Source organism: Cibotium barometz, chromosome 21 (genome assembly GCF_041138505.1).
Source record: "Cibotium barometz isolate CiBa-2024 chromosome 21, ASM4113850v1, whole genome shotgun sequence".
Lineage (NCBI taxonomy): Eukaryota > Viridiplantae > Streptophyta > Polypodiopsida > Cyatheales > Cibotiaceae > Cibotium > Cibotium barometz.
Window position 1 is genome coordinate 42974448 of NC_141066.1, and position 72089 is coordinate 43046536.

At 42.6% G+C, this 72089-nt stretch overlaps 2 protein-coding genes across 9 annotated transcripts; both read left to right on the forward strand.

The window, feature by feature from the left end:
• Positions 1-31045: 31045 nt before the first annotated feature.
• Positions 31046-43012, forward strand: LOC147627200 (uncharacterized). Of its 8 annotated transcripts, XM_086815849.1 has the most exons (14): positions 31054-31142; positions 38406-38471; positions 38546-38626; positions 38745-39630; positions 39711-39842; positions 39927-40154; positions 40257-40530; positions 40617-40876; positions 40950-41042; positions 41320-41426; positions 41618-41708; positions 41810-41931; positions 42030-42498; positions 42841-43012. In XM_086815849.1, exons 8-13 carry the CDS (start codon positions 40708-40710, stop codon positions 42126-42128), a joined length of 681 nt encoding a protein of 226 aa, XP_086671975.1. In that variant the 5' UTR covers positions 31054-31142; positions 38406-38471; positions 38546-38626; positions 38745-39630; positions 39711-39842; positions 39927-40154; positions 40257-40530; positions 40617-40707; the 3' UTR covers positions 42129-42498; positions 42841-43012. The 8 variants fall into 8 exon arrangements, with proteins under 8 accessions (XP_086671978.1, XP_086671979.1, XP_086671971.1 ...); XM_086815852.1 differs by adding an exon at positions 41162-41231 and having other exon boundaries at positions 31046-31142; positions 38406-39630; positions 42841-43005; XM_086815853.1 differs by adding an exon at positions 41162-41207 and having other exon boundaries at positions 31046-31142; positions 38406-39630; positions 42841-43005.
• An 18163-nt stretch (positions 43013-61175) lies between these two features.
• LOC147627201 (uncharacterized) lies at positions 61176-68693 on the forward strand. Its single transcript, XM_086815258.1, has 6 exons — positions 61176-61418; positions 61476-61993; positions 62082-62683; positions 62835-63076; positions 68046-68358; positions 68479-68693. Exons 1-6 carry the CDS (start codon positions 61176-61178, stop codon positions 68691-68693), a joined length of 2133 nt encoding a protein of 710 aa, XP_086671384.1.
• Positions 68694-72089: the final 3396 nt, after the last annotated feature.

Genomic DNA, 72089 nt, shown 5'->3' on the forward strand with positions numbered 1-72089 from the left:
ATCTAGCATAGGGCTTTCACTTAATATGTTGGAAAGCTACCAGACTAATCGGGTCCACCCGTCCGTAGGATGGTACCATCGGGGCTCTCCCTACTCACGCGTCAATTTGTTTTCTAATTAATCCTACCACATTGTTTGACACAAATGAACATGTTCCTTAATTAAGGCCCTTTTCACAAGGTTTGTTAAAACAACCTTTTTCCACAGTACAATAATACCAAAGACAAGATTTATAAAAAAAAGTTTATATATGAATCAATTCCATACAAGCCATACCGGCTCTCTTATTCTTTTCCTTTATATTACCGATGATTTAGAATTTGGCCTTCCAGTCCTCTACTTGCTGGGCAAAACCCTATGGGACCATACACCTCATCGTGTCAGTCCGCTGGCAAGGACTCAAGCCCGCCTGTTACCCTCTCAGGCTCCGTCGCTCGATCCTCCCGCCCCTCTCAGAGGGATGTCTACGCACTAGGGTGGGCTAATTCACCACACTAGCCTGGGCCCTCAGAACTAGGCAGCATCACAATCACTCGCCTCAATCGGCGAATCTCATTCTCCCAATGGTATGAGGGATACCATGGGCCAACTCCGGGCCTTACTAACATCTCCGCCGTCCGGCTATACAAGCACAAGAACGGCGTAGCGTCAAGGCAGGGAGAGTTATACCTATACCGTAATTTAACCAAGATAACAATCTATTTACTCAACTAAACCATAGGACTAGAATCCATGTTACCTTCTTCTGAAGAATACAATCCTTTTCACAAAGATTTTAGCATTTCAACTTGAGATTGTGATAAGACATTCTTTATTAAGGTATATGCTGTTGTTTAAAAGAATACAAACTTTAACTAGTAAATCAATCAAATAGATCACTCTATTAACAATTAATAGACAAGACAGGGCCATACCTCAACCCCTAAGAATGATATATAATTGAAAAACAAAAAAAATATATACCTTATAGAAATTTATCGTTTATCGTTGTCTTTGCTCATTAATAAGAGTTTCAGAACTTGATATATGAGAATAGAGAGTCTTCTAATACCTTCTCTTATGAATTGAAATCATCCAATCATCCCCAAGATTTATCTCCTCTTACTCGTACTCTGACTTTTCTCTCTTTTGAAGGTCTATGGCAAAATAGCCTTCTCTTGCAGGGCTACGACATACTATTCTTTCTTTAAAAGAAAAGCTATGGAGTTTTTGGTCTCTTTCTTTGAAAAACCATAGCAATCTAATCTTCTCTTCTAAGAGATTAGATAAGAATGAAGGGATATATACATCTCAAGCTCTAGGATTACCTTGATGCTACTTGCTGCCTTCTTACAGTTTTTCCTGTGTAGAGACCTTGACAGAATCAGCAAATTGCTTCGGCTATAACTCTTTGATAAGAACTCAGAATATGGTCATATAACCAGTCAAAAGAACCAAAAGGTATCTATAGCCGCAAATGCACCATCTTTAGAAACGCATTGCTTTTCCACATTTCTAGTATGCATGGACTCTAAATATGTAAAAGTACTCTAAATTCGATCTCCTATCACCCAATATCAAATTTCTATTTTTAGAGATACTTATCTCTTAAAAGAACTATTCTTGTCTTCTTATTTCTTTTAGGATTTTTGGAGCAGCTATTTTTATTCTAGCACTTTTCTAATGTTTCTAGCCTTATTGTCTCACTCTTCTCTAAGTGCACTCTCTTCCCTTCCTGAAATCTATATTAAAAGAGACACATACATGGCTTGGGAGGGACCTTACAATCTCCCCCACTTAAAAGATTCGAGATGTCCTTATCTCGCGAGCTGGGGTAGTATCTAAGTAAATCCTCCTGTCTCTTTCAAAGTGGTGTCCCCACTAGGTAGAAATCTTCTTTTATCTAAACATTGTTTCGAGTCCCTTATTTCATGTGTTTAGCTTGCTTTGTTGTGTTGCCATATATATATAGGCAGTGATGTGTGTGAACACACTTAGGACTGCCGGGGAACTTTTTCCCTCTTTAGGAGGTTTTTTCCCTCGACTTATATATACGCCCATCCTTCTAGGGCTAACCAATCTTTTGTACATTAACACAATCTAATACACTTTGTGTTGTGTGCATTCTTGCTTCTTCTTCTCCAAGCTTTGTGTGCTTTCCTGCAACCCTAATTCCAACAATTGGTATCAGAGCAGGCATCGGCTCCTAGGGCTACGCCGCCAGCACCCTCCGACTCACGTTCTCCGATTGAGGTGAGCTTTCACGAGCGCTTCTAGGTCCTTATACTCTGCAAATAAACCCATAGGGCCGTGCGTTCTCAGAAATCGCATCTGAGGTCGTTTCGGGCTCCGTTTTTGCATTTCAAGTTCTGCACAGGTGTTTTCGTCATTTTCTGTAGAAATTTCGACAGTGCAGTTTTCTGCAAAACAGGCATACGTACTCTATTATGGACCGTGCTACATAGCACGAGTTGTTTTCTGTTCAGTCTTTGCTTCATTACAGGTAGCTTTTGCATCAATTTCAGTCAGTGGCCATGGCTGATAACAACAACGATGTATTTCGCATGTTATCTGCTGATGACAAATTGGATGGAGACAGCAACTACCCACTTTGGGCATACATGATGCAGCATGTTTTGGTTGCAAAAGGAGTGTGGAACATTGTGCAGGGTATGGATGTACGTCCAGGTTCTGTGAATGTAGGATCTGTTGAGGATGTTGCAGGTTCTAGCAGCTCTACTGTTGTTGCTGTTTTACCCACTGCTGAACAAGCTCGTTGTTGGGATGGTAAAGATGCGTAGGCTCATGCCTTGATTGCACTTTCTGTCAAACGTAACATCACCCCACATATTCGTTCAGCTAAAACAGCAAAACAGGCTTGGGATATTCTAGCTGGTTTGTATGCAGGTCGTAACGAGGCAAAAATCGCTTACCTGCGTAAAGAGCTAGAATTGAAGATTATGCAAGAAGATGATGACATGAATGTTTTTCTTGCTGAGATTAAAGATCTCAAAGAACAGTTGATTTCTGCAGGTGAGATTATTCCTGATCATTCTCTTGTGCAGACTGTTCTTGATGCTTTACCTGAGAGACTTTTGCTTCCACGTGGAGACTTCTTAATGAGGACAGACCTGATGCTGTCAAGTATGATACTTTAGTCAACAAACTCTTGCAAGAAGCGCAGTCCAGGCAAAACAGGGCCAGGCAGCGTGCAGTTGATCAAGCATTTATTGCTACCCAGTAGCAGAGAAGAAGTGGTAAGGCAGCCCCTTCCACTGTTTCTTCTCCTATTAGTAGGTCTGCAACTTCTTCTCCTTCCACAGGTAGCAACAATAAGTCTGAGAAGGCTCTTGATAAAGGCACGAAAAAGACCAGGTGCAACTATTGTAAGGCAAATGATCATGTCATTAAGAATTGCCCTAAGCTAAAGAGGCAAAGAAGAAAGAGTCAAATGATCATGTCATTAAGAATTGCCCTAAGCTAAAGGCTAAAGAGGCAAAGAAGAAAGAGTCAAATGCAGCCACAATAGCGGATGCTTCTACAAATACAGATTCTGCAAATGTTGTGCAGGATACAGAATGGGCGTTTAGCGTGTATTGCCAGTATGACCCATCTGTACATGATGCATGTTTGGCAGTTTCTGTTGACTCTCATGTTTGGTATTTTGACAGTGGTGCTACAAAGCACATTACCTCGCATCGTGATATGTTCACTTCTCTTGAGGCTGTCCCTAATGGGAATACTGTCACATGTGCCAATAATGCTTCTTACCCAGTGAAGGGCATTGGTAAAATTATGCTTACTGCTGCAAATGGCAGCACTTTCAGATGCTTTGTATGTGCCAGGGATAAAGAAGAATCTATTGTCTGTCTCTGCGCTTGCTAGACTTGGACTTGTAGTCAAATTTGTGGATGACAGATGTACTATTCATGATTTGACTTTTGGTGATACAATTATTGTATCTGGCACCTTGTTTCGTGGGCTATATAGGCTCAATTCTTATGACAAGTGTGTGGAAGCTTCAGCAAATGCAGTTTCTGATGAAAAGGCAGTTTCTGATGCAAAACTATGGCATGCTCGTTTTGGTCATCTGAACTTTGCGTGCCCGAACACCCCCCGCGGAGCCGTGCTCGAACGCCCCCCGATCGGCCCCGCGCAGAGCCGTGCCCGAACACCCTGCGGAGCCGTGCCCTCACGCCCCCCGGCGCGTCCGAACACCCCGCGCGGAGCCGTGCCCTCACGCCCCCTGGCCCCCGCGGTGTCGTGCCCGAACACCCCACCCCAGCCCCCATGGAGCCGTGTGCCCGAACACCCCGGTGCCGTGCCCTCACGCCCCCCGCCCCTCGCGGTGCGGTGCGGTGCCCGAACACCCCACCCCGGCCTCCGCGGTGCCGTGTGCCTGAACACCCCACCCTGGCCCCCGCGGAGCCGTGTGCCCGAACACCCCGGTGCCGTGCCCTCACGTCCCCCGGCCCCCGCGGTGCCGTGCCCCCCCCACCCCGGTCCCCCCGCGGTGCCGTGCCCCCCCCACCCCGGCCCCCGCGGAGCCGTGTGCTCGAACACCCCGGTGCCATGTCTGCGTTTGGAGAAATTTGATATGGTTACTTCATTGCCCCCTCTTGAGGCACCATTAAAACATGTTTGTGAAGGCTGTATTTTGGGCAAAATGCAGCGTTCTGCATTTCCAAAGGATGGTTCTATGCGGGCCACTCGCAAATTGCAGCTTGTACATATAGTGATGTATGTGGACCTATGCAAACTCCGTCATTTGGTAAACACTTGTACTTCGTGACTTTTATTGATGATTACTCAAGGCATGCATGGGTATATCCACTGAAGGCAAAGTCTGAAGTGTTTTTGTGCTTCAAACAGTTTTTTCTTATGGTTGAAAATGTATCCAATTGTTTTGTGGGCACCCTCCGTTCTGATCGAGGGGGGGAGTACATGTCTAAAGAGTTTAATGCATTTCTGGCTAGTCGTGGGATAAAACACCAATGTACAGTGCTGTATACCCCTCAACAAAATGGTGTTGCTGAGAGGAAGAACAGGTCACTTATGGAGATGGCACGATTTATGGTCAAGAGCCAAGCTTTGCCACATGCGTTTTGGCTGAGGCTGTCATGTGTGTCTATTACTCCATATGAAGCTTGGCATGGCAGGAAGCCTTCTATTGGTCACTTGCGTGTCTTTGGTTGCTTGGCCTATGCTTTAGTGCCTATGCAACAACGCAGAAAATTGGATGATAAGGCTGTCAAATGCATTTTTGTTGGTTACAGTGCTGAAAGCAAGGGTTACAGATTGTATCATCCGCAGTCAAAGCGTATCTTGATTAGTCGAGATGTTTTTGTGGAAGATGCTGTGCAGCCCTTGTTATCATGTACCAAAGAGACAGGTGTGAGCTTACGGGATGTATTTGATACGTTGTTGCCTCTCTTTATAGGTGGGAATTCAAATGTAAGTCCTAATGAGATAAATATTCAGCCTATGCAGATTTCAAACGACATCATAGATCAGCCTATTTCTGATGCAGATTTACAGGATGTAATTCATGAGGATAGGGCTGAAAATGAGCAAGCTAGAGGTATGCCTAAATGGCTAGTGCAAACCTTGCGTGATGTAAGATTGATACACCTATGAGACTAGTCGTACTCGTTCAGGTTTTCAGCATGCCTCTTATACATCAGATTGTTTGTCTAGTATGTGTGAAGAGGAAGAACCTCTTTCATTTGATGAGGCACAAAATTCAGAAAATTGGTTGGCTGCAATGCAAAGTGAATATGATGCTATAATGAAGAATGGTACATGGTCTTTGTGTGATTTGCCTATTGGTAAAAAGGCCATTGGATGTAAGTGGGTTTTTAAGTTGAAACGAAAGCCAGATGGCAGTGTTGATCGCTATAAGGCTAGGCTAGGCTTGTTGCAAAGGGTTATGCTCAAGAAAAGGGCATTGATTTTGATGAGACCTTTGCTCCCACTTGTCGTATGACTACCATTCGTAGCATTTGTGCATTAGCAGCTCATAATGGTTGGAATGTACATCAGTTGGATATAAAGACTGCGTTCTTGAATGGAGATTTGCATGAGGAGGTGTATGTATCGCAGCCTCGTGGTTTTGTTCAAAGAGGGCAAGAAAACAAAGTGTGCAAGTTGAAAAAGGCTTTATATGGTTCATACCAAGCTCCACGAGCTTGGTATGAAAAGATACATGCATATTTGACTGCACATGGTTTTCAGAATAGTCCAACAGAAAGCACTTTGTATGTTAAACGTGTGGATGATGTACATCTAATCATTGCTCTCTATGTCGATGACATGCTGCTCACAGGACCAAATGAGAGTCATATTGCTGATTTTAAGGCTGATTTGAATGCCTCTTTTGAGATGTCAGATTTGGGGCATTTGCATCATTATTTGGGGATACAATTTAAGCAGTGTGATGGAGGTATTGCTTTGTGTCAGACAAAGTATATTGAGACATTGTTGCGGAGATTTGGCCTTGAAGACTACAAGCCTATTGCTACTCCAATGGAGACAGGTTTGAAGTTGAGTCTTCATGATGCTGGAGATCACTTTGATGTCACACTCTATCAGATAGCTGTTGGTTGCCTCATTTATGTATGTATTACGAGGCCGGACATTCAGTTTGCAGTCTCAGAGGTGAGCAGGTTTATGCATAGCCCAGGGTCTCAGCATTGGAAGGCAGTTAAACGCATCTTTCGCTACTTGAGTGGCACCATACATCTTGGGTCTCAGCATTGGAAGGCAGTATTACATGCTTTTTCGGACTCAGATTGGGCTGGTTGCTATGACACAAGAGTGTCCACAAGTGGTTTTTGTTTCATGCTCGGTAGCTCATGTATATCTTGGTTGAGCAAGAAGCAACCTACTGTGGCCACTTCTAGTTGTGAAGCTGAGTACAGGGCAGCTTTCACAGCTACAATTGAGTGTGTGTGGCTCAGACGGCTTATGGCTGACTTGGGTGTTAGACAGGAGTCTGCCACCTCTATCTTCATTGACAGTCAGAGTGCATTGGCAGTTGCGAGAAACCCAGTTTTTCATGCTCGCACAAAGCACATTGAGATGCATTATCACTATGTCAGGGAGAGACTCTCAGCAGGAGAGATCAGCTTGGCCTATATGCCAACACAGGACAACCTTGCCGATCTTTTCACAAAGGCGCTTCCTCGTGAGAAGTTCGAAGCTTTCCGCAAAGCTTTGGGCTTGCTCCCCTTTGTGGACTGATCTACTTCGGGCATGGCACTCCCCTATACATGAGTGCCAGCTCTCGTTCACACCATCACTCCCAAGGGGGATTTGTTGCCATATATATATAGGCAGTGATGTGTGTGAACACACTTAGGACCACCGGGGCACTTTTTCCCTCTTTAGGAGGTTTTTTCCCCCGGCTTGTATATACGCCCATCCTTCTAGGGCTAACCAATCTTTTATACATTGACACAATCTAATACACTTTGTGTTGTGTGCATTCTTGCTTCTTCTTCTCCAAGCTTTGTGTGCTTTCCTGCAACCCTAATTCCAACATGTTGTGCCTCCAAAAGGTCTATTATTCTAAAGTTAATTGGCCTTATTACCCTAAGTTCATGCATCCATATACCTCTCATATGCTATGAACCTTTGAATTCCTTATTCTATACTCCCATGTAATATGGTACTTAACAAATTGTCATGGAAAAACGTAAGGGAATCAATCCTTTACACAATCTAACCTATGATAGCAATTTCATAATCTTAGTATCCTCTTGTAGAATAGCTCTATTCATCATGCACATTACTTCACATGAATTTTGCACCAATCCTCTTCTATTTACTCATAGAAATACTTGTTGAATTCGATTATCTTTAATCTTGCTATCCTTATTTCTTGACCTAATTTTGCTCTAGCTCATGATTCCTTGTAGCCAAGGGTGGGCTTGACGTTCCTCTTGAATTAGGGGACCGCTCTTGATTAACATGGAAGGACTCATGTCCTTCTCGACACTTTCTATAAAAAAAACTTAATCATAGTCTCTGGCTATAATTATGAGAGGATGGTTTTGCATTCTTGACGAGGTTATTCAATGGTAGATTAAGCTTCCAAATGAATCGATGGAGAAGAGTTACCTCATCTATCTCTAGAGCAAATTAGAGAAGTTTAACAAAAACTTGGTGGTATTCTTTTAGGGTCTTCATTTCTTGGGTTAGCTCCAAAAATTCATTCATTTTATCCTCTTGAAATCCTGCAGGACAAAACCTTTCTCGAAGGTGCACTTTCATGGCATCCCATAACTGATTCTGATTCCTGTGGTTAGATTGACAACAGTGCTTCCAACTAATTTGGCATTTCTTACGATTTTTAGACGAGCAAGGGTGAACTTGCTTCTTTCATTGTATCCATGAAAAGTTCAAAAACTATCAAATACTTATCATAGCACCACATACGAAGGCACTTAGGATTAATACATATGAAGGCACTCAGGATTAATACATATGAAGGCACTCAGGATTAATACATAGGAGATTTTCATTTTTTGAGAATTACACATCTAGTGCCTTGGGATTGACACATCCAAAGATTATCAAGATTAACACGTTTGAGATGATTAGTTTTCTGAAAACTACACATCTAGTATCTTGGGATTAACACATCTAAGAGCATGATTCTCTGGGAATTACACATCCAAAGTTAGACCCATGTTTATCTGAGATGGGTTCAAGATCTTGGATGATCGTCCTAGTGTGAAGCATCCAATGGATGGCATTCACATGTCAACTATTCAAACCTTAATGGAGTTATAATCATAATAGTTTATAATCTGCAAGTTAATGAGATATATCCTAAAAATTTATCTAAACAAGTTTCGGTCTATCCTTCTAGTCATTTAGTTCACTCATTTCTTAATTCGATCACCTTATGTTTTTTCCCAAAAGGTTTTCTCCCCAATATTGAAAGATCCCTTGCCCCTCCGCACAACGAATTCAGGGGTGCTAGCAACAGAAGTAACGCTTCTTGCGCGGGGCAGGGCCCCTCACTCGGGGCCTTGCCCACGGATATCCCTCGGTTCTTCCAAAACCGAACCCAAAAAAACTTCCCTCGCCCAAAAAGCACGGGCGATTCCTCCATGATATTTTTACTCTAATGTAGTCAAGAGCCTAACTAAACTGATCTGACCGAACCCGTAAGTATCATAGTCAGATCAAGGAAAAGACTTGCACTTGGATCATAGAGACAAACGCTTTTTTTCTCATTGAGAGAGGCACAGCTGTTGATTCTTTTCCTCCATAGAATAATTTTTATTTGGGATTTACTTCATCTATCGTACCATAACAGAATTGAGTCTCATTTTAGGGATCCATCAGTCCAGCCTAACCCCATCCAGTCCTGTGGGTTAGCCAACCACCCAACCACTGTAGTGATGGGATCCATTTAAGAATTTGGTTAGGTTTTGTCCTGAGTACCAGGGAAAAGAGCTCCCAGGCCCCCTAGCCAGATATTCATGCAAACTTAAAACTAGTCACACCACTTACACACCCAATATGAAATTGCCTTTTTCACAGTTTCAGCTGTCGTCGTTAAAACAATATTTTAATGAAACTATAGTATCATAATCTTCCAAAACGTCCGGTTGAATCCTAATTTCTAATTTTTCCTTCATCGGTGTACTTATGGCATCATTGGCAACCAGAACGCTCACCACCTGTCCACTCAGGGGTCTTTTCAATAGTTCCTAACTCATAGTACCCGACAATATATTCACTTATAAAAATTAAAATGGAATCTCCATCGAAGATCAGCAAGATCAACCAATAGATCCATATAAAAGAGACATGGACTCATCCGTTGAGGACCAGCAAGGTCAATCAACCAGATCCATGCCCGAATTCAGAAAACAACTCTTACTCCTTGTTCCAATATCTTCCACGACATACGTGTGGGTATCTTCGGTGACCCAGAGCCCGAGCACTGTATGGTTAGCACCCTTTAGGATCCTTTGCAGGTCACCTAGCTCTTCACTCATAGGCTGCTTCCTTGGTCCCTTATCCGCCATACCGAAAGCTCACCATTTAAATCGAACCGAGGTTCGGCCGACCTTGCTACGCGAGATTACTACGTGAGATGTCCATCGTTGACTCTCCGTCAGCTATTGCAACTTTATCAGTTAGGTCTCCACGACCTTATTCACAAGACGGTCAAAATGCTTCCCCCGCATTCGACATAAAACAGTCATTTAAAAATAAGTCATAAATACAATTTCTATAACGAACTCTCGACTTTTCACATTGTTCCACATCAATCCTCATTTATTTCATATGTATTCCCATTCTCATCATATCATTTTCCATCTCATCACATCTTTCCTTATTTATCCGCATCAAATCTCATCCACTCGCATCCACCCATATCCACATCTCGTCACATCATATTTATTCACGTCACACATCACATCTATCCCAATTTACATTACATCTCATTTACTGACATCCCGATTCACATGACATGACATCACATCTCATTCATTCACATCCCGATTCACATCACATCACATCTATTCATGTCCATCACATTCATTTACATCACATCCATCACATCACATTCATTCATATCCATCACATTCATTCATTCATATCCACCACATTCATTCTCATAACCATCCCATCACATGCATTCTATCCACATTATATCAAATCACTTCTATCCACATCATATCTCATTCATACACATCTCATCTCATTCATCCACATCCATCCAATCGTTCACATGTACGACTACTCACATCTATCCATACATTCATATCTATCACTTCACATCCACATATATTCATGTCACATCACATTCTTTCACATACACATCCACATCCATTCTTTCACATACATTCATATCTATCACTTCACATCCACATATATTCATGTCACATCACATTCTTTCACATACACATCCACATCCATTCTTTCACATACATCCACATCCATTCTTTCACATACTCATCCACATTTATTCTTCACATACACATCCACATCCATTCATCACATACACATTCACATCCATTCATCACATCCACATCCATTCTTCACATACACATTCATATCCATTCTTCACATATGTTAAAATTTACATGGATACCATCACTAATGCAATGAAATGATCTATGGTGGGTCAAATATTAACCACTTCATAATGGCATAAGTGAGAATTAATACGAGATTAAAGAGCAATTAAAGATGGTGATTAGAAGCAAAATGTGGACATGAGATTGACACAATAACCAACTAGATCTTCATTAGCACAAGCTTAATTTATACAATTTTGTCCATGATCTGCTCCTACATTTGTGCCACCTCCCCTACATCTGGGGGGACACCTCATCCTTGATTCTCTCCACCTCTTTTGCTTGATTCTCTCCATCTCTTCACTTTTCCCAGAATATCTCCTAAATCTCCTCATGCTACCCTTTATTCTCTCCCAGTAGATACTTCTCACCTTTTCACAGCTTCTCTCACATTTATAGATTCTCTTTTACAGCCTCTTGCTAAGGGCTTGTTCCCGTACACACACCCTATTCACTTGTATATTTCAACACCTCCCCTCAAGTGAATACTCCTAGCACACCTGGACCCTATACCAAGTTTCCCTCTTACTTGATAGTCCGTGACCAGTGCCTCAAATCCCTAAATTCATAGTCCTTGACACTCTCTCTCTCTATGTGTCCAAGGCTACTACAAGTGCCCGTGACCTTTTGTGTCATTTTTTTGATTATGCAATGCAAACCCAAATCTATGTGGGAGGTCTTACCTCTTGCCTTATTCTGGACAAGGGTAGTGTCTGATCCCATATTTACAATGATGTAATCACCCATGTGTGCCCAATACATTTCCCAAATGCAACACTGGCTGTGAATAACCTGAAATTGAGTATGATTTGCACGCATTAACTAAGGGGCAAATGCAAGATGATGATTTTTAGAGTTATATCAACACCCAAATATAATTTTTAAACCCTGTATGATCCAAAATGATGAGGTTTTTAACCAATTAATGACCAAATTACTTGGATCAATTTTTTGCTCACAGTGCAAAAAATAGAGCAACTTGATGAAGCTCAATCGGGCTCCGAATGAGGGATCTTTTGTGGTTTGCTCGTACAAAAGGCTGTAGCAAGTCCCCAATGGCACTAATGAACCACCAATGCTTCCAATTGATGGAGATTAGACCCAACTAATTTGTGTTTAAGCAGAGGTTTATCTCTTCTCTCATTGTGCAGAAATTGGTGTGCTTGGAGCACTCAATTGATTAATTTGCACTTATCCAACTTCAAGGGGCTCTTAAGGAAAGATTTAGTAGTGAGTTAGCATTACCTTAAGCACCATAAACTTAAGATTAGGAATAATAATTAGTGCTTAATCTCAAAATCATCACAATTGCTTTCTGTGAGTACTAAGCGCTGAAATCGGTTTGCTGGCGACGCTTGTTCGTGATTCTGACCACACAGGCGTGTTCATAGCATTGGAAAAGCCCGGAGAACTCTCTCTTGAGGTCTGATTTGGTCAGAGCAGTCTTGACCTAATGATGAGCCCCCTCAAAGGATTTGATGAATGGTGAAGGGGTTTAGGATCATTGACTGCTTCTTCAAAGGGGTGTACAGGCAGCTATGGTGAGATGAAGGCAATAGTAATTAAATCACTAAATGATGGATTAAGAAATTAATGATAAGCTAAAGCAAGGATGGGCATGGATCTTAAGCTCTGATACCATGTTAAAATTTACATAGATACCATCACTAATGTCATGAAATGATCTATGGTGGGTCAAATATTAACCACTTCATAATGGCATAAGTGAGGATTAATACGAGATTAAAGAGCAATTAAAGATGGTGATTAGAAGCAAAATGTGGACATGAGATTGACATAATAACCAGCTAGATCTTCATTAGCACAAGCTTAATTTATACAATTTTGTCCATGATCTGCTCCTTGATTTGTGCCACCTCCCCTACTGGGGGACACCTCATCCTTGATTCTCTCTACCTCTTTTGCTTGATTCTCTCCACCTCTTCACTTTTCCCAGAATATCTCCACACCTCCTAAATCTCCTCATGCTACCCTTTATTCTCTCCCAGTAGATACTTCTCACCTTTTCACAGCTTCTCTCACATTTACAGATTCTCTTTTATAGCCTCTTGCTAAGGGCTTGTTCTCGCACACACACCCTATTCACTTGTATATATCAACAACATACACATTCACATCCATTTTCACATACACATTCACATCCATTCTTCACATATACATCCATATCCATTCTTCACATGCACAATCACATCTATTCTTCACATACACATTCACATCCATTCTTCACATACAAATTCACATCCATTCTTCACATACACATTCACATCCATTCACATCCCATATCATTCATTTACATCTTGATTCCCCCCATGACATCACATTTCATTCATTCACATCCCATTTCACATCTCATCCATTCATTCACATCTATCTGATTCACATCGTATCTCATCACATCTATTCACATCATATCTCATTTCTATGCAAGTTTTCAGTTTGATTTTCTTTTGGATACAAGGAGTATTTCTTGAATCAGTATCCCCAAAACTTCTTGATCGAAATTCTGAATTTCATACTAGAATTCCTCGAATTCTATAATGTTGATCCACATATCAATTCGAAAGGTCTCAAACTTAGTTTCAAATTTGGCGGGAGTTTTGAGTGTATTTTTCTAAAGTGGTCACACCTTCTTTCCTCGAAACAGACGAAAGAGTTTGGTCTTAGTCAAAGTCTGATTCAAGGTTCGAGTCAGATAAGATTTTTCCTGATCTATCTTTCTCGAAAAGGTTTGATATCAGTCACTATTTTACTGAATTTCTTTCTTTGAATATTCACTTAACTGATATATAAATTAGTTACGAATTCTAATGAGGAATAGATTAATCATTTATCTGAATAATTCGATCTCGATAGATTTCCTGAATTCTCTTTTTACAATCCGTGTGAATATAAAATGATAGAAATTTCTCTCTTAGAGTATTTAATTATTTATTTATCAAATACTCATAGAATTTAAGAGAATTCTAATTTTGATATAAAAATTCTTTATGCATAAAATCAAATTTAATAGGAATAACACTTTTAAAATAAAAAGAATTTCTTTATGCATCTATTTATGCATAAAAATCAATTTTTATAAGAATAACGCTTTTATAACAAAAAAATTCCTTTATGCATCTTTCTATGCATAAAAATCAATTTTAATAAGAATAACACTTTTGTAATAAAAAAATTTTCTTTATGCCTCTTTCTATGCATAAAAATCAAATTTAATGAGAATAACACTTTTGTAATAAAAAAATTCCTTTATGCATCTTTCTATGCATAAAAATCAAATTTAATGAGAATAAAACTTTTGTAATAAAAAAAATTCCTTTATGCATCTTTCTATGCATAAAAATCAAATTTAATGAGAATAACGCTTTTGTAATAAATTTTTTTAATGCATCTTTCTATGCATAAAAATCAAATTTAATGAGAATAACTCTTTTGTAATAAAAAAAACTCCTTTATGCATCTTTCTATGCATAAAAATCAAATTTAATGAGAATAACACTTTTGTAATAAAAAAAATTCCTTTATGCATCTTTCTATGCATAAAAATCAAATTTAATGAGAATAAAACTTTTGTAATTAAAAAAATCTTTTATGCATCTTTCTATGCATAAAAATCAAATTTAATGAGAATAAGTCTTCTGTAATAAAAAAATTCCTTTATGCATCTTTCTATGCATAAAAATCAAATTTAATGAGAATAACACTTTTGTAATAAAAAAATTCCTTTATGCATCTTTCTATGCATAAAAATCAAATTTAATGAGAATAAAACTTTTGTAATAAATTTATAGAAAAAAGTGAGCTTCTAACCAAGCAAACTGATTCTAGAATTTTCCAGATCAGTTTGGTCAATTTTTGACCATTTTTTGGGTCAGTTCAGCTTACTTTTTGGATCTAGTTTTGAAATAGGAGAGAGGAGAGATAAAAATATCTCATTTTATTGATTAAAAATTGGGGATAATGATGAGAAAAAAGTGCCTACTTCATGAGGGAAGATCCCCACACTGACGTGTCAAAATTTAGTTTTTTAATTATTTTCTTTGGTCCTTAGTCCACTCTTCATCTTATGTGAGCATTTACTCATTTTTGGGGGGTTTTTCTTTTATTCTTCAATTTATCTCCTCCCTATATTTGGATTAATCTTATTGTCCATAGGAACCTTAATTGGACCATAATCCAAAAATTTCTGAAAATCTGGACTCTTAGACTAAGGTCCTTTATACCTATTTTCAATTAATTCCAATTGCACATTGGAAAGTTCTTTTTGAATTTCTGTTTTAAAGGAAACCATTTTAGACACTAGGAGGATTTTTATATCAAAAAATATCTCAATTTTAAATTACCTCCCTCTAGACATTTTCTCTCTCCAGGCCAAAACAGGATCTTTCTTTTATTTTAGAAAGGGAAATAATTATAAGATCAGAAGGGGAGGTTCTTATACTTGCACACCTCAAAAGCTGGAGGGAGGAATCTTACATCCTACCCCACTTAAAAAACGTGAGATGTCCTCATCTCGCAAATTAGGGGACAACTCTTTCCCTTAAGATCCAACTGATCCTAGGGTTCCTTATAGTCTAGTGAACCCAACAGAATTCTGGGATAAAGATCCCTTATATAGAACTCATCATCAGATAATAATTCATTCAAACCATATCATTCATATCCTTAACACAATAATGGTCCATCAGACCGAAATTTCCATATGAACATTCCTCCATGGGAATTTCAATTATACAGATTTTTAATTTGTCATCCCTTAACTTGATCCACTGGGTCAAGTGTTAACAGTAACAATCAGTCAGCATAATCCACTAATCTCATAGTGATTTGCTGAAGTCATTATCGTCATTCCAGTTACAAACATCATCACAGGGACTCGTCCCATTCATCCTCATTGTGGTTTTGCTCAGCTTATCCTTCAACCAAAATTCAGGAATCATCATTTTTCAATCAAAATCCAGTAAGAGCTGCAGTTATACCCTTGGTATATATGGGTAGTCAAGGTCCTTAGAATTAAATACCATCATGTCTAGGCCTCAAGCAAGTAAGGGATTCCATACAATTGCAGTACTTCCATTTGAAGACCCAAGTACCTATTTATGAATTTCAGTCTGAATATCAATTTATATTAATTTCATCACATTTTTAACTTTTTACTATTACATCATAAATTTTTGACATTTTTGGCTTCTCAGTTGATCCACTTTAGCTAATTCGATTTGATACCAGCTGAAAGATCTGTGTCCCCTCCGCGCAATGAATTTAGGGGTGCTAGCAGCGAAAGTAGCACTTCTTGCATGGGGTAGGGTCCCTCACTTGGGGCCTCGCCCACGGATATCTAGATAAGTGAAAGAAAGTAACAGGGGTGGGTTAGTCCCTCACCAAGGGAGTGGCTCATGAAGGAGTCACCACTTAGCATCTCACGGGAGAAGCTCACCATTGATTCTTGGAATAGATAACATTATCATGAATGAGCCATAATCCCATTTACATTGGTATTTATACTCCACCCAAGAGTTCACACCTACTTACTAGTTGTCCATGGCCTTGGGCCCATAATGCTTTCTTACAAACCATCCCTTCCCCAATGGTTTCGTCCTCGAAACCTCAAATGAATACCCCAAATTCGGAGAAGAATGTTCCATGTGGCTGAATTTACACCAACCCATATTGCTCTATCAATGCTTCATATCCCTCCAATGCTGAAATAGATTGCCATGAAGCTTCTTCCTTAGGTAAACCTTTCCATTGAACAAGATACTCCACCAAGGTACGAGTGCGAAGTACCTTTTTCCTTGTACCCAAGATAGCTTCTGGAATGTATTCAATCATTCCCTCTTCATTCATTGGAGGTAACTCATCAACCATTTGATCGATCATACCCACATATCCTTTCAAGTGAGAGACATGAAACACATCATGAATCTTTGTTGTAGATGGAAGTAAGAGTTGATATGCAACCTCCCCAACTCTTCGTATCACTTGATAAGGACCATAATAGCGATGAGCTAGCTTGTTGTTGGTGCTTCCCTTCAAAGACGCATATCTTGACTTTGGTATTCTCAAAAGAACCCAATCTCCCACTTTGAATTCCAATGGTCTTCGATGAACATTGGCATATTGTCTCATTTTCTCTTGTGCAACCTTCAAATTACTTTTGCATTGTTGCAACAAAGCTTGCATCCTTTCAGCTTCCTCCTTGGCATTATGGTTAGAAGTCTCATATGTACCCACCAACATAGGCAAATTGACCTTGTAACCATATAAAGCCTCAAAGGGTGACATGCCAATGCTCACATGATATGTTGAGTTGTAAGCAAACTCAGCCAAAGGTAACCAATCATCCCATGTGCTTTGAGTATCATGACAATAGTGGCGTAGATATGTTTCCACCCATTTGTTTACTCTTTCTGTTTGACCATCGGTTTCGGGATGATAGGCGGTGCTTAGAGTAAGCTTGGTTCCCATATATTCAAACAATGTTCTCCAAAAAGTGCTCATGAATTTGACATCGCGATCACTCACAATTTGTGACGGCATACCATGCAACTTGAAAACCCCATCAACAAATTGCTTGGCAACATTTTGGGCTGAATATGTGACCTTGGAAGGAATGTGAAATGGGCCACTTTGGTCAATCTATCCACCACAACATACAAGCTGTCCCACCCTTTCTTTGTGCGCGGAAGGTTAGTAATGAAATCCATTGATATATGACTCCATTTGCCTTCGGGAATGGGCAATGGCTGAAGCAAACCTCCCGGTTTATGTGTAGGATCCTTGTTCAATTGACATGACCGGCACCCACTTACATAAGCATGAATGCTCTTCCACATCCCCTTCCAAAAGAAACTTTTCCTTATTGCATCAAAGGTTTTGTAGACACCCAAATGACCAGCCATAGGAGTACAATGCATCTCTTCCATGATCTTCTTGATAAATGATGAAGTAGGAACCAAGTAGACTTTTCCTTTGTAGTAGAGGAGACCATTTTTCAGCTCATAATGGGGTAACTCTTCACATACACCTTGCTGTAATTTCTGCACTATTTGTGAGGTTTCTTCATCAAACAAGTACTCTTCTTGTATCTCCATGATCCAATCTTTATGCACCTTAGAAATAGCATACAATGAGCAGGCCCACATACGAGACAAGGAATCGGCAACCACATTTTCTTTGCCCTTTGTGTATGTGATTTCAAAATCATAGTTTTGTAGTGTTGCTACCCACCTTCTTTGCTTAGGAGACAAATTGGGTTGTGTGAGGAAATACTTCAGCACCCTATGATCACTTCTCACATAAAAATGACTCCCATATAAGTAATGGTGCCATTTCTTGATAGCATGGAGTATAGCAATCATCTCTTGCTCATACACATGGAGTTCTCTTTCTTTGTCATTCAGCTTTCTACTTTCATAAGCAATGACTCCATGGTCTTGGTAAAGTACCGCACCAATCCCTCTTCCACTTGCATCCGCCCTTATTGTGAAAGGTTTGGTGAAGTCTGGACATACCAAAATAGGTGCTGATGTGAGCATCTTCTTTATATCTTCAAAGCTTTTGTTGGCAATGGCATCCCAAAAGAAGGTTTCCTTCTTCAATTTATCCGTCATTGGGGCTGCAATTTCTGCATAGTGGGCAATAAAGCGCCTATAGAATGAAGATAACCCCAAAAATCCCCTCAATTGAGTAGTGTTTGAAGGAACCGGCCAATTCCTAATACATTCCACTTTCTTTGGATCCACACAAATGCCATCCTTGCTCACAATGTGACCCAAATATTCCACCTCATGTGCCATGAAGGTACATTTTGTCTCCTTAACATACAACTTGTTTTGCCTCAAGACCTCCAAAACCTCTTTCACGTGCTTCAAATGCACTTCCTCATCTTTGCTATAGATAAGTATGTCGTCGAAAAAGACCAATACAAACTTGTAGAGGAAAGGTTGAAGCACGTTGTTCATCAATACTTGAAAAGTTGCCGGTGCATTGCATAATCCAAATGGCATAACCATGAATTGGTAAAGACCCCTTTCTGTACGAAATGCTGTTTTGAACTCATCACCACTTTTCATCCTTATTTGATGGTATCCGGAACGCAAATCAATCTTTGAAAAGCATGTGGCACCCTTCAACTCATCCAAAAGATCATCCACCCTTGGTATTGGAAATCGATTTTTGATGGTGATCTTATTCAAATCACGGTAATCAATGCACATGCGGAAAGTACCATCCTTTTTCTTCACAAGTAGCACCGGAGAAGCAAAAGGAGATTGACTTGGTTCAACCCATCCCATGTCAATGAGTTCTTTGACTTGCTTTGCCACCTCTTCCTTTTCAACCTTTGACAAACGATAGGGAGGCTTGTTGATTGGTTTGGCATTTGGTTCCAAATCAATAGCATGATCAACACTCCTCTTTGGCGGCATTGATTTTGGCATGGTAAACACATCTTCATAATCCTTGAGTAGCTTAACCATGTCCACATTTTCGATGCAATCCTTTTTGCTATTATCTTCCTCTTTGCAAAGCTGTAGTACATAAACATAGCCCTCTTTCTTGAACTCTTTCTTCATTTGAGTAGCATTGATCATGAAGAGCTTGGACCCTTGCATTCCATTCAATGTAATAACCCCTCCATGATGCACAAAACTCATGAAACTTTTCTGTAAGTTCATGGTAAAAGAGTTCAAAGTGGACAGCCAATCACATCCAAGTACTATGTCAATTGGTCCCAACTCAATCACCAAAAGATCAACTTTGCAAGAGTAGTTCTTGGACAACTTCAATTCTGTACTTTGACACTTCATATTGCAACCCATTGAATCACCATTGGCCACTTGCACCATGTGCTTGTTTGGTAAAGAAGTTGGTTGCATTTTGAGAGTGTTTAAAGACCTTTTATTGACAAAACTATGCGTGCTTCCAGTATCAATGAGTGCATATGCTGTTCTCCCATTCACCTTGATCTTCAATCTCAATGTGTTGGCACCCTTACTTCCTGCATAAGCATCATGAGAGATTGTACACAAGGTAGTATGTGCACTATTGTTTTCATTCCACACGCATAGAGGCATCCCATCATCCATTTTGTCATGAGCAAACTTTAGTTTCCCACCCGGATCAAAAGGAAACTCGGGATTTTCTTCATCAAAACCATCATCATGAGAACCTCCACCCTCATGAGGATCTCCCCATCCTAAGGCATCATTGCATTCAAGGAATTCCTCCTCCTCATGATTAGCATTGTCCTCAGTGATAATGTAGCTTATGGAAATATCCTTGGATTTGCATACTTTGAAGTGATCCTTGTTCCATTTTTCTCCACATTTGAAACATAGACCTTTGAGCCTCATTTCATGCAAACGGTCCTCCTTGATAACCTTGCTTTTTGAACCCCCATTTGCTGGCTTGGACTCATTGTATGTAGCTTTGCTGGACATAAATGGTGGTTTAAATGGAAGTCTATTAGACCCTCTACCATACACGGTAGGAAATCTTGGAAGATTAGGTCTTGTGTTTGCATGAGAACCCATGTCAGTCCTTGTGATCACTTTCCCTTTGATATTCCCTTTGCTAGCCCACTTTGTCAAGTACTTCTCTTCATGAATTTCTGCAAGCATCATTGCCTTCTTCAAAGTGGCGGGTTCATGAGACTTGACATCACCACCAATAGGAGCTTTCAAGCCCCTTATATACTTGACAACAAGATAATGCTCATCAAAGTCGTCCAAGTATAATAGAAGCTTTAGAAACTTGTGAGAATATTCCTTCACGGTAGTGATTTGCTCTAGCTTGTCCCATTCCACAATGTGATTGTCCCTTTGCATGCGAGAAGTAAACTCTTCTGCCATGTCATTCTTGAATTCTTCCCAAGTAGTGATGACATAACCATGAGATTGCTTCCTCCTCCACCAAGTGTGAGCAAAACCTTCAAGATGAAGTGAGGCGAAGTAGACTTTGGCAATCTCGCTCCTTGGGCTGATTTCGAAGTAGAGATCCATCTTGTTTGCCCACTCTTCAAAGTCTTCGACAGAATTTGATTCTCCTTTGAACTTATTAAATATGATTTTGTCCTTCACAGCATTGTCAAAATTACCATGCATTCTTGAACCCCTCTGCCGTGCTCTTGGATCATCAAATCCTCTTCCTTCACCCAAGTGTCTATGCATTTGCTCATCTTCCAATTGCCAATCACCTGTATCTTTAAATCCCTTCTGTTCATACCCTCTTCTTGCATCTTGCATAAAGGATGAAGTTCTTGGAATACTGGCATTTGATCTCTCATAAGAAGCATCACCCATAGGTCTCTTGCCCTTGTCCATGTAAGAAGAATGTGGCATCATTTGAGGTGGCATCATTTGTCTTACTTTGTTCTCTTCTGGCATAGAAGGCTTTCCATCATGTTTGGCATCATAATGTACACCATCCATTGCATTCATATCGGCTTCTTGGTTGAGCTTGAGAGGAGCCAATGCACTAATGGCTTTCTCCAAGTCTTTTAACCCTCTTTGCATCACGTCATCCAGGTAGTGGTATCGCTTGTCGAACCGTTCCATGAGGATAAAAGCACCATCTCCAGATGAATCTCAGCCAGTGGAAATGCCTCAATCTTTGGGAACTACTCCGCTAACAATGGACATGATGTTAATGGCTATGGAGAGTATGTTTCAAAGGATTGAAAATAACCAAACAAATCGGCAACAACAATTTCATCATTGCTTCCGGTTGTCTTTGATCATTTTCATTGCGGGCTCCCTTGTTTTGACCTCCTCTAGTCATTTCCATGCGCGTAATTGATCCCTCCTTGCAAAGACCACTTGCTTGATTTTTTTCTCTCTATTCAAACGATATCCGATTTGGGTGATCTTTATATCGATGCAAAGCTCTTGATGAGACAAATAAGAATCCCCAAAAACAGATCTGAAAAAGTCAACAGCCTTTGACCAGTCAACTGTACCGGCTGAAAGTCAACTCTTGATGTTAACCGCTCAATTCTTATCCGATTTGGGTGATCTTTATATCGATGCGAAGCTCTTGACGAGATGAGTAAGGATCCCCAAAAATAGATTTGAAAAAGTCAACAACCTTTGACCAGTCAACTGTTCTAGCTGAAAGTCAACTCTTGACTTTGACCGCTCAATACTACTCCGATTTGAGTGATCTTTAGCTTGTTTGAAAGAGGTTTTCGGGTAGATTGAAGGGCTTTTAGGACAGATTTGAAAAGCTTTTGAAAAACCCTAGAAATTCAAGGATTTGTCCTGGCTGCTGCAAGTAGGCAAATTTTGCAAAAATTTTGCCATAGTCTCTCCTCTTTTTGCACCAAATCTTAATCAAATCAAAGCATCTCAATCAAGTATTAAAATCCTTATGCATTTGACCACTGTAAGCAAATCAATCCTCAATCATTTTTCCATCTGAGCATGTGACCTTATGGCATCAATTTTGTCCTTTTGCATAAGAAGTCGATGTAGAGGATTTGCTTGTTTGCTCAAGTCGAATGAAGTGGTCGATGAAGCGCGTCGATGCTTGCCGATCTCCCGGCCAAGCACTTCTCACCCCTTCACCAAGTTTACATCCAAGGTGAAGGTTGAGGCCATTTCTTTACCACCAAGTACCTAATCCTCTTCCTTATCGCGTTACCCCGCACTAACGGCAAGGAAGATTCAAGACATTCTCCCCTTGGCCTCTCCTCCAAATGCCAAGGTACCCTTACTTCATTCTAGATTCTAGGAATAAAGTGGGGTACAATCGTGAGTGGAATGTGGTTACAAGCTCAAATGAATGAGTAGAGTTGACTTACAATTGATTTATAGCATGACTCATGCTCAAATGAATGAGTAGAGTTGACTTACAATTGATTTATAGCATGACTCATGCTCATTCATATCATAATACATGGTTCATAGTGCTTCCTTCATCACATCCACTCATGGCAATGTCAATACATTTCCACATACATCAACAACATCCAAGTGTCACGAAGCGGTGATCTCGGGTCGTGTTCTGGGCGCGAGTTCCCGCTCGAGACTAGAAAATCCAGTACAAAAGTGAAAACAGAGAGCACTTGCTGAATCCTGCACCTCAAGACCTATAGCTCGTCTCGAAGAGGACGACGAGCCGGTCGTTTTGAGTACTAGAACTCTAAAAACGGAGTTCATATGAGAGAGTTATGACCAAAAACGTGCAACCGGCAATGGAAAACGGTGTCACCAAAAAGCAGCTTCCAACCCAAAACATTTTATTCAATCCCCCAAGTGTGCCAAAAGCTATGCTCACTTATGCCAATATGCAAGGCATAGCATTGAATGGCTATGTGTAGCATTCAAGCATTCATAATGCATAAAGAGCAGCATGAATGGCCATGATTAAAGTCCAATTTCTGAAAATTAGGGTTTTATGTGTAATAAAACCCTAATTCACTCCATAGCTTGAAAGAATGCTTCAAAATTGTAAGGAAGTGATGGAGCAACTCACCCAATGTCACCCGGGAAGCCTTGATGCTTGAATTTGTTGAAGGAGATGAAGATTAGGGTCACTTTGGTGAAAAACGTGGGCAGCTTTGGTAGTGATTTTCAGCCACATTGGGAGCCCCATTGCTCATGGAAAATAGGTGAAATACTTCATAAAACATTGCTAGATACATGAGAGACTCAATGCCCTTTGCTCATGTTGAGATTCCATGGCTAGGGTTTGCAAGAAAGCTCCCAAATAGAAAAACGTTTTTGATTAACAACTGCTAATCAAGATTAGTGAATTTTTCCCAATTTGGTCCACTCATTCAAAAAAATTAGGTCCATGTGCTCAGATTTGAACCACAAACTCTACCTTAGCCATATCCCCTTCCCCCATGAATCAAATGAAGCAGACATTTCACGAAATGAGAAGAAGAAAAGAAAATTAAAAATCATGGATCAAAAGCCATGCCCTGATACCAATGAAAGAAAGTAACAGGGGTGGGTTAGTCCCTCACCAAGGGAGTGGCTCATGAAGGAGTCACCACTTAGCATCTTGTTGAAATATACAAGTGAAAAGGGTGTGTGTGGGAACAAGCTCTTGGATAGAGGCTGTAAAAGAGGAGATGTAATTGTGAAAGAACCTGTGAAAAGGTTAGGAGAATCTACTGGGAGAGAATAATGGGTAGCATGAGGGAATTTAGGAGTGTGGAGATATTCTGGGAGATATTCAGGGAAAAGAGAAGAGGTGGAGAGAATCAGGCAAAAGGTGGAGATATTCAGGGAGTAAATCATGGAGAAATCAAGGGGATTTGATGCTTGATGTAAACTCTATAAATTGAGGCATAGCCCTAATGAGAATTTGCTGGTTTTTGAGTATCCATGCCTACATTAATCTATGTGCTAATTATTCACTAATTACGTCTTAATCACTTGCTAATCACTTTGTTAATTATGTTGATTCTAGTGTTTGATCCACCATAGCTCATCATTTAGCTCAAATTTCAACATGGTATCAGAGCCATGCCTAGAATCAACCAGATTTATGAGCCCATTAGTGAATTAATTAGGATTAGAAAAATAATTAGCAAAAAATCAATTTTTTAGTAAGCTTTCACTCTTCCCCTTCACCCCCAGCCAGTGGAGGGTCTCTAGCATCTAGCACAGTTAAAATTAGGTCTTGTGCTTCTAACACAAGCTAGCTAAGGTCCTTGGCTTCAAGCCCATCCACTCCACGCAGCAAACCGCCGGCGGAAGCAGCAGAATTCCCGATTTTTGCAGGCACCGTTTTTTTGAAGGAGTTTGAAGATTTCTCTTTGCTCAGTTCAAATGTCTTCAATTCCTCTTAGCACAAAGGGTAATCAAGCATGCTCTACAAGCTGGTGAAGACAGAAATCAATTTCATCAAGTCTACAGAGAGATCAAAGCTCTTCATCAAATCTGCAGGTGACTTTGGTAAAACAGAGATTAAGCTTTCATTATTTGGTCAAATCTTGTGTTTCTTGGCTTAATCCTCTACTAGACTCATTGCTATTGATGCCTTTCAAAGCATTTGAGCTCATTTGAAGTGGAAGGCACCAGATCTGGACTCCCCGCATACTCTGTTTTCTGCACACAAACCAGAGCATTAATTTGCTAATCAGTGATTAATCAGTGCTAATCACTATACTTTGGTGCAATTGAGGGTTCAAATTAACCATTAGGTATCTGATACAGATCCCTAAAGCTTCAGATTGCAAATCGGAGTTGGTTTGATACTCCAACCATCCCGTCCAAATTGGTTACTCTCAATTTAATGTAATTTCTGGTGATTTTATGCTGATAAAATTGTTGTAATCATCTATTAAACACCAGATTGAGTTGTAAAAGGGTAGACACTGCCCTTGAATCTTGAATTTGGATCAAGAGGTAAGACCCCCTTCACATCACCATGAATTCAGCACAGGAAATAGCCAAATTTAATGGAGAACAGTTTTATACATGGCAAACAAAAACCATGTATTTACTGATGAGGAAAAATCTGTGGGGATTAGTTGAAGGGAGAGATGAATGCCCAGAGAGAGGGGAAAATGAGTGGAAGAGTAGGAATGAAAAAGCATTGGGGCTTATTGCACTCAGTTTAAATGATGAGATCATTCATCATATCACAGGGATACAGTGGGCAAAAGATGCATGGGATGAACTTAATAAATTATTTGGTACACAAGCAAAAAATTCCAAGATAAATCTATTAATGCAATTTTACAAATTGGACATGAAGGAAAGTGAACCTTTAATCACACACTTGAACAAATATAAAAGCATTAAGCAACAGCTGGCAGCTATTGGCAAAAAGGTAGAAGATGATGAAGCATTAGATGTACTTTTGAAGAGTGTGGATAAAGGAGATTATGAAAACATTGTAGCAACACTAAAGAATGTACCTGAACTGAAGATACATGAGATAGAAGCAGCTCTACTGGAGCAAGAGAGCAGAGGCAAAGAGAAGAAAGAGCTCGACTCAACAGCAGGAGAGGAAAAAGCATTCTTCACCCGAGGAGGATTCTCTCGAGGACGAGGACGAGGAAGAGGCAGAGTAGGAGGGAGGACCTTCACTTGCCACAAATGTGGAAAGCCAGGACACATGGCGAGAGACTGCTACAGCAAACCCAGTGAAGAAGGGACGACATCAGCAAACTTCATGGAGGCTCCAAGAGAAGTGGAGTCGGATCATCTTTTCTGAGAGAGAGAGAGAGAGAGCCCACAACCCAATGTAACCTGCCCCAACAAAGTAAAACCACCTCTGAGCCACCGATGATGTAGGCCAAGTGGTAGATGTATGTGTGAGCACTTTAGTCAAGGTCACGGGCACTTATAGTAGCCTTGGACACATAGAGAGAGAGAGTGTCAAGGACTATGGAGTTTAGGGACTTGAGGCACTGGTCGCGGGCTATCAAGTAAGAGGGAAACTTGATACAGGGTCCAGGTGTGTTAGGATTATTTACTTGAGGGGAGGTGTTGAAATATACAAGTGAAAAGGGTGTGTGTGGGAACAAGCTCTTGGATAGAGGCTGTAAAAGAGGAGATGTAATTGTGAAAGAACCTGTGAAAAGGTTAGGAGAATCTACTGGGAGAGAATAATGGGTAGCATGAGGGAATTTAGGAGTGTGGAGATATTCTGGGAGATATTCAGGGAAAAGAGAAGAGGTGGAGAGAATCAGGCAAAAGGTGGAGATATTCAGGGAGTAAATCATGGAGAAATCAAGGGGATTTGATGCTTGATGTAAACTCTATAAATTGAGGCATAGCCCTAATGAGAATTTGCTGGTTTTTGAGTCAAAAAAGAAATGACAATATATAACCATCTATAAGACACTAGAAGAAGAAATTTCAGATGTCCGAAAAGTTACTGACTTATTTATGGCGCAAACCTAATTTCTTGCTTTACATAATTTCTTGCTTCCCTGCAATTTTTGCATTTCCGCAATGGATCAAAAAATCCAACTAAATGCCAAACATCCCTTATACATTCCTTCTATATAACACTAGTAGAAGGAATATTGCGGTGTCCTGAGAGTGCTTGACTAAGCTCTAACTTTGTAATTGTAGCTTGGTGCATAAATTTATGTATTGCAGGTTGCAAACCAAACACCCTAATGAACACAAAATATATATGCTCACATGGCACGTACGACTCTTTTTTCAGATCCCTCAAAGCAAACTCTGGACAAGAGCACCTTGGAAATTCGCATACATTAACCGCAAAGGAGATTCCAGATTTCTTTGAATCAGTTATTGAAATCCAAAAAATGTGTGACTCTGCTTGACTTACAACTGTCTCACGCACTACCTCTCCTTCCATTATAAGTGCTCTGTTGATGCAATCTTGGCTTGCCTTGCTTATCTTCTCCTTCCATCTTACAATGCGGCCATCACCTCTGCTAGTTGGGCAAACATTGCATGGTGTTGTCTGAATAGTGGAAACACTGTGTTTTACACCCTCCAAAATAAAACCTGCGTTGATGAGTTTGGTTGTCTCTTCCGTAGACAAACATGTGCCTCTAGCAACCTTCCAAAGAAGAGGAGCTGGCCCACAAGAATTCTGAATCTGCTCATCCACTCTAGTTGAATGAATTACACTCAATGGACAAAAGTAGAACATCTGCCAACTCTCCTTATCCTTATGCTGTCGACGTCCTTTGAAGCAAGGTGCAGGAATCCTTATGCTGTCGACGTCCTTTGAAGCAAGGTGCAGGAATACCCTTTAGTGGCTTTTCCTTCTTGTCGAGAACGAAAGCTCCACAGCGTTTGGCTCTCCCTTCCAAAATACCCCAGCATGTAGATTGACATTTGGGTGGTGTTCTCCGGATAGCCCATTCTTTCACATCAACCTCACTCTCTTTTGGGGTCCCATGAATGCATGAAGCACCCCCCTTTTGGTCTTGGAACATGAATAGTAACGTTCTCATATTCTGGTCGATGACTATCTGTATCAAGTATAATTTTTGCATCCATTTTTCTTCTCTTGCGCATCACACTTTTTAGGACTGTCCTCTGAACATCTGGAGCAACAATATCTTGTTCCTCCAACACTGTTGATGCAAGGTCCACAAGGTTTTTTTTTTTTGCTCGAACCCCTTTGTCTCCGGACATAAATCTTTTCTTAATTTGATTTAAACTCGGCCCAGACCCCTCATGTCTTCCTGTCAAGTAGGCCTTATAATGGGCACTTTGCAAGACTGACATGGCAAGGTCTGCAGAGCTGAAGCAGAGAACAAGCTAACTTGTTGAGCGTGTCCCAAAGCTGCTCGCATGGATGCATGCTTAGACTCTGAGAGATTAACCGTAGGCACAAATGGACCTCCACCCCCTTGTGTTAATACCCATTTTGCCCAGTGAAATCCCCGCATCTCCCACCAAGATAACCATGTCTCTAATGAATGTAGCTCTGTCTCATGCACATGTCCCAAACTCCAAAATGTAATAAGTTTGTCCTTTGCTGATGCGGCTGACACTTCACTTGGTGCATTTCTCCATCGTCGACACAAATCCTTATGCTCTTCTTGAAAGTGTGGTTTGATACAAATTCGTGTATGTTCCAGCATACTCTTTTCCCAGTGAAAAGAACACGAGCGTTCCTTGAACATCATCACATTCCTTTTACCTTTATTGAAAACAGTACGCACTGCAAGCCAATTTTCTTGTGCCTCATCAGCCATGAAACCTGCAAACTCTGCACTCTCAAATCCACATTGCTGCAACCTTTCATTCATCAAAGTCCAAAATAAAACCTGTGCATTTGTATTCTCCACCTTGAACTCACCTATACTGCAATTGTAAGCAATTCTCTGACAAAAGGGTGATAAACATGTGCACTCATTGTGGTCCAGCCACTTGTCCTGTGCACATGATCAAAGTGGACAAATTGTTTCTCTAATGGTCCACTTAGCCTCATTTGATTAACCAAGTCGATCCCACTTCCAGGACCCACAGAGGACATCTTAAATACATGAGGCTCCACATTGCTTGTTGTCAGCTGGTTTGGAAATAAGAGGCTATGAAAGAAGGGTATCGCCTATTTGTTTTCTCCTTAAGATCCAGTAATGCTTCAAGCCCAAGAACCGATCCCTTCACATTTTGACGAGCAATATCCATGGATCTCTGAATCCTAATCAAATACCAAAAGTCAACCATTGCAACATGTGAGTTTCAAAAAAATGTAAACAAAGTTTAGACCTAACCTTTTTCTTTGTACAAGTGGTGTAACTCTTTCCAGAAGCTGCTCGACCCCCAAATCTCCCATATCAGGAGTGATATCAATGTCATCAAAGAGCATGTCGATAATTATATCTTGAGCTACACCTGTCTCAACCTTTTTACACTTTGCATATAGGTCATGGGAAGCTCTATCTTGCACCAAAGTATGCACAAAAGTCTCATTTGTTTTCGACACCCCAACTGCCACTGGATGCCTGTGACTACCTTGATGTATGACACATCTTGTTGTAGTAGTTCTATGTGTAGGGTAGCAATAATAAATAGAAGACTCACACACAGCCAAGCATTTTGGTAAAGTAGAGCAATGTCGACAAACTAAAGTGCCGGTTTCAGAACTTAAAAACCCGATTCTGGGCACCTGTTTAAGTTTTCCCTTCCATTGAGATTGATTGCTTCCCTTTGTCCGCTCATAATAAGGGCACTCCACATTACATCTTATATGCCCCCACAAGAACTACGCCTAACAACACCATCAAAACATTCCTTTGTGCATGTGTTATACTACACCCACACATGACCATCATATCTTTGCTCCATTCCAACCATTGGCTTACCTTGTGGTGCAACAGGGAGCTCAAAAACAATATCCCCATCGTACTGTGATGGAAGTTCATCAACTTTCCTAACTTCAGATGCATTCATTAAAGCATTGAGAAGAGTGTCGTTAAAACAGGCAATCGTCTAATCAGAGACAAGATACTGAGAACTTTATTTTCTATGGGTGTCCCTAAACTAGATAGACAGGGTTCAAGGATTGATGGAGTTCCCAAACAAGAAAAAGAGGGATTTTGTACTGATGAGAATATATACCCACCATCATCTCTACCATGTACAACATCCTTGGAATGTAGAGATAAAGTAGACACAGTGCATTCCCTTGGCATTGTTGCAGTAAGTTTAAATGCATAAACACCATCAGCTAGCTTGATCCTAGACACTACACTGCTTTGATTCTCCATGGATAAGTTATTAGTACCTAAGGAGAAGTACTCTTGAAGCTCTCTCTCTGTCAAAATAACATCTTCTGAATCTAAACGGACAGATTCCATGGATAAGTTATTAGTACCTAAGGAGAAGTACTCTTGAAGCTCTCTCTCTGTCAAAATAACATCTTCTGAATCAAAACGGACAGATAAAATTTTCAAAAAGCCAAAGCAAAGAATATCAATGACGTGCACCATGATGCTTGCGAGATGCAACATATTGACAAATGTCTGAAAATATATCAAGAAGGCCAACATCATTCTCACTTTTCGAGATATGAGTACTGATATTTTCCAGATATGATTGCATTTAAAAGCGAATATTTGCACCACTAGTATATGTCTTTTTCAAATAACTGAAGAATGATTACAATGCATTTAATGACTATATCTCCACTATATGCTTGTAAAATCAATTCATAGCATTTCAATGCATAATATACAAATAAAAATAAATACATATATAAATAATACGTAATATATAAATAATACATAATATAATATAAATAATAAATAATACATAATATAATCTAAATAATAAATAATACATAATATAATAGAGATTTATATATACCAATAGAGATATATATATATAATATAAATAATACTAATATAATATTATGTATTATTTATATTATATATATATATCTCTATTGGTATATATAAATCTCTATTATATTATGTATTATTTATTATTTATATTATATTATGTATTATTTATATATTATATATATAAATCTATGTATTTATCATCTTCCCAGTTCGCCGTCCAAGCTCTGCATCCGTCCAAGCTCTGCATCCGGCATCCGTCCATGCACTGCAACCGCCAAGCTCTCCGTTCCCAGGTAAGCTGCGGCCCCTTCCATCCCTTCCCACTCCCCTTAGCCCCTTGCCACCAAGGGCAAGAAAGCCCATACGCTGGCGTATGGGCTTTCTTGCCCTTGGTGGCAAGGGGCTAAGGGGATTATGTTGTTAGAAGAGGATGCAGTTGCTTGTTGTTTGCGTTTCCTGACTGCATGAACACCTTGGTGTGAAGAGGGCCGAGAGAAGGGCCGAGAGCTGAAAGAAGAGCCGAGAGCCGAAAGAAGAGCATGTATTTTAGCCTGTGGTGGGTCTTAGCCCCTTCCCACCAAGGGCAAGAAAGCCCATACGCTAGTGTATGGGCTTTCTTGCCCTTGGTGGGAAGGGGCTAAGACCCATATGAGATACATCCTAGACCCGCATGCTCATAGGTAAATTTGAGTGTTAATTTGGTTAACACTCAGAGTGTTCTTTTATACATGTGAATGGATAGGCTGATGCACAGTAATATATACAGTTGATATGAGTGGCTATTGAGAGTTTGGCATACATTACTCACCTAAGAGAACACTGTAAAGTCAAGGGCTTGCTGTTGGAATTAGGGTTGCAGGAATGCACACACAACTTCAAGAAGATGAAGAAGCTTGAGCACAACACAGTAGTGTATTATGAGTGCCAAAAATGAAAGATAACAAGCCCTAGAAGATAATGGGCGTATATACAATGCACGGGGGAAAAAACCTCCTAGTGAGGGAAAAAGTGCCCCGGCGGTCCTAAGTGTGTTCACACACATCACTACTATAATATGGTAACAAATCCCCCCTGGAGTGATGCGGTGAACAAGAGCTAGCACTCATGTATAGGGAAGTGTCTAGCTATGTGGACGAATCCACAAAAGGGAGTAAGCCCAAAGCTTTGCGAAAAGCTTCGAACTTCTCACGAGGCAGAGCCTTTGTGAAAGGGTCTGCAAGGTTATCCTGTGTTGGCACATAAGCCAAACTGATCTCTCCTGCAGAGAGTCTCTCCCTGACATAATGGTAGTGCACCTCAATGTGCTTCGTACGAGCATGGAACACTGGGTTCCGCGCAACTGCCAATGCGCTCTGACTGTCAGTGAAGATGGTGGTGGCAGATGGCTGCCCAACACCCAAATCAGCCATAAGGCGTCTGAGCCACACACACTCAACCGTAGCTGTGAAAGCTGCCCTGTACTCAGCTTCACAACTAGAAGTGGCCACAGTAGGCTGCTTCTTGCTCAACCATGATATGCATGAGCTTCCAAGCATGAAGCAAAAACCACTCGTGGACACGCGTGTGTCATAACAACCAGCCCAGTCAGAATCTGAAAAAGCATGTAAATCTGGCGGCAATGATCCCCCCTTGGGATAAAACAACCCAAGATGCCGAGTACCACTCAAATAGCGAAAGATACGCTTCACTGCCTGCCAATGCTTAATGCCTGGGCTATGCATAAATCTGCTCACCTGTGAGACTGCAAACTGAATGTCTGGCCTCGTAATGCATACATAAATGAGGCAACCAACAGCTGTCTGATAGAGTGTGACATCAAAGTGATCTCCAGCATCATGAAGACTCAACTTCAAACCTGTCTCCATTGGAGTAGCAATAGGCTTGCAGTCTTCAAGGCCAAATCTCCGCAACAATGTTTCAATATACTTTGTCTGACACAAAGCAATACCTCCATCACACTGCTTAAATTGTATCCCCAAATAATGATGCAAATGCCCCAAATCTGACATCTCAAAAGAGGCATTCAAATCAGCCTTAAAATCAGCAATATGACTCTCATTTGGTCCTGTGAGCAGCATGTCATCGACATAGAGAGCAATGATTAGATGTACACCATCCACACGTTTAGCATACAAAGTGCTTTCTGTTGGACTATTCTGAAACCCATGTGCAGTCAAATATGCATGTATTTTTTCATACCAAGCTCGTGGAGCTTGCTTTAAACCATATAAAGCCTTTTTTAACCTGCACACTTTGTTTTCCTGCCCTCTTTGAACAAAACCACGAGGCTGCGATACATACACCTCCTCATGCAAATCTCCATTTAAGAACGCAGTCTTTATGTCCAGCTGATGTACATTCCAACCATTATGAGCTGCTAATGCACAGATGCTACGAACAGTGGTCATACGACATGTGGGAGCAAAAGTCTCATCAAAATCAATGCCCTTCTCTTGAGCATAACCTTTTGCAACAAGCCTAGCCTTATGGCGATCCACTGTGCCATCAGGCTTACGCTTCAATTTGTATACCCACTTAGTGCCAATGGCCTTCTTGCCAGGGGGCAAGTCACATAAAGACCATGTACCATTCTTCATAATAGCATCGTATTCTGCTTGCATAGCAGCCATCCAATTTTCTGAACTTTGTGCCTCATCAAATGAAACAGGCTCACTTTCATCGCACATACTAGAAACAGCCAATGCATAACAATCTGACGCATAAGAGGCACCATGAGAGCCAGAACGAGTGCGACTAGTCAAAGGGGCATCCAACTTGCTGTCACGCAAAGTCTGCACCAGCCATCTAGGCATATTCCTAGAGCCTTCAATCTCTTGTCTCTCATCCTCAAGTGCATCATGCACATCTGCATCAGATATAGGCTGATCTGTGCCATCATTTAAAACCTGCATAGGCTGAAAAACTACCTCATGAGGTATTGCACTTGACTGTGCACCACTGAAAAGAGGCAACAATGTATCATAGACATCACGTGAGCTGATATCTGTCTCCTTAGTACATGAAACCAAGGGCTGAACTGCATCTTCCACAAATACAACATCACGACTAACCAAAATGCGCTTTGTCTGTGGATGATACAAACGATAGCCTTTGCTCTCAGCACTATATCCAACAAAAATACATTTGACAGCTTTGTCATCCAATTTTCTGCGATGTTGCACAGGCACTAATGCATATGCCAGGCAACCAAAAACACGTAAATGGCCAACAGATGGCTTGCGGCCATGCCAAGCCTCATATGGAGTGACAACCTGTAATGCTTTGGTGGGACACCTGTTTAGTACATAAGTGGCACACATGACAGCCTCAAGCCAAAAACCATGTGGTAGACTTTGACTCTTAACCATACATCTTGCCATTTCCATGAGAGACCTGTTTTTTCTCTCAGCCACACCATTTTGCTGTGGTGTATACGGCACTGTACATTGGTGTTTTATCCCACGCTCAGCCAGAAATGCATTAAATTCTGAAGACATATACTCCCCCCCTCGATCTGAACGGAGGGTGCCCATCTTACTTTCTGACACATTTTCAGCCATAACCAAAAACTGTTTGAAGCACAAAAACACTTCGGACTTTGCCTTCAAAGGATATACCCATGCATGCCTGGTAAAATCATCAATGAAAGTCACGAAGTAAAGGTAGTTTCCAAATGATGGAGTTTGCATGGGACCACAAACATCACTGTGAACAAGCTGTAATCTGCGTTCAGCTCTCACTGATCCATCTTTGGGAAAGGAAGCATGCTGCATTTTACCCAATATGCAGCCCTCACAAACATGCTTGACAGGTGCCTCAAGCTTAGGCAAAGAAGACACCATTTCAGATTTTTGCAGGCGCAGCAAACTTGCAAAATTCAGATGACCAAAACGTGCATGCCACAGTTTTGCATTTGAAATAGCCTGCGTATCCATAATAGCACATGCTGAATCCTCTACACATTTGCCATCCATATTGAGCTTATACAGCCCTCGACATAGTGAACCAGATGCTACAATGATGTCACCACAAGAGAGATCATGAACAGTACATCTGTCATCCACAAATTTTACAACCAAACCTGTTTTGGCAAATGCGGAAACTGACAGCAGATTCTTTTTGATCCCTGGCACATACAATGCATCAAAAAGTGTAAAGGTGTTGCCATTTGCAACATTCAGCACAATCTGTCCAACTCCTTTAACGGGATAAGAGGAGTTATTGGCACAAGTGACAGTATTCCCTGTGGGAGCAGACTCAAGGAAAGTGAATAAACTGCGCTGCGAGGTGATATGCTTAGTGGCACCACTGTCAAAGTACCATACATCTGAATCTACTGCAGACATACATGTGTCATGCAAAGATGGGTCATAACTGCACTGCGCATTGAATGCCCATTCTGTATCTAGCACAACATTAGCAGATTCATTGTTAGAAGGAGAGGCATCTGCAACAGCCATACCAGCCTCTTTCTTCTTAGCCTCTTTCGCAGCCAGCTTAGGACACGCTTTGATGACATGATCATTTCCCTTACAGTACTTGCAAAATGTCTTCTGTTTGTCACCCTTCTTCTCATCTTTGTCTTCCTTCTTTGGTTGCGCAGCATTTGCAGATTTCTGCTTACTAGAAGAAAAGCCAGCTTTACCTTTCCCGCTTCTCTGATTAGCAACGAAAGCTTGATCTGCGACACGCATAATATTCCTGTTTTGCCTTGACTGGTCTTCTTGCAGCAAAACAGAAACTAACTCCTCAAATGATAAGGCATTGGGATTGCCTTTCATCATCAAGCGAAGAGTGGAAGCAAAACCCTGATAAGAATCTGGTAGACCATTCAAAACAGTCTGCACAAGTGAACTGTCTGACAGGATTTCATCTGCAGAAATGAGCTGCTCTTTGAAATCCTTGATCTTTGTCAAAAAGCTATCCATAGAATCACCTTCGTTCATATGCTCACTCTCCAACTGTTTTCGGAGATAAGCAACACGAGCCTCATTTCTTGCCTGATACAATGTGGCAAGTACATCCCAAGCATCCTTAGAAGTCCTGCAGGAGCGAATATGTGGGATAATGGTACGTTTGACAGACAGCGCAATCAAGGCATGAGCCTGCGCATCTCTACCATCCCAACGAATCTGCTCTGCTGAAAGTGGTGGTTCTCGAACAGCTGCTACAGCACTTGTGCCTGCACCATCATCAACAGTACCTGTTTCTGATGTGTTTGCAGCATTCCCAGCCACAATAGGACGTGCATCAATACCCTGCACAATGTTCCATAACCCCTTTGCTACCAATACATGTCGCATCATATATGCCCACAATGGATAGTTGGTGCCATCCAACTTATCCTCAGCAGCCAACATGCGGAATACATCATTGTTGTCAGCCATGGCCAATGACTGTACTTCTAGATGTAAATGCTGTCTGTAAGAGGTAAACCTGTATAAAATCGACCTGTGCTATGTAGCACAGCCCAAAACAGACGAATGGGCACCTGTCCTGCAGATTTCAATCTTGACAGAAAATCTGCACAGTAGGACGATATTGCCTGCGCAGTACTTGGAATGCAAAAACGGAGGGCGAAATGACTTCAGATCAAAATTCTGAAACGAACAAGCCCTACGGGCTCTCCCACGGCATATACTAACCTGCAGACGCTCGTGAAACCTCGTCGCAATCGGAGGAGATGAAGCGGCAGGTGCCGGTGATGCTGCCCGGGAGGAGGAAGCCTGCTCTGATACCAATTGTTGGAATTAGGGTTGCAGGAATGCACACACAACTTCAAGAAGATGAAGAAGCTTGAGCACAACACAGTAGTGTATTATGAGTGCCAAAAATGAAAGATAACAAGCCCTAGAAGATAATGGGCGTATATACAATGCACGGGGGAAAAAACCTCCTAGTGAGGGAAAAAGTGCCCCGGCGGTCCTAAGTGTGTTCACACACATCACTACTATAATATGGTAACACTTGCGTGTATTGTAGGGGCTTGCATAGCATGTGTGGGTCTTAGCCCCTTCCCACCAAGGGCAAGAAAGCCCATACGCCAGCGTATGGGCTTTCTTGCCCTTGGTGGGAAGGGGCTAAGACCCATACATCCTAGCGCATACAGGTGGTGAGATAAATCCTAGACCCATACATCCTAGCGCATAGGGAGGCGATGCCTCATAAAGGCGAAGATGTGTTGTTAAGCCATGAGTGATAATGGATGCTGAATGGATAATTCGTGGAGTTTCTTTGTTGGGAGATTTATGGGAGAATTAGAAATGGACATGGGGAGAAAATTAGTTGCAAAAAATCCCTCTTAAACAGGGTTGTTTTTGTGTATTTCAAGTCTTCATTTTGGAAGGTATTTCCAGAGATTTTTGTATACCGTAATACCTAGCTATATGCCTTGATGTGAAGATAGTTGGAAGAGTCAGCCACGGGCTTTGGTGATGCATTACTCAGCCCGATGTCATTACAAAAGTCAACAGTTGACTGCAGATCCGCATGCTCATCATAGGCAAATTTGAGTGTTAATTTGGTTAACTCAGAGTGTTCTTTTATACATGTGAATGGATAGGCTGATGCACAGTTATATATACAGTTGATATGAGTGGCTGCTGAGAGTTTGGTATACATTACTGACCTAAGAGAAGACTGTAAAGTCAAGGGCTTGCGTGTATTGTAGGGGCTTGCATAGCATGTGTGGGTCTTAGCTCCTTCCCACCAAGGGCAAGAAAGCCCATACGCCAGCGTATGGGCTTTCTTGACCTTGGTGGGAAGGAGCTAGGACCCATACATCCTAGATCTCAAAGGCAGTAATGCTCTTCCATCTCGGCCTCCGTCACCACTCTTGGGTGGTGAGATAAGACATGGATCTGCCCCTAGCGATCTGCACGGCTGAGGGATTAGTGAGTCTAGAGAAGTACAAGGCTGTTTAGTTTTGTCTGTGGGTCTTAGCTCCTTCCCACCAAGGGCAAGAAAGCCCATACGCCAGCGTATGGGCTTTATTGCCTTCCCTGTGCTCCATATGAGTTCATTATCATCAAAGGCCTACATCAAGATGCACCGAAGGCTGCAGAGGCTACCATCCCCACATTGCAAGAGCAACTCGAAGATGTTGAGGCATGTGCAGCCTAGCCTCCATCCACTTCCTCGGCTCCCTCCTCCACCACATTAGAGTAGAAGGTGGATGCCTTAATGGACACAACATCTCTCTCTTGTTGATGTAAGTGAAGAGTTTGATGTTCATACTCATTGTGGGTTGCCTCTTCTATTTACTAGCAACAAAAACCACGTGGATATTCAATGTCTAGTTTCAATTTTACTTGCAAATTTATGCATTGGCCAAGCACAAAATAGAAGCACAAAATACTAAGGGCATGGTTTCTTGCCCTTGGTGGCAAGTTGCTAAGGCCACAGATAATGAGACCTTAGCCCCTTGCCACTAATCTTATGATAGGTAAATTTATTAGGAGTGAGTAGAAGAGTTTAGGATGCTTGCCACAATGACCATGATCTTGATTACCTCATGGCCATTTTGTGGCCATGATCTTAATTTTTTAAAATTTTAGGGAATAATCATGCCTCCACGAAAGAGACAACAAGCAAAAAAACATAGGGAGTTCGGGTCTCTTACAGTAAGATTTTACATTCAATTGTTGCAGCTTTGATTTCTTGATATTTCCGTGTGAACTAATGATTTAGAATTCAGCCAACGAGCAAGGAGAAAGGAGTGTGTGCATCTAGTCCTACAGCAGATGAGAGTGGTAGCGATGATTTCTCTCCTATCCAGGTTCTTGTTTGTATGCTTTTTCTAGGGTATATTTTATGTTAAATATATTGAGTTTGCCAGTTTCTAAGTTCTATGTTTCAGATGTTGTTTGTTTTGTGTTTGATTAATGTCTTCCTAGGTTTCTAAAAGAAGACATAAAGAACAAGTATTGTATCAACCCGCTAGTAGCACTATGCAGTCCATGTGTAGTGAGAAAAAAAAAGGAAGGAGAAAATGAGGTGGTGGAAATTATGAAAGGTGGAGATGTATTGGCTAAATGCAAGGTTTTAGATGTTTCAAGGTGCCCACCCATTCCCCTTTGTAGGATGTTTCCATACCCTAGGGTTCGAGGTTTGAGAAGCGACACTTCGCTACTCAAAATAGCCTTAGAGGGTGAAACTTACTGTCCAGAGAAGGGTATTTTCATTGTCTCTGTTATCTCCCCTTGTGGTGTTGCAATTCTGGTGACAAGTGAGATGAGGGCTTCATGGGATGCCCACTAGCAGGCTATAGATAAAGAGTTTGAGAATGAGTTGAGAACCAAGAAGGGGTTGTCTTTTCTTTCCAATAAAATGTTCTATGTGTGGGAGGGGAACAATCGCACAGTGGCTTGGATGGAGCTCATTACAGAGAAATATAAAGATGATAAAGAATGGCATTTGAGGGTCTTTAGCACTGTTGTTGATCCAACTAGACTCAGTGAAGTCTCCTTGCTTGCTGGCTTTCTTTGCATGAATGAGTAAGTTCCTCTCAAAACACAATGCGCATGTGATCCTTCTCATTAAATGCATTTGTATTAAATTTTTATTCTTTTGGAAGCTTGAATGAGCATGCAGTCATAGTCACAAATTTGAAGGATACATTGGTCAATGCTGCAAATATTTGTGTGTCACATTAAATCCTATTTGCGAGAGCAACCTGCTAATGTGGCTAAAACCTTGGAAGCCAAAGAGAAGCTTGAATCAAAGACTTCACCCCCATGGTATCTGCTAGCTAGAGAGGATTTGGCCCAGCTTGTTTACCAGGTAGATATATATTTGGGCTCTTTCTTGTTATGAGAGGATTAGAAAGTATGGTATGCAATGATTTCCCCAAAATTTTTTAGGTTGAGTTTCAAACGGAAGTAAGGACCAAAGTAGCTGAAGTGACAAAAGGTCTAAGTACGGAGGAGAGGGCTTTAAAAGAAAAGGAGATCTCCACTGAGTTGCGACGAAAGTACACTGATCGTATGCAAAAAGTATTGCAATGTTTGATTTGTTTAAAATTATTATTGTTGTGTTTGTCTCCTACTAATATGAAATGGTTTTGGTGTATTTATTAGGTTTTGAATATTATTAATCCATCCCTTGGCAAGGAATGGAGAGAAACTTTGTTTTCTCTTCAATTTGATGGAACGGACACCATTGTGGGTATTGAAAAGTTGAATTTGATAGCAATCTCTTCTGTCAGTGCGTGCGGAGAAAAAGATAACTTGGTTGAGATTGCTTGAGAGTTCAAGATCTGTTCGCAATACCCATGGTATGCCATCAACAAACACAGAGTTCAGAGCGTAAGAGTTTTTCACTTTTCTAGCTTTATCTCTATGCTTCATAGAAAAAAATTGTCTTCGCTTTGCATGTTTTCGTGCCTTTCATTATTTCTATCATTGCAGGTGGTTGTCAAGGGAACTGTTGCTGGACATGATAGAAGAGAATGCACTTCGTTCTTTGGAGCAAGAGATAAGAATAGCAGCTACCACAGAGCATCCAATTAATTTGCCCGATGAGCCATCTCTTCATGATTACTTTGCATCCATACGATATGAGGGTAGAAAATATATTTTTGGCAACATTAAGAAAACTGGTGCTAAAGAAAAGTCCAAAAAAAAGAGGGTCAACCTATTCAGTCCCATCTTGATGCAGCCGCTTTTGTCGGTTGCTCTATCGGTTGGTTTTCTATTTTAATGCCTTTTGTTTGACATTGCAGTTTGTAGTTTGTGTTGGCTTGGATAAATTATCTTTGAATATTCCAGGTATTTTTTGCACTTGAGAGACCTCAAGCTGCTTGTTGATTTGCCCAAGGCTTGTAAAACATGGGTGGATATCACTAGCAAAGAGTCCACTATGTATGAGGAGAATATGATTGCTCTCTCACCTTTTGAGATTGAGACATGCCCTTGGTGGATTGACATGCCCTCGCCCCATGTATTGCCAAGTGAGAAAGCTAAGTTTGAGGAATGGCAAAAATCAAAGGGAAAGGGAAAGGGTGCAAGTGGTGGCTGTCTGAGTCAAGGTAAAGTGGCTTCCACAACTGTCTCCTCTCTTTCCTTAAGCTTTACTTTTCTAACAAAGAAGTGGTTTTGAAGGTGATCAAATAAGGGGCAAGGAAGCGCAAAGGGGTGAGCATGCCCAAAGAGGCAAGCAAGCTCAAAAGGGCGCTCACATTAGTGAGACACAGAGTACATGGGACTTTTGCTTAATTCACTTTGCATATTCATGTCTAGCTATCTATGTTGGATACTTTATATACCTTCCTTGTAAAATAAAGATTTATGTTTCTTTGTTTGTTTTGTTTTAGATCGTGAAATTTTTGTTGGATGACAATTCACCACCACTTGATGTTGGTATGCATGGTAGCTTTCATAGTGGTATACTTCTTTTTATGGATATACGCAAGTCGATTGTTTTGTATGTTATGCTTGTTGTTCATTCATTATACTTGCCGTGATTATTTAGGTCCATCCTCACGTCCTAGACCACCATCACACTCTTGTCCATACAAGGGGGGGCTTCTTTGGATCGCTCTATCTTTTCATTTGGATGTGGAGATTATATTTCTATGGGTAAGGATTTTGCATCCTCTATTAGGAATGAGGATTATGCAAAGATCCATACATTTTTTTCTGAAAACAATAAATTGGGGGTGGAGTATAAGAAAAAGAAAAAGACGGTGGCATGGGCTGCTGACTTTGTGCTCTTGGATCTTCCCATGGACTCTGCACATGGACGAGACGGTGTTCCATTGTGGAACAAGGTGTCGGAGGATCATATTCGGCATGGGCTTGGAGTGGCAGCAGCTTGTTTGGCGGACTCAGGATGGGTTGTTTGTCTTGCCTCCATTTCAGGTGATTCTTTCAGTCAGAAATATGTAAATAGGATTGTTAGGTACTTGTGAATAAGATTGTTAGGTAATTGTCAATGTTTAAAATGTATTTCTTTCTGTCAGGGGACGCTCCCTCGTGGGTGGAGAAATATGCCCCACGGTGTGAGCTGGAGATTGTGCGTAGATTCATAGTTGAGGACTTAGCCTTCATGGATGAGGTTACGATTGAGGGTATTGCCGTAGAGGTATTTGACATGGTTATTGACACTTAGTTTTCTTGGTGCTTTGTTGGTCTTGATTAGTTTGTGACATGTCTCTATTTTTTATCATTATTGTGTGATAGATGGATGCCTTCTACTTGTACATGCTACGACGTCGAGGCTACATGGCCTCTTTACGTCTTCAGGAGAGTGCCACATTACGACATGATCATGGTGTGTAGTTCTCGCGGCATGTCATTCGTCACTATATTTGCCAGATACTGCGAGGGTACTGGAGGAGGCTGGCGAGGAGGCACATTTGAGATCAGGTGTGCAGCGGAGTGTCAGATTTGTGCGATGCTTTCTAGAGGCTCTTTGTCCTCCCGGAGGATTGGCTTTGGAGATGGGTAGTGGTACAACCCCTTTGATGCGTGCATGCATCGCATCTGGCTGCCCCTGTTATTCTTTTGATAGTGACCCTGACATTGTTGGTCGCATTCTACAACCTTTGGTAGAGGGACCTTCTGCAGGTACTAGAGATCAGTCCAGCTCAGACGAGGAGATTTCAGAGAGTGACCCAGTGGATGATGCATATGGCTGCCCTTTTTATTAGTATGGTTACTACTATTGACTTATGTTTTGTCATGGTTTGTTAAGGTTACTACTATTGACTTATTTTTTGTCGTCATGGTTTGTTAAGGTTACTACTATTGACTTATTTAGGACATTATATGCACTCTAGGAGGAGGATATGCTTTTCTGTGTGAGTTATTGACTTATTTTTTGTCGTCATGGTTTGTTAAGGTTACTACTATTGACTTATTTAAGGTTACTACTATTGACTTATTTAGGACATTATATGCACTCTAGGAGGAGGATATGCTTTTCTGTGTGAGTTTTTGCCATGTGCTTTGAAATATTAATGAAATGCGGTTTATAAAATTCTTATTGTAGTGTACTACCATGTTATGTGGAGGAAGTTGCAAGGGAGATGAGCAAGGATGCCTCCTATGATACAATCAAGACAAAAACCAATAAAGGGAGAAGAGTGGGATGTTGTTTTGTAGATGATGAGTGTGGAGAAGAGAGGGTGTGAAGTGTATTGAGCTTTTGGTGTTGTGTTAAGACAATGACTATTGTGCTAAGACTATGAGTATTGTATGGGTTGGTTTCTCAAGTTTGATAACCTCGGGTCTTTTAATCTCTATCATATGGTTTAATTATCAAATTTGAGCATGCATGGAGTGTTTTTTTATCGCTTCAAGTCGTGGTGTTGTAAGGTTTAAGAGTTTTCAATAAACAAGTAGAGTAGATAAGAGGTGTGATTTTGGTTCTATAGTGGTTGAATTCTATCACTTCTCTTCGTGTTGTTCCTTTTTACTGCTCCGCTCGGTCTTTGCATGCTCGGTTTCTATCTCTGCTCGGTTCATGCATGCTCGGTTTAAAGTTAAACTCCTCCTTGGAAGGAGCAAGATCTGTACATGGGAGGCAACGATGCCAGAAGACCCATTGGACTCGGCAACGATGCCAAATATATTGGACTTCGCAGTCAGGCGATCATTGCAACAAGATGGCCTAGATGATTGTATTGGATTTCATAGTTGGGCAATCATTTCAACCAGATGGCCGAGATGACTGAATTGGATTTCATGGTCGGGCGATCAATGTGACCAGCTAGCCCAGATGACTATTTATGAACTCTCGGGTGGTCCTAGGAGACCAGATGGCCTTGAGGGAAGTCTGAGCGGTCCTAGTGACCAAATGGCTCAGTACGGTTTCGATGAAACCAAACAAATAATCCATGAACAAGAGGATCATTACTTGCACATTGCATATTGATGTATGTTTGAATTTCATTGACTTTGTGTGTTGTTTTTGATGCGTGGACAATGCTTGGATTTATGGCATGTGATAGTCCACTGGGCTCCAGACTACCTGGCGGCCCAGTACACCTGGAACACCCACTAGTAGATGCGAATAATGCATACTTGTTTGTTGACTAGCTTGTGTCTAGTTTTTGTAGAAGGTGAGTATGCATTTATTGTTAAAATGCAAGCAAAGTGATGAGCTATGGTGGATCAAATGCAAGAATCAACCTTGATTAGCAAAGTAATTAGATGATTAAGATAAGATTAGTGAGCAATTAACTGATAGCTTAATGTAGGCATGGATACTCAAAAACTAGCAAATACTCATTAGGCCAATGTCTCAATTTATAAAGTTTACATCCACAAGATGCCAAGCATCTAATCCCAATGATCTCTCCTTGATTCACTCCACCTCTTTTGCTTGATTCTCTCCACCTCTTCACTTTTCCCAGAATATCTCCACACATCCTAGAACTTCTCATGCTACCCTTTATTCTCTCCCAGTAGATACCTCTCACCTTTTCACTGCTTCTCACTCATTTTACAGACTCTCTTTTATAGCCTCTTGCTAAGGGCTTGTTCCCGCACACACCCACTCACTTGTATATTTCAACATCTCCCCTCAAGTGAATAATCCTAGCACACGTGGACCCTATACCAAGTTTCCCTCTTACTTGGTAGCCCGCGACCAGTGCCTCAAGTCCCTAACTCATAGTCCTTGACACTCTCTCTCTCTATGTGTCATCCAAGGCTTGGTAGCCCGCGACCAGTGCCTCAAGTCCCTAACTCATAGTCCTTGACACTCTCTCTCTCTCTATGTGTCATCCAAGGCTTACTATAAGTGCCCGTGACCTTGACTAAAGTGCTCACACATACATCTACCACATGGCCTACATCATCGGTGGCTCAAAGGTGGTTTTACTCTGTTGGGGCAGGTTACATTGGGTTGTGGGGTTTCTCTCTCTCTTCCTTACAGATTTTCACATGGCTCCTCACTTCTTGGAGCCCACATCTTCTCTTGTCTTTAGTCTTCAGTCTTCAGTCTTCTTGTTGTGGCAGCTTCTCTTCACTCACACATCCATGTCTTCCTTCAATGCTTCGTCTAGCTCTTCTTCTTGGTGTTAATCCTCCTCTTGAAAAGAGATGTTCTTCTTCTTTCATGGCTGGGGCCACAAGCTTGACCTTCAGTTGCTCCATGTGAGCAATATATTTCAATGTATGGTTGACAGCTCTTTTGTGCTTTTGATGTTTATCTTGTGTCATTTTTTTAATTATGCAATGCAAACCCAAATTTATGTAGGAGGTCTTACCTCTTGCCTTATTCTGGAACAAGGGTAGTGTCAGATCCCATTTTTACAATGATGTAATCACCCATGTGTGCCCAATACATAATGCATATAGCATTCATTCTTATGCACATTCCCAAATGCAACACTGGCTATGACTAACTTGAATTTGAGTGTGATTTGTAGGCATTAACCAAGGGAAAATGCAAGATGATGATTACAACAGATTTATCAGCATAAATTCACCATAAGATCAAGTGTAGGTGATTCTGTACTGAGTGGTTGGAGTATCAAACCATCTCCGAATTGCAATTTGAAGTTATAGGGATTTGTATCAGACACCCAATGGTAAATTTGAACCCTCAATTGTACCAAAATACAGTGACTAGTGCTGATTAATCTAGTGGAGGATTAAGCCAAGAAATAAAATATTTGACCAAACATTAAATGCTTAATCTCTGTTTTACCAAAGTCACTTGCAAATTTGATGTAGGGCTTGATGCCACTTCTCCTTGAGGAATTTCACAAATCTGACATCACTAGTATGTTCAGAGCATCCAAAAACCCCTTGGGCTAGCTCCTTTGCTCCCAATTCCAGGTAGTGAAGACAATTTTGTAGATTTACTCAGAAAAAGGCGCTGGCGATTTTGCAGATTTCTGCAGCTCCGACGATGGTTTGAAGATATGAGTAGATGAGCTGATGCGTGGAAGGGTTAGCTATATGTGGCTAGTAGCTTGTTGCCTAATGTTAAGCCTGGAGGGAGATCAAGCCCCTCCACCAACTGGAGGTGCAGAGAGCTTGTTGAAAAAGGCTAAAAAAGTGATTATCTCTTAATTCTAATTATAATAAGATGATTAGCAAGATAATAAGCTCATAAATTGGATGGATCCTAAGCTCATAAATTGGATGGATCCTAAGCTAGGCTCTGATACCATGTTAAAATGCAAGCAAAGTGATGAGCTATTGTGGATCAAATGCAAGAATCAACATCATTAGCAAAGTGATTAGACGATGATTAAGATAAGATTAGTGAGCAATTAACTGATAGCTTAATGTAGGCATGGATACTCAAAAACCAGCAAATACTCATTAGATCAATGCCTCAATTTATATAGTTTACATCCACAAGATGCCAAGCATCTAATCCCACTGATCTCTCCTTGATTCACTCCACCTCTTTTGCTTGATTCTCTCCCACCTCTTCACTTTTCCCAGAATATCTCCACACATCCTAGAACTTCTCATGGTACCCTTCATTCTCTCGTAGTAGATACCTCTCCCCTTTTCACTGCTTCTTCTCACTCATTTACAGACTCTCTTTTATAGCCTCTTGCTAAGGGCTTGTTCCCGTACACACCCATTCACTTGTATATTTCAACATTTATTATTATCTAACCCCTGCTACATTAATATTATATCTAACCCCTGCTTATTACAAGCTATGAAAAACATGTACCATCAAGAACAAGGACATCAATCAAAGAAAGGCATAAAGTTGTTGCCAGAGGAGCAAAAGACACCACATATATGAGGAAAGACCAGATGCATAAGAGCACCGGCGGATGGGGCTAGTACACGATCATATCTATGCCACACTTGAGGACAACTGTGATGTAAGAGGGAGGGAATGTAACTATTTGGGCCTCCATGCTCTTTTCACATGATAGAACTCATGCTCGAATAAATGGATAGGATGATGGACACATGGAAAAAGCACTCGTTTAGGTCAAAAAGTAGGCAAAAGCAGAAGTCAAACTTTGTTGACCAAAAAGTTGAGGACACCGTTGAAAAGAGGGCATCGAACTGGATCAAAAATTTTAAAGTCACTTGTGGGTCATCCTCGTGGTGAGTTCGACATCAGTTATCTTGTGACTTGACATTGACCTCAGCCCGATCTCGACATCGACACCTTTGTTTGATATTGTATTCATTTGTTGTATTGGTCCGGCTTGGAGAAGCCCGTGGATTGTTCCTCCTGAAGGGGGCAGGGCCTGTTCCTACTTAGCGTGTACTATGTGAAACCCCTATTCCCATCTTTCTCTCCCCTTCTCTCTCTCTATCTTTATCTCTCATACACGTGGTTGCATGTCACTGCATGCTCTGTTGGGTTTAGAGTATCACACAAAGATGAGAAAGTTTCGGACAATTTGGCGAGGAGCTGATGAACAAAGTCTTCATCAGTAGCCTTGTCACGTGTACACCCAAAAGGTGTACAAGTGACATGGCATATCAGAGCATTCATAAGCATTTAGCAGATAGCATTCAATATTATCAAGTATTATTCAGGCATTTACAGGAGTACCCAAGCATATAGCACCAGCATGAGCATTAGTGTAGGGGGACTCTTAGAGCACCTATAGCAGGTACATTAGGCATCATAAGAAGTTAGGGCATGTTGTGACTAGCCAACAGCAGTTAAAGGTAGCCAAGAGCAGTCATCAATGGCAGTCAAGAGCCTATTTAGGCATTTATTGTAGTTGTGAGCCTGGCCGACAGCAAACCTGCCCAACCAACAACATCCACTCATATATAAAGCATCGCATCATTTCAGTCATAAATCATCTAAGCATCTCATCTCTTCTCAGCATTTCCTATCTAGGGAGCAAGGAGAATTAGTAGATCAATATATTCAGCATTCAGTTAGAAGCATTCAGTTTGGTCATCTCCTGCCTCCTACATAGAGAGGAAAGCCGGCATCCAAGGGTGGACCTTAGCATTGGAGAAGGAATCAGTCATCATCATCAGCATTCAACATATCTCTCTCATTTTAAGAAGGATATTCAGCATAGATTTATTCATAGATCTTCATTGTAATCATTGCATTTAATATAGCTGCATTGCATTACATTGACACCATAGTCTATCTCTTATGCATCATTAAGTGAAGTTTAGTTAAGCCTAAGGTTTTTTTATGACGATCAATCCCTCGCATGTCACAAGCCTTGCTCCCCAAAGAGACCAACTGCTTCTGGATGGTAGCATACTCCACAATGGAATCCGTGATGTTGGTAGTATCGAAGATCTTTAGGTTGGCAAACTCATTCTCCAAAGGCAATCTTCTGAGTAAAGTTCTCTCTATGATACCTCCTTTGAATGGCATCCCACAATTCTTATGCAGTCTCATCATCATTGTCATCAAATTGATGAGCAACAAATGGTTTAACGTTGAAGATGATACCCAAGCATCCTTATCAAGCCAAGCATCAATCTCAGCCCAAGGAGACGTTGCAGTTGTTTGGGCATCAGCCCCATCGACAACAATACCCCATAGCCGATGATACAGGAGCAAAGTTCATCTGTAAAGACCAATCAAGGTAGTTGTTCCTATCTAGGATGGATTCCTTGTTGGGAAGTTGGGAAATAGATGAAAAGATAGCAGTCGGTGTAGAAGCCATGGAATCCTCCTCTTGAATTTACAACGGAAAAGACGCAAGTAGGTACTCGGGGGCTGCCCACTCCTCCCTAGACGCTAAGTGAGGTGAAAGAAAGATGTAGACCTGTACTTCTTCTGGAGATCAAGGCACATGAGTGAAGACGAGAGCTAACCCGATGCACGATGAAGTAAGGGAGGGAGAGGCTACTGGAGCAGGTGCACGGTGCTGCCACTAGTCTGGGGTATGATACGAACATAATACAAAAATTTCATAATACAAAAATTAGGGATGTAACAAAAAAATTTGTTAAACTGCAGGGAGGAAGTGCTTCTTGTAGAGTGTAGAAGCAAGAGCCTGAGAACCTCAGCGCTCTAATACCATGAGAGAATGGTTGAAGGTAGCAAAAGCGGAAGTAGAGGAGGGACTTGAAGTAGCCAACAGTGAGCAAAATGATGAATGTTGCATGCACGGAAGCCTTGGTGTACTAATCCACAACCCTAACCATGATTAAGAACATTGCTACTGATTAAGAATAATTAAGATAGAGGAGAGAGAAGAAGAGAGTATTTAGTGTCAGGGTTTTCCTGTATTACTATGGTACAAAAAGGTAACTTAATGCTTGTACATGATGTAGGGCTATGATTAGCTCCATAGGGGTGACTACATATCTTCTACGTGAGATGAATGGCTGAATGATGAACTAATGAATTATGATTTGCTGAAAACGATGGAATGCTTATATATGTGGGAAAGCTGCTAGTCGGCCAACTACCCTGCTGCTGCCGGCCAGTATGCTGGACAAAAAATTAGATAAATGCTACACTTTTTCCTAATCTTTTCACACCTTATCCTGGCCACCTTTGGGGTATCAGCCACCTACACTAGAAGGCTGCCGACAGCACTATTATGGAAGCTATCGATAGGTACTCCTACCTTTCCCTGATGGTGATGCTTGATGTTCATGCTGATGTGATGTTGCTGAAGATGATAATGATGAAGATGCTTCTGTTTCTGATACTGATGTTAATGGTAATGTTGATGGAGATGTTAATGATGACTCTGATGCTACTGCTCTAATCAAGGATTAAGACAATTCATGCCGAAGATTAGCCATGGCACGGGCGTGCACGTGACAATTAAATGGCAAAAGGCATGTTCTTATATACAACACAAATAGCGAAGTTAGCTAGTAGGATTGGTGAAAATACCTATGACTGGGAAAAGTGCCTAAAAATGTGGGAAAAATTACCCATGACTAAGTAAAATACATCAGATAAATATGCTGCAATACATGGGGTAAATGATAAAGATGAACACAGTCCAACAGGAATGTCAAGAGATCAGAGCAAAACAACACAGCATGATATATGTGAGTGCAAATATGTACAAGAGCCCTCAGATGTGAGGTGACTCTGCGTAGAAAGACCACTGCAGAAGCAAAGATGATGTCGGAGCTTAAGCACGGATGATGACGAAGGCTCGCATCGATGTGAGGCAAAGCACTCCGAGAGGTGGTCGGTATCAAAGGCTCCCGTCGGTGGATGCAGAGACACTCCGAGGTGGTAGTGGCAGCGGAAGATGAGGTGATGCGGGCTCTAGTGACAAGGGTGCTGCTGTACCTAAGCTGGTAGATGAAGAGCAGAGAGGATTGTCGTCTTGAGTGGTGGTGGTGGTGCAAGCTCTGATGACAAGGGTGCTGCAAGACCTGAAGGGTGCAATCTTTGGTGACAAGGGTGCTACGTACCTGAAGGGTGCAAGCTCTGGTGACAAGGGTGCTACTTACCTGAAGGGTGGTGAAGAGTAGAGAGGGCTGCCGTCTTGAGTGATGCAAGCTCTGGTGGCACGGGTGCTGCGTACTTGATGTGATGTCGATGATGAAGCTAAGGAGAGAGTGGACTATCGTCCCGATGGTATCATGTAGCAGAGAGTGGGTTGTTGTCTCGATGGTGAGAGTTGAGCCAAAAACGTTGATATGCTCTATGTATAGCAGAGGCGGCTACTATCCCATGGACTGTGGTAAAACACAGATGATATGTTGATTTAAGCACTGATGTAAGTGCTGATATAAGACTGATGTACGGCTGAAGATAAACGTTGATGTCAGTCCAGATGTAACCGTTGATAAAAGGCTGATGGAGGATGTACTAAGTGTAGATGGTGTAGATACTCATAAGCATTTGATACTTAACTTGTGGTAACTATGTCTATATATAGTGTTGCAAAGCGGTATACACATAACATAATAGACATGGTCGTTGCTGTCAATGTGGCCAACCAACCACACTGTCCACTAATACTAAACCCATATCGTTGGGTCGAGGGTTCTCGGCCCAAGCCCTAGCGAATGTTCATCTTCTAACCATCAATGGTCATAATAACGATCCCATCAGCATCTAAGTTGAGGTTCCCACCAAAGACATGTGCACCAATGTCTTCTCCTCATAATGGGGGCCTTTACAAATGTTCATCAAACATTCTCATAAATGCCAAGAGATAGCTCTGCATCATGCAATCTACGACTCTCATAAGCCACGGCATGTCCCTCTTGATTAAGGACAGCTCCTATGCAATTTCCAGATGCATCACATTCCACACAAAAAGGATTTTGCAAATCCGGAATGATCAACACTGGACCATAAGTAGTTGCATCTTTCAATTTGAGGAATGCATCTCTCTCTACATTAGTCCATTTGAACACGGCCTTCTTCTTTGTCAAATCATGTAAAGGAGAAGCAATCCATGCAAAGTGCCGAATGAACCTGCGATAGTAAGAGCAGAATCCAAGAAAACTACGGATCTCATGCACCGAACTCAATTCGGGCCAATTCCGAATTGCATCAATCTTTGCAGGATCCATCCGCACTCCATCTTTGGACACAATATGCCCAAGATAATGTATCTCTGACAAGAAGAACTCACTCTTCTTTGCATTTATGAAGAGTTTATGCTTATGGAGCTCTTCAAAAACAATAGCCAAATGAGCTTTATGCTCTTCTTCGGTCTTCGAGGAGAAGACTAGGATGTCATCAAAGAAGACACCTGTAAATTTCCTGTACCCACGGAATATGCGATCCATCATTCTGTTGAATGTAGCCGGGGCATTTGTAAGACCAAAAGGCATAACAAGATACTCATAAAGCCCAAATGCTGTCCTGAAAGCAGTTTTGTGTACATCCTTAGGCACTACACGCACTTGATGATATCCACTCTTGAGATCAATTGGGCTAAAGCATGCCGATCCATCCAACTTGTCAAGGATGTCGTCTATGCGTGGAATCGGAAACCGATTCTTGATGGTAAGCTTATTCAAAGCTCTATAATTCACACACATACGAAAGAATCCATCCTTCTTTTGAACCAAGAGGACGGGTGAACAATATGGGGAAGAGCTTGGCTGAACCAAACCCTTCTCAAGAAGCTCATTCACTTGCTTCATGATCTCCTCTTTTTGGGATGCACTTACACGATAGACTAGCCTATTAGGTGGTGAGCTACCCAGCACAAGATCAACACGATGATCTTCCGGTCGTAAATATGGTAACTCATCAGCAAAACAATCATTGTGCTCTTGCAAAAATTTCAGTCTATCATTACTAAGAGTGTTTACATGTACATTATTTTCCTCAACATGATCTCGTACAAAAATCAAGTACGCAAAAACACTCTTTTTCATTACTTTCTTAATTTGTACATGAGATACAAGGGGAATGGTATCACCCTCTTCACCAGCATCAATTACATGTTCTCGGCCTTTATGCATGAAGGTGATCCTGTTAGTCTTGTAAGCCTTGCATGGATCAATACGTGTATGCCAAGGCTTTCCAAGCAATACATCACAGCCATTCAAAGGCGCCACAATGCATAACTTGCCAAAAATAGGCATGACCTGCACTTCTCTACCAACAAAGGCAGTCCCTGCTTCAATTTGAGGACCCATGTCCTTCACTTCAATACCCAAAGCAGCTGCCATCTGTGTGGATATGAAATTTTCAGATGCACAATCATCAAATATGAACAAAGCGGGCTTTACATACAACCCTATCTTTGCTATCATGTGAAGTGTTGCCTTGTACATCCGGAACCATATGCACATTAGGCTTTGATACATTTGCATTATCACGCTTTTTCTTGTTTGGGCATGCCTTTGCAATATGCTCGGTGATACCACAAGTAAAGCATTTCCCCTCACTCATATATTGCTTTTTTCTGCTCCGGAGTGAGACCATAGTCTCTCAGTTTGAAGGGACGCTTCTTGGTAGTGTTATTTTGAGCCTTTGGATCATTTTATCTTGGTTTTGGTCCTTTTTAGGTGGCTGTCCATCATTTTGCAAGTTTTGGACAGTCCTCTCTTTGCCTTGAAATGAGAGTTTAGCCTTATTGGATCGCCTCATTTTGAGTTCCAATTGTTCGGTGGCGGTGGCGGCTGCAATTAATTGGTGTAAGGTATGACCAGGATACATTTGTAGCCCCACTTTGTACACGAGTTGCAATCCCGATTGAAACCTTCTCTTCCTTTCCGCCTCGGTGACATGCATAAATGGAGCACTTTCCAAAACTTTTGTACATATGCATTTATCGATTCCCCCTCATTTTGCTTTACCCAATCCCACTTCATTGTTATCTCATTCAATGCATTGGGAGGCAAGAATTGAGCATAGAACCTCTCCTTGAACTCTTCATATGCATTTATCGATTCCCTCTCATTTTGCTTTACCCAATCCCATTTCATTGTTATCTCATTCAATGCATTGGGAGGCAAGAATTGAGCATAGAACCTCTCCATGATCTAATAGGATTCGGTGAGAGCTTCTCCGTGAGCCACCAATGGGCAGCAGTGCCTCTCATGAATATGCTTACATGCCGGATCATGGATTTCTTAGTGAAATCCTCATCACTGAAAGCAATATCAAACTGGGCAATAAAAGCAAGTGCCTTTGATGCATCACCATGATGTGTGTCAAACTTCACAGATTTGTCTCCGGCTTTGAAGTCATGAGACTTTGATGCATGTGTGTGCATCTCAACATGTTTTTCCCCATGTTTGTCCATTGGGACAGCCCCTGTGAACTGGCATCATTTTTGGACCAAAAGGTGATGCATAAGGCATAGTTACATGTGTCCTGTAAGCATGAGACATGGCTGACCCCTCAACATGCATTGATACATTTTCAGCCATAACTTCTCCCTCATGAGCACACTCGAAGGCATGAGTGGCATGAGAGATACGCGGAATACCTGCACCAACAAAAAATTGCAGCCCATGTTGCATGTGTTGTGCATGCACATTTTCAGCCGGCAATGGCATTTGACATACATTTTGACCACTACCATAAACATTGTATCCTTCACGGGCTACATTAGGTGTTCCTGCATGGCGTGAAGTCACTGATTGTTCCTCTCCCATAGCATGGAGATTCATCCTCTTAGACATAAGTTCTTGTTCGGGCACTTGTGGGGATTCCAAGACATGTGGGATGGTTGCCTTTTCTACATAGGCATCCTCGGTACGAGCCAAGTATGCACGTGCTGTATCTCTCGGTTGCATGTGCAACTCTTGAGCAATCATTGCCATTGCATGATCCATATAAGATTCAGCTTTCTTGGCCTTCAAACGGTCATGTACCAATGGATCCTCGCGGCGGTAGAGATTCAATTCTTCTTGTTGTGCATGGAGAAGAGCCTGCATACAAGTAAGTTCAGCCCTTAAGACTATGGACTCTTAAGTTTAGCCCTCAAGACTATGGACTCTTCTTCCTGCATCTTCTCTTTGCCACGGGATGGCTATCCCACATATTCATGTTCCCTATTGTGCACCACATGAGTTTGCTCATCTTGTAAAGCATTGGAGGCATGCATTTCATTGACCCTGCCTCTTGTATTAGCATCTCCAACATTCATTGTATGGCTGTCCATAATGTTCTAAGTGTAGAGATAGCTAGTGTTCACGGCGGTGATCGTCTCTCACGATAGAAGTGAAAGAGAACCGTATGCTCTGATACCAATGTAACTTGGTTGAACACAATGCTAATCAATAGACTTAAATACACTAAGATTTGATGGACACTTGCTCAAAATACAAGAAGTAAATTGTTGAATTGACAAGAGACACACAATGAGCCGGAACGGCGGACCCCTCCCTCAAATAAAGTATATTGATCTTGGGAGAATCAAGTATATAGTGTCATGGGCATTTCTGATCAGATTTCCATACCAATGCATATGAATACAGTATTGCAAACAAGTGGTTGTTGATGTAGACTTGCAACCCACACTACCCTCTCAAGTGTCCATGTTCCCTACCATCTGCTCTCTGTTGTTCCACCAACACATGGTAGCAACAATCTGCAAGAGAGCACGTAGGACAAGAGAACACTACACAAGGTATGTGATCTTGTAATCCGGTTCCTCCCTCCTGCTACTTGCTCCCATATTTAAGCATAAAAGCTTACCAATAGCAAGTAGAGTCGATGACAGCGGAAGTCTTCGCGATGGAAGTCGTCGGAGTGTTGAGATCTTTGATTTGTCGCCTTTCTTCGCGAGACAAAAGTCTTCAAGAGGATGAAGGGAACCTTGGGAAAGCTTCCCCTATGGTTCAACTTGAGAAAGGAGAGCTGAAATTAGGGTTTTCAGCAAAAAGACCAGAAATTACAACAATAAAGAGAGCTGTTTTGCCGAATTTCAGTCTCATTGGGAGTGTGTAGGAGAGTGATTAGCATTTGGAAACACTCTTGGAAGCTTGGAAAACACCCTAGCAAGTTGGGTATGGCTATGGAGAACTTGGAAATGGAGAGAAATGGTGGAAAAACAGAGTTTTCAGCCTCCAAAAATCTTCATGAAGAGAAAACACGAATTTTCTCTTAATAAGTAAGTGAATTGGGGTCCAATCAGGTGAAGGGACATGGGGAGATGCCCATTTATGAGTAAAAGGGGAGGATCAGGTCCTGGACATCGAGTCTTGTCCGCCTCGGGACTTCAGTGAGTGTGAACTTGAAAGCGGTCATAATTTATAAGTGACTTTTGGGCGCCCAAACTTTAATGAAGTGGGAACGCACTCACTTATAAATATTGGCTAAGTCCTAAGGGCTATTTGAGCCTAGATTGGGTAATACTTACCACCTGTTCACATGCCACACAACCATGTTAGCAGACAGTTTCATACGCACGGTTCACGGGCGGACGTCCCCTAGCCCAGAACTACACATAGGTCATGCAGGCATGAAAACAGCATGCAATTTCATTTGCAAGCAAGCACATAAAGATGCTATGCAATGCAGCATTGGTATGGACAATTCCCATTCATGAGACTATACCAAAATAGACGTGCTCCAGGCAAGTACATGAGGTACCAGACCAATGGAACACCAATCCACCAAGCATTTCCGCGCATGTACACGGAGGCACAAGTCCCAACGGAAAGCCAAGTCTACAGTATCACATGAGTGGCATCAATCCCGGCATAAATAATTGCCATGGACACCAGTCCAATGTACATACATGATACGAAAGCATGGGTGGACCAATTGGGTGGCCAAATGGTGACAGATGTAAGGCTGAAGATAAACGCTGGTGTCAGCGTAGACGCAAGCACTGATGACAGGCTGAAGATAAATGCTGATGTCAGCTCAGATGTAAGTGCTAATGTAAACGCTGATGTGAGCCTCATGTAAGGCTGATGTAAAACGCTGAAGAATAAGCACTGATGTCACTGCTGATGTAAACCTGAAAGTAGCAGAGAGGGCTCTTGTCCCATGGTGTAACCTGTAGCAAAGAGTGGGCTGCTGTCTCGTGATGTGGCCACATGAGGTAACGCTGAAGTGCTGTCCTGTTAGGTAGAGAAGATGAAGCTATGTGGTGTAGAGCCCGGTAGAAGCAGCAGCAACAGCAGCAACATATGGTACCGGATGTATGCAAGGAGTGGTACACCGTAGTGAATGATGAGGCAAGGCTATATATACCAAGGGGGGGGTGCTGGTTGGTCAGCGTAAAGGCTGTAGATCAGCAGCCAAGACAAAAAACCCCAAACAAATCCAAAAATACCCCGAAAAATCCCCGTTTTAGGGTTGGGAAAAATATTGTTTCCACACACCTCCTCTTAGGCCAAAAAGGGGACCATGAGAGAAGATGAGAGAAGAAGATGGCTGCCAAGGTCCCACACGGACACAATGGTAGAAGGAATGTATCCCCCTCTAGAAACAAAAACCGATAAAGTCAGAGAGGGCGATTGTGATGGCAAAGGTGGTGTAGATGAGTGGATGTACAAGGGTTGATCATCTCCCAAAGTAACATCTTGAACGGGGCTCTCCAATGAGTAAGAAGTCCCATTCCCTGTGTGGCCCAGATCAGAGTTTGGAGAATCAACTTCTGGTGAGAGAAATCGATTCTCCGAGAGTGCGGATAGACGATCCATGCTATGTGCTCTCGAGGTCTTCAATCCCTTTGCTCACAATAGCTCTAATATGATGTGAGGGCAAAAGGACGAAAGGACCATATGTACGAGAGATCAGAGCAAAACAACACAACATGAAATATGTGAGCGAGTCTATATATAATGGTGAGTGCAAATATGTACAAGAACCCTTAGATGTGAGGTGACTGTCGGAGCTAAAGCACGGTCGATGACAAAGGCTCGCGTCGATGTGAGGCAAAGCACTCCAAGAGGTGGTCAGTGTCGAAGGCTCCTATCGGTGGATGCGGAGACACTCCGAGGTGGTAGTGGCAGCAGAAGATGAGGTGATGCAGGCTCTAGTGACAAGGGTGCTGCTGCACCTGAGGTGGTAGATGAAGAGCAAAGAGGGTTGCCGTCCCGAGTGGTGGTGGTGGTGCAAGCTTTGATGACAAGGGTGCTGCAAGACCTAAAGGGTGCAAGCTCTAGTGACAAGGGTGTTGCATACCTAATGGGTGGTGAGGAGCAGAGAGGGCTGCCGTCCCGAGTGGCGCAAGCTCTGGTGACACGGGTGCTGCGTACCTGATGTGGAAAGGAGCAGAGACGGCTCCTGTCCCGAGTGGTGCAAGCTCTGGTGACACGGGTGCTGTGTGTACCTCATGTGATGTCGATGATGAGGCGAAGCAGAGAGTGGGCTGCTGTCCCGATGGCAAGAGCTGAGGCAAAAACGCTGATATGCTCTATGTATAGCAGAGCGGGCTGTTGTCCCATGGGCTGTGGTAAAACGCAGATGATATGCTGATGTAAGCATTGATTTGAGCCTTGATGTAAGCCCTGATATAAGCCTGATGTAAGGATGATGTAAGGCTGAAGATAAACGCTGATGTCAGCCCAGATGTAAGCATTGATGACAGGCTGAAGATAAACACTGATGTCAGCCTAGATGTAAGTGATGATGATAGGCTGATGTAAATGCTGATGTGAACCTAATGTAAGCCTCATGTAAGGCTGATGTAAAACGTTGAAGAATAAGTACTGATATCAATGCTAATGTAAACACTGAAAGTAGCAGAGGGCTGTTGTCCCATGGTGTGGCCTGTAGCAGAGAGTGGGCTGCTGTCCCGTGATGTGGCCACATGAGATAACACTGAGGTGCTGTCCCATCGGGCAGAGAAGATGAAGCTATGTGGTGTAGAGCCCGGTAGAAGCAGCATCAGCAACAACATATGGTACCAGATGTATGCAATGGAGTGGTACACCGTAGTGAATGATGAGGCAAGGCTATATATACTGAGGGGGAGGGGGGGGGTGCTGGTCGGTCAGCCTAAAGGCTGTAGGCCAGCAGCCAAGACAAGAAACCCCAAATAAATCTAAAAAATCCCCTTTTTAGGGCTGGGAAAAATGTTGTTTTCACACACCCGTCTCAGGCCAAAAAGGGGACCATGAGAGAAGATGTGAGAAGAAGATGGATGCCAAGGTCCCACATGGACACAATGGTAGAAGGAATGTATCCCCCTCTGGAAATAAAAACTGATAAAGTCAGAGAGGACGTTCGTGATGGCAAAGGTGGTGTAGATGAGTGGATTGGCAAGGGTTGATCGTCTCCGAAAGTAAGATCTTGAACAGGGCTCTCCACTGAGTAAGAAGTCCCATTCCTTGTGTGGTCCAGATCAAAGTTTGGAGAATCAACTTATGGTGAGAGAAATCGATTCTCCGGGAGTGCGGGTAGATGATCCATGCTGTGTGCTCTCGAGGTCTTCAATCCCTTCGCTCACAATAGCTCTAATACCATGTGAGGGAAAAAGGACGAAAGGACTAGGTGTACGAGAGATCAAAGCAAAACAACACAGCGTGTGAGTGAGTCTATATATAATGGTGAGTGCAAGTATGTACAAGGGCCCTCACATGTGAGGTGACTCTGAGTAGAAAGACCAGTGCAGAAGCAGAGATGATGTCGGAGCTAAACCATGGTCGATGTGAGGCAAAGCACTCCGAGAGGTGGTTAGTGTCGAAGGCTCCTGTCGGTGGATGCAAAGACACTCCAAGGTGGTAGTGGCAGCGGAAGATGAGGTGATGCAGGCTTTGGTGACAAGGGTGCTGTTGTACCTGAGGTGATAGTGGCAACGGAAGATGAGGTGATGCAGGCTCTGGTGACAAGGGTGCTGTTGTACCTGAGGTGGTAGATGAATAGCAGAGAGGGCTGCTGCCCCGAGTGGTGGTGGTGGTACAAGCTCTGATGACAAGGGTGTTGCAAGACCTGAAGGGTGCAAGCTCTGGTGACAAGGGCTGAAGGGTGCAAGCTCTGGTGACAAGGGTGTTGCGTACCTAAAGGGTGGTGAGAAGCAAAGAGGGCTGCCGTCCCAAGTGGTGCAAGCTCAAGTGACACGGGTGCTGCATACCTGATGTGGAAAGGAGCAGAGAGGGCTGCCGTTCCGAGTGGTGCAAGCTCTGGTAACTCGGGTGTTGCGTATCTGATGTGATGTTGATGATGGGCTGCCGTCCTGATTGTATGATGTAGCACAGAGTGGGCTGCTGTCCCGATGGTGAGAACGGAGGTAAAAACGCTGATATGCTCTATGTATAGCAGAGGGGGCTGCTGTCCCATGGGCTGTGGTAAAACACAGATAATATGCTAATGTAAGCACTGACGAGAGCCTTCCACGACATGAGGAGCAGCAAATGGATGGCGTCTTGATGGCGTCTATAGAGAGCAGCTAGAACCGAGCAGAGGCGGCTGATAGGAGTTAAAAATAAACTTGTCGACATTGATGTGAGGATGGTGCTGAACGGCTCTGTCGTGCTGATGACAATGTGAAGGACGCACGGCAGGTCAACCAACAGTGTGGATTAGGGAAGAGGGTAACTGCTGGCAGCCAATGACCTTGTTTAGGTGAGGTAGGTGATGACAATGAAGGTGTCATGGAAAAGGCAGAAAGCCTAGCAAGAAACCTGCTCTAATACCATATTGGATATCGGTGCAGCTCAGCAAGAAGCATGGCTATGGAGGATCAAATATATCCATGGTGCGGAGAGAAAGAAAGAAAGATATATTAACGTCTACGAGAGGCCAAAGTCGGCCTATGAGACAAAAAATAGTACAACTGTGTTCTTCCGGTCATCGGAAGAAAAGAAAAAGAAAGAAAAGCAAAAGAAAGAAAAGAAAAAGTGTGCATGTGTCTGGATACAACTGTGAATCATCATGGATCGGTGGAGCCCATATACAAACAATATAAAGGGGGGGTGGGGATGTGGATGGAGTGCTAAGGCAAGATGCATCTCTATATTCTGAAGGGGTAGTACAAGCATGCTATGCAAATCTATGTCTAACTCCATCCAATGCCATAAGAGGGATATAAGATATCATACATCGCCGATGCTGAGGCTGTGAGTGGCATGAACATGTACCCTGAATCTGAATGAAAGTGAGCTAGCCTCTCCTGTGTCTCCATCTGGTGTCTCATCCAGATAGCTGCTATCTCTTGGTGACGGAGTCAGGGTGCTCTGTGTCCAGTCTGTCTAGGTCTCCTCCTGGCTCTCAATTCCTTTGCTCTCTGTGCGGTCACCCCACGTGGTACATCAGCTGGCACTGGCATAGCTCTCTGGAAGAAATCTGTGAGCTGGGACTGTCTCACACCCCTAGTGGGAGCGGGTGTCTGGAGGAGTCCCTCTCGAGAACTAAAGCTCTAGTAGTAGTCTGCCAAGCTGTCGCTGGTCCGAGGCCTCCATCAACTGATGTAGCGAAGAGTGCTCCTCAAACAATCCTGCATATCTATCTCTGACCCCCTGGTGGGCTCTACATCTACATACAAAGTGATCCTCAGTCTCCACCTCCTCGCGGCACAATCTGACGAGGTCCCGGAAGCCATATTGCCCGAAAATCCTCGCGAGACACCCACACCGGAGCCCGCCCCATTACCCGAACCTGTTGTGCAGAACCTGTTCCGGCTCCAGTTCATGTACCAGGTCCCCTGGACTTTTTATTATACGTCAGTCACTGCCACGCCACTCAGTTCCAGGCGCGGGTGATCTGGCATATTTACTTGACGTGTCCAGCACACCATCTTGCTCATTACGAGTTTATTTTGGGACGGTAGCCACATCTTGCATATTTCCTGGACGAGTGCCGTGTGGATGCAGTAAACCGGATCATCTCGCTTCAGCCCTTGGTTCGAGTATACAGCGAGCTCATTGTGCCGGATTACACTCCCTTAACCCCTGCAGAGACACCTCCTCTCGACGAGGTGGAAGACTTCGAGCCTTCGGAGTTAGGCTCCGATTTCTTAGCAGAATTGGGAGACGATTCACTGTCACTCTCTCCTCCAGCAGTACCACATATTTCACCAGCTTCTCCGCGCTACTCCCTCTAGCAGATCCAACATGCCATCTATCTCAGAGGAGGAGGGCCAACAACAAGACGAGCAAATGCAGGCCATTACATCATTACGCGAGCAGATGGAGATACTTCAGCAGACTTTTTCGACAAGTCTCTCTACCATCAGCAGACGACTCGACCAGTTGCAGCGGCCCCATCCAGCGCGCACACCAGCCAGTGATCCACAACCATCTTCTTCAGAGACTTCGGTAGCAGAAAATGAAGATGAACCGGATCCAACTGCCGAGGTAAACAATGCAGAACTCTAACTTCTTTATAAAATATTTAATGCTGCACAAAAAAAGAAACTCAATGTCAAACTGCCTGTCCCTTATAATGGTCGCCGCGACAAGCGCGTGCTTGACCAATGGATATTCAAAATGGAGGTATATTTGACCAATACCGATTTGGTCGAAAGCAAGAAGGTGGCTTTAGCTAGTTCACTACTCAAGGATACAGCACTTCTATGGTGGCAACGACGTGTTGCAGATGGTAAGCACACTCCTACTTGGGATAAATTCCGGCGTGCCCTCCACAAGGCCTTTGAACCTGCCAGTGCGGACTACCATGCCCGGTCTGCTCTCCGCTGCCTGAGGCAAACAGGATCCTCAGCCGCGTATATCACAGAGTTCCAACGTTTAACTCTGGAAATTGAGAGCCTCAGCCCCGCTGACAAGCTACACAGCTTCATCGATGGGCTTGAACCCAACTTACACGAAGATGTGCAGAAGTTTAACCCTCTCACCATAGATGCTACCATTGCCTATGTAGAGCGCCTTGGAGATCTACGACGACAACCCAGGACATCCTTCTTTGGCAATCGGTCCTCAAACAGTGCTCGTTTCTCCTAGCCCAATCGCAGAGGAAATTTATCTCAACCTGAGTCTCAATATTCCCAATCCTCTGGTCAGCAATCTACTCGACAACAACCCTTTCGGCCTAGATTTTCAAGTCAGGCAGCAGCCTCCCAAACAGGATCCTCTTCCAACAACAACAATCGGAATCGAGGACGCAACTGGCAAGGTCGCCGACCCAACAATCGCCGCAATTTTCGTCGCGATACCTCAGCAGGTCAGCAAGCCTCTACATCGGCACCTTCAACCTCTCAAGCCAACCCTTCAGGTCTTTGCACAATTTGCAATGGACCACACAGGTGGTATGAGTGTCCAAAGCGTAATTCTCGCCAGAATTCCAACATGGAATGTTTCCCAGAAGGTGAACATGGACATCATCATCCTTCTGCGCCAGAAAAAGGCAAGCAGGTGGGTGGTTCATGCAGTGCAAGTTTCTAAAGTTGTCAGTGCTTTAATGCTAAATGCCCACAACCATACTTCAGTGCCTGTTAACCTTTCCAATCAAGTTTTGAGCTTATTGGGATTTATTGGCCAGCATCCTATCAATGTTCTTGTTGATAGTGGATGCTCAACTAATTTTGTGGGAACTACTCTCGTCAGCAAGTTACGATTACCTACTCAGCAGAGTGCGGAAGTTTTCCAAGTGGAACTTGCAGATGGTTCTTTCTTGCATTGCAATAAACGGATTCAGCAGTTGCATTTTCAGATTCATGACTATCAGGATCAGCTGAATTTCTCTATTATGCCTTTGTCACACTATGACATGATCCTTGGACAGTCTTGGTTATATGAGTATGATCCTTTGATCAGCTTTCGAGATCATTCCATTCGACTTTATCATAATCATCGAGAAATGGAATTACGAGGATCCTTTGATCAGCTTTCGAGATCATTCCATTCGACTTTATCATAATCATCGAGAAATGGAATTACGAGGTTTGTTTAATTCTAAGCCGATTACTGTGGTTTCTGCTATGCAAGTCAAACGCTTAGTGCGTAAACGCGATAGCACTTCTACCTTAGTTATGTTGCAAGAAGCAGAAGACAATACAGTTGACCAATCGGAATCCTCGCCATCAGATATTTCTTATTTATAGCAGCCCTTCTTTCAACCTTATAAGGATTTATTTCCTGACGAGCTGCCAATGACATTGCCTCCTCGACGTTCTGTAGATCATATGATTGATCTAATTCCTAGACAACCACCGCCAGTTCGAGCTCCTTATCGAGTTTCTTATTCAGAATCTCAAGAAATTCAGAGACAATTGGCAGAGTTGTTGGATAAAGCTCATATACGTCCAAGCAAAAGTCCTTTTGGTGCTCCAGTTTTATTGGTCAAGAAGAAGGATGGATCTATGCGACTTTGCATTGATTATCGTGCCCTTAATAAGTAGACAATCAAGAATAAGTTTCCCTTGTTAGAAGTCATCTCCTGTCTATTTGTATACACCAGGGCCTCTGTTGTGGGTGTGCCCGCCCATATATCATTTTTCCACACTCCCCGTATTTTTTCTCTATTTTTCCCATTTTTTCCTGGTGGCTGGAGGGCTGCCAGTTGATGCCAGGAGCACTCTGAAGCTGGCCGACTGCATCTGTATCAGTCGTGGGCTGTAGGAGTGCTGGCCGACTTGTTCTGTCCAGGCGTGGGGCATCTGATGCTGGCCGACTGCTATATTCAGCAGTCGTGGGATTTTGTCCAGTCGTGGGCCTCTTCTAGAGCTGGCCGACTGCCCTCATGGGCTTGTATATATTGCCCCCCATCCTCCTCCACTTTCTCATTCAGTATCTCCGGGATCTTGTGTATAGAGAAGAGTTTACACACATCTCTCTGTGTTTCTTGTGCTGATTATTTTCTGCAGTCTACTTGCTCTTGTCTACCCAAGTTTGGATATCATTTCCGCTGCATATTCTGACATGGTATCAGAGCCCTAGGCTCTAGGAGATCTTGGGCGTTTTTCTGAGCAAGAGGGGGAGCAACAGGTTGCTGATCGGTGGACTGTTTCGGGCTGAACGGGAAGTGAAGGTGCAAGAGGAAGGCGGGCAGAGGGGCTGGACAGCCACTTGCATATTTTCTGATTTTCAGATTTTTCCCACCCACCCACCCTTTCAGGTTACTCTCCGAGATGGCGGATTTACTCGAGATGGCAGAGAAGCACGTGAAGATTCCGACTCTTCCCATGTTCCCAGTGGATCGGCAGTTGGACGGGTCCAATTATGGCATCTGGAAGGTCATGATGGAGTCAGTTTTGGAGTCATATGATCTTGCTGATTTTATTATCAAAGGGGTGCCAAGGCCGGAAGCTGAGGAAGGGGAGTTATTATCGACGAGGAAGGACCGAGAGGCACAGGCACAAATGTGGGACCGTGTCAACGCCAGGGTCCGGTCGTTTATATTCCTCAATTGCACACCACAGGTGATCAACCATGTGAAGCACATGACACTGGCGAGAGGCATATGGGAGCACTTGGCCTCTTTGTACAACAGGGTGTCACCCATGAAGCGGATATCCTTGGAAGTGCAGATGCGGGTTATGAACCCTGCAAAGTCTTCGACGATGCGGGAGCACATTAACAAGCTGCAGGCCCTTCAGCAAGAAGTCCTTCAAGCTGGGAAAGAGATATCATCTGAAGATATGGCCATCACGTTACTTTCCCACTTGCCTGGTCAGTATTCTGCTTTCTATTCCTCGTTGATCACTAGTGGCAGGCTCAGCACCATTACTTGGGAGGAGCTTGTGCCAATGGTCTTGGACCAAGAGGAACGTTTCACGAACCCTCCTCACGGCGGAGGTTCGGAGGCCTTAACTGGCCAACGGTCGAAAGGCCGTAATACCAACAAGGGCAAAGGGAAGGCTTCACCGGAGAAGTCTTCCGAGAAGAAGCCTGATCCAGAACGAGAGAAGCTGAAGGCCGAAAGATCGTGTAATGATTGTGGCGAGAAAGGCCACTACTGGAGGAAGTGCCCTAAGCGGACAGGGAAGAGTGCTGATTCCTCAGCCTCAGCGAGGACTCCGGCATTTGTGCACTTGGAGATGGTGGACTCCGATGATTCATCGTCTTCGAGCGAGGAGGCAGTTGGCTTCACCGCGAAGGATACCCGGGAATGGATTCTCGACAGTGGTGCTTCTAGGCACATGACTCCATCCCGTGACTTCTTCCTGGATCTGAAACGGCAGTTAGGTCGTATCTTTATTGGCGATAACTCCACTATTCCGATTCATAGTGAGGGCCGGATGGAGATCATTCCCGACGGCAAGGGGGGCAAGCATGCTTCCCGTGTTCTTTATGTCCCTGCTCTGGGCTTTCATCTTTTGTCAGTGCATGAGGTATGCAAGACTGGCTTTCGGGTGGAATTTGAGGAGCATTCAGTTGCTCTAAGGGACCGTGAGACAGGCAAAGTTGTTTGGGAAGGCGGTGTGGAGAACGGCATCTACAAGCTCTCTGCACTCTCCTCACTGACAGGCTCTCAGGTCGGAGATTCGTGGCACTTTCGTTTTGGCCACTTAAATGTGGATGCTTTGCGGCGTGCCTTCCGGGACCAGATGGTGGTTGGCTTGCCAGATGTTGGTAGTAGGCAAGGATGTTGCAGTTCTTGCATACGTGGTAAGCAGCACGCGCATGTTCCAGCATCCACTGTCGAGGAGCCGCCACTTCTTGGAGATCCAGAGTCTGATGATGATTCCCAGTCTACCACTCCAGTTGATCCACCTCAGTCATCACAGGAGGTTGAGCCCGCAGCTGGAGTTGAGCCCCTGCAATCACAGGAGGCTCCACGATCTGTTCGAGTACCTAGGTGGTTGTTAGACACCCTTCGTGAGTCAGGTGTCACGGAGCTACCCTCCGAGTGGACCACAGAGGACGGCCCTCGAAGATCACATCGAGTTCGAGATAAAAGCAACATGGCGGAGCTTCTTCAGGTGAACTATGCTCTTATGTTTCGTATCATGCGGGATAAAGAGCCCACTTCCGTCAAGGAAGCCCTTTCACAGGATACTTGGAGGGAAGCCATGCAGGTGGAACTTGACGCCATCGAGAAGAACAACACTTGGGAGTTGGTACCGAGGCCGTCGAAGCGGTCAGTCATTGGTGTCAAATGGGTCTTTAAGACCAAGTACGCGGCTGATGGGTCGGTGGACAAACACAAAGCCAGGCTCGTGGCTAAGGGTTATGCTCAGCGGCCAGGCATCGACTACGAGGATACCTTTGCACCGACAGCGCGGATGACCACGATTCGGACCGTTCTTGCCCTTGCTTCTTCTTAGAGGTGGCCCGTGTACCAGATGGATGTAAAATCAGCGTTCCTTAATGGTGACCTGCAGGAGGAGGTGTACGTTGAGCAGCCTCTAGGCTTTATTGTTCCAGGATCGGAAGGGATGGTTTACACGTTACGTAAGGCCTTGTATGGTCTTAAGAAGGCTCCGAGGGCTTGGAATCAGAAGATTGATTCCTTCTTTATTCGGACTGGATTCCAGAGATCGGTTGTTGCAGATCCGAACCTGTATCTCTTTCGGGAACGCGGCATGGTCACACTCATCATCCTTTATGTGGATGATCTCATTCTCACCGGCGGTCATGTGGAGCACATTGGAGTGACGAAGGCTGCCTTGTCAAAGGAGTTTGAGATGACCGACTTAGGCTTACTCCACTTCTTCTTGGGATTGGAGATCTGGCAGACCCAGAGGGGGTTTTTCGTCTCTCAGCAGCGGTATGTTCATGAGTTGCTTGAGGCCTTTGGGATGGAGAACTGCAAGCCTATTACTTCGCCGATGGACCCGAACACAAAGTTAACCGTTACAGATCCTTGTGAGCCAGTTGATGCCTCGCAGAACCGGAAGTTGGTTGGTTCATTGATCTGGTTGCTGAACACCAGATTGGACTTGAGCTTCTCCGTGGGGCTGTTGAGCTCTTTTATGCAGACGCCATTGAAGACTCATTGGGACGCAGGATTGCGAATCTTGCGGTATCTGCAGAGTACGAAGGATCTGGGACTCTTTTACACAGGAGGGAATGGAGTCAAGCTCCAAGGTTGGAGTGACTCAGATTGGGGAGGAGATCCAGACACGAGGAGATCTACTTCAGGATACACTTTTACCCTCGGCTCAGGAGCGGTTTCTTGGAGCAGCAAGAAGCAGCCAACTATTGCCCTTTCTTCGACAGAGGCAGAGTATCGGGCTGCTTGTGGTGCTGCTTGTGAGGTTGTGTGGCTGCGGAGGCTGCTAGGCGAGATGGGGTTTCCACAGAGGGAGCCCACAGTCATCCAGTGTGATAACCAGAGTTGTATAGCTATTGCTCGGAACCCGGTTTTCCATGCCCGGACCAAGCATATAGAGATACAGTATCACTTTGTTCGTGAGAAGATCTTGGCGGGTGACATCTTGCTACTTTATTGTTCGATGGAGGACAATGCGGCAGACCTCTTCACGAAGTCTCTACCTCAGGCTACGCTCAGGCGGCACTCCAGCTCCCTGGGGTTGGTTACACAGCCAGGAGCTGAGAGGGGGTGTTAGAAGTCATCTCCTGTCTATTTGTATACACCAGGGCCTCTGTTGTGGGTGTGCCCGCCCGTATATCATTTTCCACACTCCCCGTATTTTTTCCCTATTTTTTCCATTTTTTCCTAGTGGCTGGAGGGCTGCCAGTTGATGCCAGGAGCACTCTGAAGCTGGCCGACTGCATCTGTATCAGTCGTGGGCTGTAGGAGTGCTGGCCGACTTGTTCTGTCCAGGCGTGGGGCATCTGATGCTGGCCGACTGCTATATTCAGCAGTCGTGGGCCTCTTCTAGAGCTGGCCGACTGCCCTCATGGGCTTGTATATATTGCCCCCCATCCTCCTCCACTTTCTCATTCAGTATCTCCGGGATCTTGTGTATAGAGAAGAGTTTACACACATCTCTCTGTGTTTCTTGTGCTGATTATTTTCTGCAGTCTTGTCTACCCAAGTTTGGATATCATTTCCGCTGCATATTCTGACATCCCTTGCCTCGCATCGATGAGCTCTTTGATTAGTTGCTTGGTGCGAAGGTATTTTTGAAGATTGATCTGAAGTCAGGCTATCATCAAATCAGGATTCGAATTGGAGATGAGTATAAGACAGCTTTCAGAACAAAGTATGGACATTATGAATTTTTGGTCATTCCTTTTGGGTTAACCACTGCCCCAGCTACTTTCATGACTTTGATGAATGACATCTTTGGTCCTTACTTGGATAAGTTTGTCATCGTTTATCTGGATGACATTTTGGTCTTCAGTAAGACTTTAGCAGATCACGAGCAGCATTTGCAGATTGTCTTCGACGTACTCCGTACGAATGTCTTGTATATCAACAAGAAGAAGAGTCAGTTTTTCAAAGATCATGTGGAATATCTTGGACACATCATCTCTAGACATGGTATTGCAGTTGATCCTAAGAAGATAAAGGTCATTGTTGATTGGCCTTTGCCACTTACAATTTCAGATGTGCGATCTTTCTTGGGATTAGCAAATTTTTACCACACCAAGGTTCACAAGTTCTCAGATATTGCTGCTCCTTTGACGGCCCTTACAAAGTTAGATAAATTGCAATGGTCACTTGAAGCTGAAAAGTCCTTTAATGATCTTAAGCTTGCGTTGACAACTACGCCTGTTTTGGCTATTGCGGATCCAACTCAGCTGTTTGACGTCATGGTTTGACGTCATGACAGATGCTTCAGATAGAGCATCTGGAGGCGTTCTTATGCAGAATGATCGTGTTATTGCTTTTGATAGTCATAAATTTTCGGCTATTCAAATGCGATATCCCGTTTATGGCATGGCAATTGTTCATGCTTATCGAACGTGGAAGCATTATCTTCTTGGTGCAGATTCAATGGTTAAGACAGATCATCAGTCTTTGACCTACATCTTCACTCAACCAGTGATGAATCCTCGTCAAGGACGATGGGTTGAATTTTTGGCGAATTTTCACATGGCGATACTCAATGTTCCTGGATTACAGAATGTGGTAGCAGATGCTTTGAGCTGCATGCCTCGAGCTACGAACTTTGCTATCTCAAATGTGCAGATGGAGATTCCTACATGTTTTAAGCATGAGTATTTAACAGATAGAGACTTTGGAGATGTCTTTCGAGCTCTCAAATCTCTTCATCCTACTGTTGCAGAAATGAATATGTTTGCCGCATATACAATTGCAGATGATTTACTTTATTACTTAGATCGCATTTGTGTTCCTCACAATGCATCTTTGCGGAAACTCCTTATTCAAGAGCATCATGAAGTACCCTTTGCAGCTCATCCTGGAATTAACAAGACATATCGTCTGTTATCAGCAACATACTTTTGGCCACAGATGCAACAGGATGTTATTAAGTTTGTTAAAGCTTGTCACTCTTGTCAAATTATGAAAGCTTCACGACAACTTCCTCAAGGATTGCTTCAGCCTTTGCCAGTTCCTCAGGAAAGATGGGAAAGCATAAGCATGGATTTCATCACTACTTTGCCGCGTTCGCAGAAAGGCAATGCTCAAATTTTAGTAGTGGTTGATCGGTTTTCCAAAATGGCACATTTTATTCCTTGCAAGAAGACAGTTTCTGCTCCAGATCTTGCAGCGTTGTTCGTACAGCATATTTTCAGAATTCATGGATTGCCAAGATCTATTGTTTCTAACAGAGATCCGAAATTTACTGGACATTTTTGGACTTCCCTATTCAAATCTCTTGGTACGAATCTCTTGTTCAATTCTGCCTATCATCCTCAGACAGATGGACAGACAGAACGGGTAAATCAAATTTTGGAAGAAATGCTTAGACATTATATTCAGACAAGATTAGCTTCTTGGAAAGAATATTTGCCTCTTGTGGAGTTTGCTTACAATAATTCTCCGCATTCAATCACTGGAATGACTCCTTTTCAAGCAGCATATGGTCACACTCCGCTTGTGTCTACAAACTTTATTCTTCAACACAAGGTGGCATTAGCAGATCAGTTGATTCAAGAAATGCAAGATATTCTTGTGCAAGTTCGAGACAGACTGGTTCATGTTCAGCAAAAGTATCAGAAGTATGCGAATAAACACAGAAGGCATACTGAGTTTCAAGAAGGTGACTTGGTTTTGCTTTATGTTGCACCACATCGATATAAGACAGTAAAGTCAGTCTTTCCGAAGTTGCGACCGCGTTTCTATGGTCCATTTAAAGTTATAAAGAAGATTTCAGTTGTCAGTTATAAGTTGGATCTTCCACCATCTTGGGGAAAAATTCATCCGACATTTCACATCTCTTGGCTCAAGAAATATATACAAGGAGATTCATCTATTCCGGAGTTATCTTCTTATGTTCCTGAGATTGAAGATGATCACATTATTCTTGTTCCTGAGAAGATTCTTGACGTTCGTCAGAAAGAAACAAGACGGAAGATTACTACAGAATTTCTTGTTAAGTAGATGGACTTGGATGAGTCAGATTCTACTTGGTAGACAGATGAAGAAATGCAACAATATCCTCAACTCCTCCAAGAATTCTTTGGCAGACAACCGACTCTCATTTAATCACAAGGGTTTTATTTTAAATGGGAGGGAATGTCACGATTGTGACTTAGTTCATTATACACAGTCTCCTCATGGTTACAGATATTGAAGTGACATGATTACAGAGGATCCCTACACTCAGAAGGTCACGACTATTCACTCTAGAGACATGCCTCTTCATCAAGAGCCACACTCCTTCGACGACTGGTCACACCCCTTCGCTCTAAGGTTGCAACTCTTCACCCAATGGTTGCAGCTATTCGTCCAAAGGATGTGTCTCTTCGCCTAGAGTCATGACTATTGGTCATGGGATGTCTTTTCATTCGTGTCTCTTGGACTCCTATATAAGGAGCCTGTTGTATCACAATTTCAATCAATCAATCAAACATCTGTGTTCAAGTCTACTTTCAGTTTCAATCTTAAATACACAGATAGTGGATGAAATACTAAGTAATAACAGTAATCCTCACACTTATGAGGTCTACCTCCAGAAGTTTAGGGACTTGCAGATGAAAGCTACAAAGATGGATCCCACTACTCTTTTGGGATTCTTCGTAGCTGGTTTACCAGACTCATACCGTTTATAAGTTAAAAATAACAAATGCAAAACATTGGACGAAGCCATTCATTCAGCTCGAATCTATGATGATACAATGGTCTCTTCCAAGTCTAAACCCATTACCGAGCAGGGGAACAAGCATAAAAGAAAGTTCTCTGCATCTATGGCTAACACGACTGAAGGAAAGTCTTCAGACCAACCTTCAAAGAATTCAAGTTCGACTCCAGTCAAGAAGAAACGACTCTTTAGGGCTTTAAAGCTCAAGAAGGAAGGACGTCGTTTTATCTGCGAAGAAAAAGGACACATGCATAACGAGTGCCCAAAGCAAAAGGGTGAAAAGACCAACGCAGGACCCAAGCCAAAGGCAGCTAACCAGTTGTCTTTGACAGGTACGTCAATTACTGTACTTTCTCGCCCTACTACATGTTCTGATTGTCTGTTCAACTCTAAAGTATTTGGCTTACATGATCTTCTCCGAGTTTATGGAGAAGTGAATGGCCATAAAATTCACATTCTTCTAGACCCTGGCAGCTCACACAACTTTGTTAACTACAAACTTGTGCAGAAATTGAGTCTTGATACCCAGCGATCATACCTATGAGATACGCCTACCTGCGGGAAGGCAAGTATGGGATCGAAAGGTGGAAATGCTTCCAATCCAAATTCAGGACTACAAAATTACTCTGGATTGCTATGTTATGCACCTAGAAAATGTAGACTTATTATTAGGGATTGAGTGGTTTAAGACTCTTCAAGTCCAGATAGATTGGTCTAGTCATATTTTTTCTTTTCAGCATAGGGACACCCAGTATAGTATTTTAGGTGATTGTATTCATCCCTCTCAGGGACCTCTTGTAAATACAATTGATTTTTGACCATTAAGAACCGTTATCCTCTCCCTAGATCAGATGATCTGATTGACCGGTTAGCAGGAGCGAAATATTTCACGAAGATAGATTTACGTACTGGCTATCACCAGATACGTATTCATGAAAGGCATGTCGAA

What these genes read in the sequence shown, in the direction of transcription:
- LOC147627200 (XM_086815845.1), top strand. Translation starts at nt 40,708, where the DNA reads ATGTATGAGGAGAATATGATTGCTCTCTCACCTTTTGAGATTGAGACA. An exon ending in TCACATTAGTGAGACACAGA is followed by an intron (nt 41,043 to 41,319) that starts GTACATGGGACT and finishes GTGATTATTTAG; the next exon opens with GTCCATCCTCACGTCCTAGA. An exon ending in TTGAGGGTATTGCCGTAGAG is followed by an intron (nt 41,932 to 42,029) that starts GTATTTGACATG and finishes ATTGTGTGATAG; the next exon opens with ATGGATGCCTTCTACTTGTA.
- LOC147627201 (XM_086815258.1), top strand. Translation starts at nt 61,176, where the DNA reads ATGCCATCTATCTCAGAGGAGGAGGGCCAACAACAAGACGAGCAAATG. An exon ending in AAGAAGCAGAAGACAATACA is followed by an intron (nt 63,077 to 68,045) that starts GTTGACCAATCG and finishes CTTGGTGCGAAG; the next exon opens with GTATTTTTGAAGATTGATCT. An exon ending in GTATATCAACAAGAAGAAGA is followed by an intron (nt 68,359 to 68,478) that starts GTCAGTTTTTCA and finishes TTACAATTTCAG; the next exon opens with ATGTGCGATCTTTCTTGGGA.